The sequence below is a fragment of the Cinclus cinclus genome, chromosome 1 (assembly GCF_963662255.1).
Source record: "Cinclus cinclus chromosome 1, bCinCin1.1, whole genome shotgun sequence".
In the NCBI taxonomy this organism is placed as follows: Eukaryota; Metazoa; Chordata; class Aves; order Passeriformes; family Cinclidae; genus Cinclus; species Cinclus cinclus.
In genome coordinates this window covers 36,034,407-36,106,495 of record NC_085046.1, presented here as the reverse complement: position 1 = coordinate 36,106,495, position 72,089 = coordinate 36,034,407, and positions in this window count along the sequence as shown.

Genomic DNA, 72,089 nt, shown 5'->3' with positions numbered 1-72,089 from the left:
TCTACTACTAAATTCAAGCCAGGTCACATAATTTTTGCTGTTGTTTATCTTTTAACAGTGACATATTGTCAGGACTTGAAGTAAAAGCTGATCTCTCCATGAACTCATTAATTACCTCTGAATCATGTCCAGCCCTGCTTTCACTTTTTTCTTGTCTTTGACCAGTCAAGCTTAACAGATTGTTAAAAAAGTTACTGTTTTGCTTTTCATAATGTTTCTACTCACAAAGTAAGATTACTGTGGTTTATTTGTTGTCTGAAAGAATGAGAGTATGCTTTCCTATTACAATTCTATCACTACTTCTAGAAATTCCAGGTGCATCACACATGCATTATATTTCATACAGTCTTAGGTTGTGAGAAACAACATCATATTTTTTTGCTTCTGTCTTGTTTCCAGCCATTAATTCAAATCCAAGTGTGATTAATCAGAAGCCTACCTTGTCTTACTGTGTAATATCTGTGATCTCCATTAATTTCTCAGTTTCATAATTAAACAGCCACTAGGTTTTCCACTGCTTGTTCTCTCTGTATCCAGAAATCTACTTTGAAATAACCCCTTTTTTCAGCTACATATTTGCATCATCTCTCTTAGTAGGCTTTTGACTTTCCTTTGTATCCAGAAAATTTGCAACTAATTCCTACTACTGAGAAAGGAACATCTTATTCTTGCTTGCCAATTGTAAAAATCCTTGTTCTGTTTTCTAGATCTCTGAAATTAATTATTATTGCCCAAAGTGCATTGTACTTCTTGCTTTTAATTTCTGTGATTTATAACATTTTTGAGCTTCAAAATAATTTTAAAAAAAAATTCTAGTCAGAGAACCTCACAAAGCCACAATTTCTTACACAAATTTCATGGATAAATTTATGTGCAGAGAGGACAAAAAGTATGGCCATGGTCACACTGAACATAGTGAAGCTGGTAAATTTATGTTCCAGGTAGATATATGAGCTAGAATCCTCATTCAGGATGGAATGGGAAGATTTCTTCCTGTCTTTATTCTCTGTAGCTTCTCTAAAGCTTGTGTCTGAGTGCAGGTCTGCATCAACACAGTTTGACTCACAGCCAGTGTGTTTAGTTTCATGTTCAGATTCAGTCACTACAGTCAATAGTAGTTCAGGAAAATGTGTGCATTTATGATACAATAAGATGCTTGCTGTTGTAAGGAACTTAAGAGCTTGATGCCTTGAATTATTTACTCATATCTCTGTAGAAGGCAAAGAAAATTAAAATACCATGTGGAAGGACATGGTATAAAAAAAAAGAAACACAGTCAGAGTGCAATGACTGCCTCCGAGAAACACTCAAGGAAGAATTGTGGGATTAGGATTAGTGTCTTTCCAAATGCATTACCTTTAGGCAGTAATTCAGCTTCCACATCCTTTTTGAGATTGAAGTGGTTTGTTTTTAAATTTGTCTATTAGCAAATTTTAAATATTATATTCCAGATTAATTAGAAATTAAGAAAAAAGAAGAAATAATGTCTCAAAGTGACTACAGTCTTCTCAAGTCATAGTTTGATAATACACACACATGTTGTCTGTGCAGAGTCCTTATATTTAGAAAATACATAATACTCTACATAAAATTTGCCAGTTTTAATATTGTATCCAACACAGAATACAAATTCAGAATTTGTAGGACTTTTACTGCTGCAAATCAATAATATGCCCTTACATGTTTTCTTTAACTTCTTTTCAGTGGGATTACAAAAGTTGCTCTAAAAATATCAAGGGCAAGCCATTTTGATAGTTCCTTTTTCAGTATATGTGGAAGAGTGGAGGAGTTGGTGACTGGAAATTAATGTTTCTATTTTTTCTGGTACTGGTATTGTTTGACCTCAGCAGTTTTCTCATGGACTGAAAATAAATTTTCTTATTATAGATCTCATATGTACAAAGACAGCCTGAATAGTGGTTTCAACACAGCATGGCAAAATGCCTCAAACACCTATAGAACTTAAACATTATACTTACCAACTAAGAATTTAGGTAGCAAAAACCAAGTAGGAAGTGCCACATACAGTTATTTTGCATTGCACAGGAACCATTATGCAATATGGTCAGCCTAGCATTGCTCATAGGGTTTCTTGTGAGTGAAGAAAGTTGTTTTCTAAATATAGATAAAAATGTGCCACACTTAGCCAATAACTCATGACAGAGAGGTAACATATGCTATCATAATGCAGAGGGAGCTGCATGACACAAAGAAAATATGAGCAATACCACCTTCTAGAATTACAGCCCCTTATTGCCATTATAAAACATCTTTATTGGAAGAGAAAATGCAATATTTTGGTAGAAAGAGGAGATGAAGTACTAGGACAAGTGAAATTTTTCATGGAGAACATTCAAATTTACAGCTCTATATGTCTCCTGCTGTGCTCAGGGTCCATCAGAAGACAGATGTCTAAGGGTCTCCTGCTTGATATACAAGGCAATGATAGACTGACATTTTTGACCTCTAAACAAGAAAGAGTTTTAAATAAAAAACACTTCAGTGCACAACTGAAGCACAGAAATTCCTGTTCCCTTCTCATGTCTCCCTTTCTTTGAAAGAACTTTTTTATGAGTGCTTCATCAGGAAGGATAATTTTACTGTCTGTCATATTTCATTTCAAATAATATAAACTGATTAAATAGACTCTAGGGCCCAAACTCCAGTGGATTTTAAAGGGGGGGGGGGGGGGGGGGAGGGGAACTAAGCCCAAGCTGTTATTCTTTTGTTTGTTTAGCAGGAAACTGAAAATTCATTACTGGAAATTTTCTTTTGAAATAACATATGCGTTAACTTTTAAGCTCTTTGGTTATTATCTGACTCAAGACAACTGTACTCTTGCTCCCAACTCCACTAAAGCCCATGATAAAAATCAGTGTTATAATGTGAACCTGACTATACCATGAGAATTCATTGGTATTCAAGATCAGACTCAGGGAGCAAAACTGAAATATGCTGGGTTTTTACTTACAATCAGCACACCTGAAAGAATATTATCTGAAATATTTTCAAGTCCATCAGTAGGTGGAGTTTACTTGGTAATTTCTACCTTTATTTCCTATATATAAGTCTCTGCACAATTTAAAATGAAGGTTCTGTTGAGCAATTATTTTTCATTCTTTTCCTTTTAGACTCTGAGACAAGTTCAAATGAGAGAACACACAGATTGCCTGAGAGTGAGACAGGTTAAATGATTTTTTGCTCTTAGAAAGGTGTTTTTTACATTCTTTAGGCCTTTTCATAATCTGTCACCTAGTATGTCCACTCAGGCTACGCAAGTCAAAGGAAGACCTAGGCAGTCAACATTTACACAGGCACTAAAAAGCATTTCTGAAAACAGAGGGGTTTATGAAAGATTAAAAGAACTAATAAAATGCTTATCATTTTAACAACTAATTATATTAAAGAAATTATTTTAGAAAATGAGATTCAAAAACCACTTTGAGCTGTGATCTAGAGCTATTTTCACAGAAACTGCAGTACTGAACTTCTCATCTCTGCACTTTAAATTGTTAAGAGAGGTAGTACTAAAAAATCTTTTTGGCAGGGGTTATCAGCCCCTGATTTTGTTTAAAAACAATTGAGGCATGCCACTACACCATAAGCAACGGGTACATTCTCTACTTCCATAAAAAATAGGGGACTACAAAACATTAATTTCTGCAAAATCATAGAGACACTTTACATCAAGCTTTGTGAACTGAAAGAATCAGGAAAACCAAAAGTTTTGTTGAAGAAAAGCCCTATATTAACTAGTGCAGGAACACCTGCAGCTTGACATATGTAATTTAAAGCAACTTATGTGAGGATTTATGTAGGTCATTGCTAGTTATGTAGGTGTGTGTGGGAGATACTGGTCTTGATGCAAATGATAAGCACATCTCACAGTTTTATGCACATGTTGGTCAGCCAATCTGTAGAAGAGTAAAAAAGGTCTACAGAAGCAGTTAAAAGTGCCTGAGAAAACGTGCAAAACCCCAGGTGCTACATATTTAGGTTACCATGCCATCTACTCAGATTTCTGTGATCTCTCTAAGTGTGGGTAAGTTGTAGGTGTGCGTAGGCTGCAGTCTTCGTAAATCATGGGTAAGGCTCCAAGCCTCTTCACAAACTTGGTGTGAACCAGGATTCAGCACTCTGAGATGTATAATCTCATAAAGTAAGTACTGAATCCTCTACAAAACTCTTGTTACCACATATGAACGGTAGGAGAAGTGCATGTTCTACCGCAGATGTGAGATAGTGCCCATAGCGTGCAGTCAACAGAGACATCATATATAGAATGCAATGTGGGATGAGTGGTATGGCAAAGACCTGTTAACTCTGACGTTCTAGATAAGGTGGTGTGCCATGTTCCCTTTTACCACTACACAAACTCAAGTTGCATTCTGTATTATCCTTTCCATCTGAAACGTGAAGGTAATACTTAGTTAAGGCTTCTTTTTAAGAAAATCTCAAAACTGCAGATTAAATATAGGCATCTTCTTCTCACAGACATGCTCTATCTTGCATTAATCAGAGTTTGTATGTTTGTACCCTTTCACCAGCTGACCTTGAAGTAGATTTCTTTTTGCCCATTTGTGGTATACTCACATTCAGGACTTATATCTGCCAGCAGAATTGTGCTCTTAAGTTCCCAAATAGCTCAGATGAAATTACAGATGCTTATCAGAGGGCACAGAGCTCAAAGATTAACTCTTGGATAAATTGGAGAATGTACGTTTTGCTTCTTTAAGAAATATTGTTACTACTATTACATGACATGAGAAAAATACTGTAGACATTATTCACTTTTTAGTTCTTATTCCTGGAAGATGATAGAGAAAAGAGAGTTAATAGTTCTACTGCTAATGAGAATAAATAGCTTTTTACTAAATACTAATTTCAGGACATGATATTTTTTAATGCAGGTATGCATGAAAATTATTTTATTTTTCTGTGTGATTTATAAGACAACATATTTAATGCACTCGATTCAATTTTGCTTCATTTATAACATCTTTATGTAACCTGTATGAAAGTGTTGCCTGAACTAAATCCAAAAGTCCTTACATCCTATTCTCTATTTAGAAGCACTCTATATACCAGTCAACAGATTCAAAATAAATATAGCATCTTGTAAAAAGCTACAGATGAGGGGACTTCTTTTTTTTTTTTTTCCTGATGGGAAAGAGAAGCACATACATAAGCAAATACCTTCATGGTCTGTAAAAAACAATATTTCTTTTCTCTTCAACCCTTCCAACTATAAAATAATGAACCTGAAGGCCTTTTGTTTTTAACAAGTGGGAAGAAAAAAAAATTTAATAAATAGAGTGGTTACAGAACTGTCTCATAGGACTCATCATAATGGCATAATGGTTATCAACTGGAAATGTCAGATGGGATCTTTAAATGGCAATTCACTCATGAATACAGTGTCAGCAAAGAACTAACTAAGTTCAGTTCTTAAAAGTTGCTAGACTGACCTTATTAATGGCCTTAAACTGCAGTGATTTCATTGTCAGCGCTCCAAGGTAGTGATACCTAGTACCTAAGTGCTCTGCAGAAATAAGATTGCAGTAGCTCAGACTAATGAGGAAAAGAACTGAGCAAGAGAAAAAGCACAATGATACTTCATGCATGAAGCATTCCAGTAAGTAAATTTAGGATGGGATTTATTGCTTTTCCAGATTCTGCCTGGATAACTAAGGATGTCTCCCCAGGCTACTGCATCACAAAACAAGAGACTATCCATGCAGAAAGCACTGTCCAGGATGAAATTAAAATGGGCATCAGTACAGAGACGGTGAAACTTTTGCTGGATAAACCAGACCGTGTCTCTCTGCACTATGTTGACAATGGTGCTAAGACTACACCACTTTCAGTGCTGACTCTCACAATCTGTGCACAATTCCAAAAGTTCCAAAGTTAGTTTGTTCATGTGGATCCAGTTAGAATTTGGCATCACACATGGTAATGACCAACAAATATTTTGAAAATTTGCAAGTCAGTTTCTCTGAACTTCAGCTATGTTTAAAACACGCCTTTAAACATCCAAAATTTTTCTTAATATTTACAGTAGTTCACATTAATTTGTATTTACAATTTCCAAGTTTTTGTTAGAAGTCAGGAGGAAAGTAGACTAATTCTCCAAGACATTACTTTTCCCAAGGTATCTGAATATTACTTATTCTGGTTAATACTGGTAGCTAAACCAGAACAGATATGAACAGACTATACTGCTAAAAGGGAAGTAGTAAAAGGTATTCTACTGTTATCCCATCAAGTGCATGTTGTTCATATGTTTATTAATAATAAACCAAATTAGCAACATCCCATATAGAAACACACAAAAATAATATTTGTCAGTACTCTAAATTCTCATATCAGAGAAAGAATTATTTTAGTATTTGAGTTTATTCCATGTATTTGTGTTTTCAACAGCAGATTAAAAATAAAGAAACATTTGAAAGGTTCTCACTAGTTCCTGGTTTAGTCACTCAATATAAGACAGATTTCAAAGTCTTCCATGCACATTGCAAGAGTAGTTTTAATCACCATTGCTACTGCTTCTAATACTCCAAAAGATTGTGTGCAATTGAGATGATATTGGTGTACCCCAAACCTCCTCTCCTTTAGATGACTATATCAAATGGTCTTATAGAAAGTTAAGTCTCACCCAATCAGCCTTGCCATCCTCATACAGTTTCTGTAATTTTTACCTTCTCAGAAATTTGGTACATCTTAAATAAGGATTATATTAGATAAAGGAAAAAAAATCCTCTTGTTTTTTTAACAAAACCAATGCTGTGAAGTAATATCTCTCCCATTTTACAAATGATAGCTCTTATCAGAAAAAAACAACCCTGACTCTAAATATCCTGCCACATACTGATAAGGCAGCACTAGGACCTAAAAGATAAACTGGTACTGCTATTGTGGAAAGAATAAACAATGTGGGTGTGTAATAGAAAACTAGAAGGGAATTATTGACAAGCTCAGACAACTCATTGGAGTCTGTCCTCCAAAGGTTGCAAGTATATTTTCCACAACCAGAGATCCTGTGCCATGTTCCATTCTCATGCATACGTTTCATGGTCTGTATGAAGCCAATGAGACAGGTATTCTTGGATGTGAACACACCCTTTTGTTCTCAGATATGTTTCTCAGTTCATATATAATGGATTTAATAAACTACCTCTTTACTAAAAATTCAGGAAAATAGCTGTAATTTTCTTTTACTATCCAAGCAAATAACAATTTAAATGTATATTAAGAGGGAAAGGATTTTCTTATACCAAAGGTGCAAGCTTTTGCTTAAAAGTTTATGGTGTCTCAAGACTTTAACACATTTCTGTGTTTTTTGCACAGTGATAAGACAAAGAAAAAAGAGACTTTAAGCAGTGTTTTGAAAATTATCATGAGCTTATTTACTTTTCTATCACCGTAAAGAAAAAAAGAGAGTAAATTGGGACATTTGATAAACCTAATCATCTTTAGTTTTCATTCTTGACATATCTTGTTAGAGTATAACAAGGTTTTCAATAGCAGACTCACATACTTCTCAATAAGTATGATATTGATGAAAATTAAGGGTTAATGCAAAGATCACAGAGCTCATCCATTTTTTAATCAAAATTTACTGACAGTTCTACTGAAATAGATAATCTTTTTAACTAGGGCTAATTCAGTAGGAAAAAATTATAATGAAACAGTTTAACACCAAATGAAAGGGTCAGCTCTTTGCAAGATTAAGCACAAACCAATTTTTATTTTTATTCTGGGCCACCAAAATGGAAATGTACAGCAATTATTTAGAATTAGGTGTTGTTAAAACTGTGGGCCAAATTCACTTCACATATATTCTTTATAAGACTGCATCAAGAATTAATTTGGCCCAAAGTTTATTATCATCTGAACAGCCAACTAACAATAATACAGTGCCACTTAGTGGCAAGGAAAAAGTTTTCAGTACATAAGATATGAAGAGAGACATTAAGGCATACAGTACCTTGTGCTATTTGTATTTGAAATTTTGATACAATCTTATCTGATAGTTTCCAGTTACATTAAGCTCATTATTGCCACAATATTATATGCATCTTTTCATATAAAAATACAAAAAGTCTGCAAAGAGGGAATGAAAGTGAGCCCTTGTAATTAATGTAGCATTAAGAACACTCCCTTCACATTATATCTTCAAATTATAGCCATTTTCTAAAAAGGTTAGAATGCCTGTAAAAAGCATAAATATCTTAAAGCTATTTGTATTCCTCATGCCTCAGTAATGTATGTGTCACCTTCCTGAAAAATTATCCCCCAAAAAGGTCTAGAGTATTTCTTTTGTTTAAGTACCTATAGAATTACAGTTTTGGGGAGTGACAGCTGTACTTAATATAATTTTAAATGGCAGTACATAACTCATTATTTGGTGCAATACTATTCTATTTTTAAGAAAGAATGAGATAAAAACAAGAAGATATTTCACTTGAAATAATAAAAGTTAGTCCAAAAGGATCCACAATAGATCATGGAGTCCATCAACCCGTTGCAAAGAGAGTGATCTTTATATTTCTACACGAAGAACCAATGCAAAGTAATGAATATTTTGATAATTTCATAGAATCATAGAATGGTTTGGATTGGAAGAGACCTTAAAGATCACCTACTTCCAACCCTCCTGCCATGGACAGAGGGGCATCTTCCACTCAATCAGGTTGCTAAAACTCACATCCAGCCTGGCTTTCCTGTCATGTAGCATTCACAACTTGTCTGACAAACTATCCCATTGCATCAACATCCTCACAGTAAATGTCTTCTTAATATCTAACCTAACCCTACTCTCTTTGTGCTTCCATTCTCTGTATCACTTCATGCTGTTGCAAGAAATCTATCTCCAGTTCTTTTGTAGGTCCCTTTTAGGTACTGCTCTGAAGTCTCTGTGGACCCTTTTTGTCTCTGTGTCTGGGATAGCCCAGACTCACATGCAGGACCTTGCACTTGGCATCATTGAACTTCATGAGGTTCACACTGGCCCACCTCTCAAGACTGTCAAGGTCCCTCTGGATGGCTTCCCTTCCCTCCAGTGAATCAATGGCACCACGCACCTTGGTGTTGATCTCTTCAGCTTATATAAAGCCAAAGGTTGAATGCACAGACATCAACAATGAAACTACAGCCCCTATGCATACAGTGGGAGTAAAATTGTTCTCTGCCTTCAGAATACAACAGAGAGATGGGTATGAATTTTTGGGACTCATACTTAATTATTTATGAGCACTTTTAAAGGCGCTGAGGCTCATTATCTCCAACTGGGTCGAACAATCCTTTGGCAATAGTTTGGTTCCATTCACGCTTCAATCCTTTGTTTTGTACAACCAACAAAACTTGCCAGAAGTGGGCTTCAGCAATAATTCTGCAATTATATTTATACTTTGAATGAGCACTCCATTTCTATAAACATCTTTGAACCTTTAAAGTGAAAAGTGACCACTGCCTATCAGATGTGGGTGATATAGAGATACTATCTTGTAAAATGAGCTTTGTAGAACTAAGTTAAATTGCACCAAGAAACTTTAGTATTTATCACATCCAGTATTGCCAAATCTAATGTTCATTACAGAACACATAGTACTGAATCAATTAACCTGCATTAACACCAACCAAAAAATAATTAACCAGGATTTAGGGAATACTCTATAGTATCATAACACCAGCATGTTAGAATAAATCAAGGAAAATAACTCACTAGAATAACTCACTAGAAAAATATTACATGAGTCAGGAGGCACTTGCAGTAACATTTCACTTCAAAACAGGAACAGACTTTTGCAGCAAGTATTCTGACTGTTCCCCAATTACCAAAACTCATAGAACTTAAAAGTAATTTATTTTGAAGGGTTTCTTTGGGGGGGGGGGGGGGAAGTCCAATAGCTTACTTGGAGCAGGGCCATTTAGATCAGATTAGTAATGAGGTTTTTTTCCAGTCATGTTTTTAAAAATCTCAAAAAATTGAGATCCCAAATCTTTCTGAGAAATCTGACCCAATGACAAGCCACTTTCAGTCAGAAAAAAAGTTTTAAATTTTGAGTTGGGATTGCCACCTTTCCAAGTCCTGTGTGTTATCTTTTTTCCCAAAATTGTGTGAAAGAGACTGGTTCTGTACTCTCTACAACCAACAAGCAGCTAGTCAGAAAGCAATTAGATTCCTCCTGAGCCTTTGCTTCTCAACTCTGAACAAACCTGGGATTTTTCATACTTTCCTCATTCATCGTGTACTACAGCCATCTCAATCTCACTCACTTTATCAAATCAACACCTTTCTTATGCTGAAGGAAACAGATATAATATTTCAAAAGTAATGTCAGAAGTGCTGAACAGAGAAGGATAATTTGTCTTGACCTATAGGGCACACACTTGCTAATAGAGCTCTCCCCTTCTCCCCATTACCCATTTCCCCTATCTAATTCCCATCCCCTCCCTTGTGGGGAGGAAAATCTGGAAAAAGCTAATCTTGTGGGTTAAGACAAATAGAGTTTGATAACTGAACCAAAATGTAGTATATCGATAATAATGATAATATAATAATCAATGATACTAAAAATATCAGTAAAAATAGTAATAATGAAAAGGAGAGAGAAGAAGAAGAAAACCTGACAGACAACTGATGTCCTCTACAATTACTCACCCCCTGCTGACGGATACCCAGCCTGTGTCTGAGCAGTGATCTGTGCCTTTCAGGCAACACCTCCCAATTTATATACTGGACATGACATTCTATGGCACTGAATATCCCTTTGACGAGTTTAAGTTGTTGTCCTCTCTTCTTGTTCACCTCCACACTGGGAAAACATGGAAAAATGGAAGGTCCTTCACTTAGACTACAATTACTAAACATCAATGCATCATCAACATTATTCTTATAGTAAATTTAAAACACAGCACTGTACCAGCTGCTCTGTCCCAGACAAAATAATGCAGTATATTTGTCTTTTTCCAGTCTGTATTTTTTTTTTTTTTTTTGAGCCATGAAATAGTCCGAGATCTGACGATACCGATTGTTTCTGGATGAAACCAGAAGTTTGGCTTCAGGAGTTCACCTAATTTACTCCAGCTACTAAGGTGTCTTTAGTTCCTAGGAAAATAGAGCTACTTCAGATTAAAATCTCCAAATGCACATAATGCTTGTCCAAGCTCAATTTGCTAATAATTATCTGCCAGACACAAATTTTATTTATCGTCTGTTTAAAAAATCTTTGTTGGAATGTCCTGAATGAAACAACTTAAATCAAATTTGTGATGAAAGAAATAAGCATAACATACGAAATGAGCAATTTTTCCCATATATTTAACATACTATATGTGTGTGAGTGTGAGTGCATTTATTAATAAATTTTCAGATGTGTGAGTTAGAAACATGTAACCTCAGAAAGACAGTCCATCATACAAGGGCATTCTAATTTCACTATAACAGTAGTATGTTTTCATTTAAAATTTTACTGGCAATAACAGAAACTCTTCCTACTTGCTTTTTTGATGTAATTTATTTATTGAAAATAAATTTCTTGATGTTTATTTCTTCTCCAATTTATTTTAATAGGTAAATACGTGAAAAAAAAATTCCAAATGTTGAGGCACTAGTGAATAGTTTTGTTATGTTGTGTGCTTTGATCTGTGGGGGGCAAGAATTTTTCTGCTCTCAATAATAATTTCTTATTTTCAGTTAATATTCTGAACTACGTAAACTTTAATATTTAGCCTGAAGTATGGTCTAATTAAAATTGTCCTAAAATTGTCTTCCTCTGTTCAAATGCCATGTCTGAATCCAAAGTGAATGACCCATTTGTTCTGAGGGCTAAAGTATTCCTGTTAATAAGTTAATCATAAAGTATGGAGTAAATCTCCCTCATCTACAATAGTCTTGTAGAACTCAGTTTTATTTAGTCCTTTGCCAATCTGACAAAAAGATCAATTTCACAGATATTTTTACTTATCCTAAAAAAAAAAAGTCATGACAATTTACTATGCATTCAATCAGAGCCAGGGAAGTGATACTACTTGATTTTTTTCTTTGTCAGGACATATAACATGGAATCCTGGAAATTATTAGGACATGAAATTCCTTTAGAATTCTTTTAACTTAAAAAATTCATGGGGATTTAGATCTTCTGAAGTGTATTCTATAAACATTAGATGAGCAATTGTCCAGTGTCAATACATCTTCTGATTTTGCTTTATGTTATGAGGCAGACTGACTGATTTAAATTGATTTGAAATTATTTATCTCTGTGCAATACATCCATATCACCTTAAGATAAGAGTTTTTCAATTTAAGAGCCTGTTCTCTATGATCTACATGTAACAATGCTCTGAAAAAATAAATATGTTTTAAAAGAGGGTATTAATCTGAGTAAATTTATTTACGTATGTGCCATTTGAAACATCTTTTATCTCTTAATCTCAGTTTATCCCACTGTTTCTGTTTCTTTCAAATGCATAAGATATAAGAAAAATACATAAGAACTACATGAAAACAGTTCAAAGTGGTTTGAGAAGTACATACGCAAAAGTTCCTTTGGATCTTGAGTTCATGTAACCCAGATCTTCAAACTCCACCTCCCCACCAAATGGAACCATTTCCAACCTTCAATCAATTTCAACCACACAGACTATACAACTCTAAGCAGTGAAGTTTTGTCCTCCTTACCAGAGGACAGAAAATTCTGAAAACTGTTCCAAAACAATGTTTGTTATTTAATTCCTTAATTGATATATTTGAATGACAGTTTCCAGCCAGAAAATATTATTAATTTTTTTTAAAATATCAGGAATCTTCCATATTGTGAGCTATTGATAAAACAACCTGTTTTACAGGTGTACACTCAAAATACAGACTAAAATTAGAAAGGGAATGTGTACCCTCTGAAAAAGTATTTATAAAAACCATCTCAGGGGAAAAAATAAAGACAAAAAGGCATACAAGTGATAGTGGAAGAGAGAAAAGACTCAGAACTTGTTTAACCCAGTTGCAAGTAAAGCCATTGATCATGGTGTAAAAAAAGCAGAGCCAACACTAAGTGTTCTACAACTCCTACCTAGTGCTTAAATGTATCATTAATCTTTCAGTTGTCTAGACAGTGAACATTTAGTACTGATAATCAGAGATGTTCTGCCACACCTCAGTCAGAAGACCAGACTCACATATACTCTAATTTGAAGGGTCTCTTTGTTTAGAGAAAGTGTCTGATAAATTAGATAGAAAAATAATATAAGACTTTTAGCTCTCCTTTCAATAAACAGAACATGTAATTTCAGCAGTATAATTACAGAGAAGCTGAACAGGTGTCATGGTACCAGGACAGGTCATCTGAAATATCTTTGAATATTAACCAAAGCAAAGCAGAGAGAAGATCAAGGCTTAGCTTCCAACTTACAATTATAAACACAAAATGAGTTCTTCTTAATTTGGGCGATACCAGGTCTGCATACAGCATTAGCCATTTTCCAGTACATTTCCATTAGTAATGTCTTTGCTGATTAGTTTTTTTCTAAATTAGCATGTTTATCCATTAGCATATCAATATTGCTGCCAACCATCCTCTTAATTTTTAGTTTTCTTGTTGCAACAAAAAATTGCCAATAAAAGCAAGCTTTACTTGAAGCCTTAATTAAGTCTAGTACAATTCTTTTTCTTTCTTTTTTAAGCTTGTTTAATAATACTGTGTAATATTTACTCAGATTATAGATTTGCTTTGCTCAATAACACCACTTGCTTAATTAATCAAAAACTTCACATTTTGGTTCGGCTGCAACACAAACTATAGTATTCTGCATAGTGTGGAGACTAATGAAAGCCTGCCTTAAAAATCAGAAAATCAACAACTTCACAGTCAAAATAATTTTCCATAATTTTTGAAGCTCTTCTTAAGAGAGGGTAGAGACTCTTACACATAAACCACTGATCTCTTTTTATTGAGTCATAGAGTATTGCTTCCACATTAACATGCTGATATGTTTCTGATTAATGTCTTGCATGTAAGAGAAAGACCAACCCAAATTATTTCAAAACTTTTTGTTCATATTCCTCTTTTTTGTCACTCATCATTTTTTCATTGTTTTGATACGTTCAATTACATTAATTTGACATCAGTCACAGCAGAATAGCTAAAACTTTGTTTAACAGAAATATACAGAAAGCGGGCTTGAACATACATCAATGCCAGCTTCTACTGTCGACACTTATTCAGGACAGATACTCTTGTCTGACATAATTAAATCTTGAGAGTAATTATTTCTGCTGATTCCTGGTAGACTGCTGTTAAAGATATGCTTATCCACTTTCAAACACACTATCTTATTAAACTAAATACATTCCAGTAATTACAAAGCTGTACTTTTTAAATTTGGGGTTTTCTACAAGTCTTTTCAAAATAAAATGATAAAGCTTTCCCTAAAAGCATCCCCTGTGTTTTAAAACCAAGAGTGATATTCCAACACCTAATATGAGAGAGAGAGAGAGAGAGATAGGGTGAGACAGGGAGAGAAGGCATGTTTGCATGTACACAGAGCTGGTTATTGATAAAATTTTGTTTTATAACTCAGCACGTCAATTTTTATTAAAATTATGTGGAAATGTTAATTCCCATTGTCCGTTGTCACCTTCTTCAAATAAGAAAGTCCCCTGAGCCATCATGTTGATATATTTCATATAAAACAGGTATTTTCTATTTATTTCACTGTTTGACAGGGAGAGATGAGGAGATTTTGGATAATGGTCATGCTGAACCATTAAAATGACTTTTTATCTCATAAGGCTATCAAAACGTGACAAAGGATAAGTAGGGAATGAAGTTTAGAACAAAGTTGGATGAGAAAATTAAGATCAGAACTGTCCCAAATGTCTGAATATTATTATTAAATATTACCTTTAAACTTCTTCAGTATTCATATCTAAGAACATAAAATATTTTCACAATACAAGTACATTTAGCATAAGCAAATGTTTAAACAAAAGAACGAGGAATTTTAATGAAGCAACCTCAGGAAAATGTTTGAACTTTGCCCTTAAGTTTACTTTGTTCACTAATAGGCTTCTATTTCTAGTACTGAGTAGGAAGGATAGGTTCAATGTGTTAATAAGAAAAAAGTAATACTATTTAATTAATTCTGGCTGAACACACATGGTTTAATATACTTGGCAATATCATTCTATCACATGATATGATAATTTAATGGAACTTTTTTATTTAAATTGCTGGCAAGTTTATGAAATTATAAAGCAAATAGGCCATGCACTTGGGTGTAATTGACTGTATAAATGTGTTTTATACTATACTGTTGGCAAATTAGCCAATCCCTGTCACAGAATCAATTATTATCTAGCTGTATTCTGCAAACACAATAGCAGAAATGCAGCATTTGCTGGGAAAAAAACCCCACTATAATTGTTAATCTTACATTGTGCATCTTAAAGTCAGGCAATAAACATTCATACACTGTATAATCATCTTACAATAAGGCTTCTGCCAAATGAGTACACATTTAAAAATTCCTTGTTGAAGAAATTCCTTAACTGGATGTGCTGTTTTTGTTTTTATTTGTCTTTTCCTCTTCAGATCAATGAAGTGAGTAATACATATGTGAGTGACTCAAAAGATATAAGGCTTGACTGCATGACTGAAATTTCCAAAGCTACTTAGAGGGACTTGAACACCCAGTTTCTCTTGGAACTCTAACCCCCACCTAATGATAGTTCTGATAATCTGAGCGCTGTACCAAAATTTACAGGATGTAGTCATTGTATTTTTAATGCATGCTGTTGTTAGACATCAGTGGGGGATTCTGAGTGAACTGGACATTTAAAATATTTTCCTGTGGATCCACTAATACTAGGAAGTTGGCTGACTCTTTTATATGCCTCCCTCCAAGCAGGCTATATTTAAATCATAAGCAGTGTTTAACATAACAATTTCTTGATGGTGCAAACATACATAATTAAAATATACCTGCTCTGTTACAAAACTTGAAATCTGCAGTTCTTGTAGAGTGTGTGAAATTGCAGTGGTTCTGAGCAAGTAAAAGCCAAGACATCTAGACTACCATGCCACCCTGTTTCTACGTCTCTGTTGTGCATGGACTGGGATGAGCAGTTTTATGGATTTATGAACTGAGCAGCCATTGAGCAGCTACAAGCAGGCTTCACAAGGCAGATGTAATAGTGCTTCTGTTCACTGGAAGGCAATAGTGCAAACTTGTAGGCAGATGGTATAGTTCTGCTTATGAATGTTACTCTGTACCCATATGGGGGGTTTTATACTATGTTTTGCACTACAGCTACAAAGTGAAGGATGTTCACTGCTATCCAGGTGCATAGAATTGCATCTTATGTGGGCACCCTTCAAGCAGCTCTTGTACCAAAACAGTTCAGGTGTTATAGCAGGCAGCATAGGCCCAGCAGAAGACTGACATGTTCTTGGAAGCTGAGGTTCACACTGCTACGACTTCAAGACTACAGAGTCACAGGCTATAGGATACAAAGCTATCTCAGGGAAGCCTGTGCATACCTGTGAACAGATGTATGGTAGATATCCCCAGCACCCTTAATGACATGCAGAGAGCAAGTTGTTTAGAGCTTTGAAAGGCTCTGCAATTCTTTTATGTATCTTTACAGCACTTATGTGGGAAAATACCACCATCCAGCTGAGAGTCATCAGAAATATTCTGTTGTTCTAGGGCTCCAAACTCAGTACTCTCAGTCTCAGCTCCATTATTTACCTAGACATTATTCTTTCCATGGAACCAAATTACTTATACCTATTTGAAAACAAATCTGCCAAAAGGGAAGGTATCAACCATGTGCTTCTGTCTTAGAATCAGCCCCACTGAGGATGCTCATGAATATACTGTACATATTTCTTACGAAAATGAACCATGATCTAGCTACTAGTCCTCTTAGTATAGTATTGCTTCCCATAGTTTTTAAGTAAAGTACTCATTTACTGTCCATTCATGGATTCCTCGTACTAAAGGTTCTGAACAAGAACTTTCCTGACTTTAAGGTCCCTTGACTGTGGTGGTCCCATTCAAACTGTGCTGGCTTCTAAGTTTCAGGCTCTGATATGAACTCAGATCTTAAGTTAGGACACAGTGTTTTTTGTTTTTTTTCTTGATCCTACTCTCCTATAAATGTTAAAGTCTCTAGTCTGAAGTGAAATTCTGTCCTGAGCTTCTCAAGCAACACCTATGAAAAGTTTTTGTTTTACTGAAAAACAAAGCACTAGCACAAAAGGATGAGAGAAATGAGAGATGATGAGTAGAAAGGTGAAAAAAAGCAGAAGGTTTCTGTCATTATCAGTCTTCGTCAAATTTGTTCTCACTCTTGTTCCACTTCCATAATCTGTTAAACTCCCTCTGATTCCTCCTAGTACAATTTTGTCATCTCTATTTTATCCAGCTTTAGTGATCTCACTTGCTGGTGAAGTAATTTTGAACTCTTGTGCCTGAAAATATAACTTTAATTCCATGTAAAGGAAGAAATACATCAAGTTTGGGGACCAGAAGCTATTAGTCATGATAAATGTACAGCTGAAATTTTAGAAAGAGTGGTGCCAGTCATGATTACTGAAAATATAAATCTTTGGCTGTGTGATTCATTCTATATTAGGTATCTTAGGAATAATGGCAGCACCCTGAACTATAATTTTTAAATTACAACATGGCTGGGACATTTTACAAAATAACTTGAAAGAGGGTTATAAAGATACACGGAGTTAATTGTCAGGAAACAAAAACGAGTGAGATTAGGGCATAATAAATGCCTGCAAATAGACCTATATATCAGGATTTTGGGGGGGACACAGAAATTAAGTTCGTTTTAACAAATAAATTAATTTAAAAATTGTATTATCCAAAATCACACCACATGTTGAACCAGTTTTAAAGAACAAACAAATCCCTCCCCCCAAAACCCCAATCCTAAACAATGCTCATAATTATCACTGTGTCCTTGGATAGAAAAAGATGAGGAAATTAACCTAAGGACTTAATGGTAGTTCCTGAGCTTGGACAAGAAATGTTTCAAAGAATTTAAATGGGAATAATAAGATAAGAGGGAAGATTGACAACCTCTTTAGAACATGTTGTGGGAATTACATAACAGTGCTGCCTTGTTAGCCAAGTGCTTGCCAGTGCCTGAGGCTCTGTCATCTGGGAGAGAAACTGACATCAGGGGTATCCATCAGATCAGTCTTTCTTATTTGAAACAGGAAGTTGAACTCAATACTTAAGACTGCCTTCTATCTCAGGATATCCTATGATTTCTAAAAAATAGTTATAAAATCCTGTTTCTCTGACTGCAGCAGGGAAAAAAAATAAAAACACAACACAATAGATCATATGCACTTATTAGTGTTTCTCTCCAGCAACATCTGTGTTCAAGTAGCTCTTTATGCTCGACCCCAAGGTCATTCAGATAATTCACTGATGGAAAGACTCAGAAACATACAGACACTTTCTGTAATACTTTATTTGATAGATGGTACAGCCTAACTGGAAAGCTGAGATGCTCTCATTGATTCATTATTTCTATTATTTATTAATTGCATTAACCCAGTCTTAAGCAAGACCTAAGCAAGGACTCTGGCCATGATAGTTAGAATTGTCTTGCTTGTCTATAGAAAAACATTACTTTCTTGGAATGGAAAAATTATAATAATACAGAAGGAAGATTGCAAGATTTCTTTCAATCAGAGAATTGGGTTCCTACACTTCATAAAATGCTTTCATAACTCTTAGTTTCATGTATTCTGTGGTACGCTCCTTCCATGACATGGTGATCCATTTACTGGATGAGAGAAAGGCTGTGGGCATTGTCTACCTTGGCTTTAGTAAAGCCTTTGCCATTGTTTCCTCAGCATTCTCCTGGAGAAACTGGCTGCTCCTGGCTTGGACAGATGTATTCTTCACTGCATAAAAAACTGCCTGGGTGGCCAGGCCCAGAGAGCAGTGGTGAATGGAGTTACTTACATCCAGCTGACAGCTGGTCACAAGGGGTGTCCTCCAAGAGCTCAGTGTTGGGGCCAGTCTCCTTTCACACCTTTATCAATGGTCTGGATGAGGGGATGGAGTGCACCCTCAGTAAGTTTGTACCTGACACCACTTTGGGCAGGAGTGTTGATTTGCTGGAGAGTAGAAAGCCTCCACAGAGGGCTATGGACAGATTGGATTGATGGGCTGAGGCCATTTGTGAGAAGTTCAACAAACTCCAGTGCCAGGTCCTGCACTTTAGCCAAAATAACCCCAGGCAATGCCACTGAGTGGACAGAGTGCCTGGAAAACTATCCAGCAGAAAAGGACCTGGCAGCGCTGGTCAGCAGCATCTGAACATGAGCCAGTGCATGCCAAGAAGGCCAATGACAACCTGGTCTGTATCAAAAATAGTATGGAAAGACAGGAAAGACACTGAGATTCTGGAGCATACCCAGGGAATGACAATGGAGCTGGTATAGGGTGTGAAGCACAAGTCTTATGAGGAGAAGCTGAGGAAGCCGGGCTTGATCAGACTGACGAAAAGGAGGCTCAGGGGAAACATTATCACGCTCTACAACTGCCTGAGAGGAGGGTGTAGTGGAGGTTGGTCTCATTTTACAAGTAAGAAGAAGAAAAGGCCTCAAGGCCAGGGAAGATTAGATGTGATATTAGGAAAAATTTCTTCAGTGAAAGGGTTGTCCAGCATGTGAACATTTTTTCCAGGAAAACGGCGGTGTTACCATCCTAGAGATATCTAAAAGGAATGTAAATTAGCATGTAGGGACATGGTTTAGTGGTGGACTCAACAGTGTTAGATTTATGATTAGACAAAGTGATCTTAAAGGTCTTTTCCAGACCAAAGTCTTCATGACTCTGTAACTTTCAGCAAGAAGATTGTAAAAAAAATTTAAAAATAAGGGAATGTAGGTATTTTGGGTTGCATTTTCCCAATATGGTGCATATTTGAAAGATTTCTACAGGAATGAAATAGTGCTTCTTTTATATACTGAGATATAAAAAGTTATCTTTCTTTGAAAAATGGAAAACAGAAAAAGAACATAGCACAATGTGGACATGCTATATATGTGAAGGTTCAAGTTCAAATAATTCAAGTTGTGTTTATGTTTCAATGATAAAGAAACCATCTATGAAATTCCACTTCATTTTTTCTTGTCTTTGAATGAGTGGAAGAGTTATAAATAAAATGTTGTTGTTCAAGGAGGTGCATAAATAAATTGGCATAATTAGGTGTCATAATTAAGGTGCCCATTGCTGTTCCAGACACATTTACATAATTGTCAGTGCTAAAATGGAAATAATTGTTTGTCAGAATTGCTTCTGTTAAGACTGATAGTTCCTTATTTTGTATAGTTTTCTATGAGTATTTGTTTAGAAAATAATCTATACTCTGAGCATAAAATTACTACATACCAAAGTCTTCATAAGGGAAGAAGTGTGCAAAATTTACCACCTTGGAATTCAGACAAAGTGCTTTGCCCTGTGTATTGTTACACATCTTCTGCATAAAGACCAAACTATGCTTCCAATGTTGTATCTGAGATTTGTGCAAGCTGTGCAAGTAACTGCTTTGCAAAATGGAAAGAGGAACAAAATTCTTTCTTTGTGAGAAATTACTAGCAAAGAAAAAACCCTTTATACTGGTTCTTTGGTGTTTTTTTTTTCACAGTTTGTTTTTATGTGTTGCATTACTTGTTAGAGTACATATACACAACTATCAGGAGGCAGAGGATTGAGTCTTGTGCCAGTTCTTATAATGCAGTTTTTAGATTTCTGCCTTAGAAAAACAAGTCAGATTTAGGCTTAACCAGACTACAACCATTTTGTTTTATTGAATATCAAGCTAACCAGATATGTTAAGTGCAAATGATTTTATTCAAAGAAGAAATATCTTAGGAAAATTATATTTCTCAGAGCTAAACAATTTTGTATTAGTTTAAAGATGTACTTGAGCACAGCTGCAGTAATTTAAGATATTGTCACATGTGTGTAGAAATGACGGGTTTTATAAAGCCTCTAAGATCCTTTAGAAACAATGAAAAATTATTCATACACTTGCTATGACTTCTATTTTCCTTAATGTTTTTCCTCCTTCCCCACCCATAACATTAGAAGTTAAAATCCTCTGGGACAGTTTTGATATATTAAGCAGGGGTCCTAAGCCACAAACAAAGAAAAATTAAATAATAACCCAGCAGCAAGATACAGTTTTATCAGGGAAGATGGGATGGGTAGGGTATAGAGTTATTCTGTTCCCTTCAACATTAATATAATTTCCATTTGGTACAAGACTGTCAATATCAGAGCTAGAGTCACACTCTGTGCATAAATAAAGATTTATTTTTAAGTAGTTATCTGATAAAAAATGTAAGAAATGAATGAGATTAGAAGATTTTCACTTACTTTCCATACACATTATTTATATATGTGCATGTATTCATGTGTGTTTATTATTCTACTTATATGTATATATTTCAAGAGATGAAGATATATTTATTTTTTTGAACTATTTGTTCCTAAAAACCTGTTCTGCCTCTTCTTCTTTAATGCAAGAATGAGTTTAAAATGGGCAGTATCAAAAGAGAAATTCTGTACGTCTCTATTTCTTGTATAATAGTGAGAAATAAGTTCTCACTGAAGAAATATGCATCCATTATATTGTGTGTGAGAATATCAGTACTTTTTCATCACTGAGAGTAGTGAATAAACAACCAAAATATTTTGATTAAAGTTAGGAAACTTTCACGTAACTGTAATGTAAATGCAAACTACCTATCTCGCAGGAAAATAAATCTATATATATATATCTATATCTACATAAAGACATCAAATTATGATCAAGTTCTTTTGTGATTTGATTTTTTAATTAAACAATATAATTTCAAAATTTGGTTGTAATATTTACTTTCTTTCTCCTATTTTTTAGCTCATCTACTTATAACATCAGCAGTCGTCAAAAGCTATAAAAGCTAATCTTGATTGACTAAGAACAGGGCTTACATCAAGGTCCTGGCTATCCTGCTTCCACTTAAAGCTGCTCTAGTTTTAACAACATTAAAGTGCACATTCTGTGCACTAGCAGATTATCATAATTTGAAAAATACATATTAAACCAATTAGTAAGTATCTCAAAAATAAAAATGAAACAGCATAGGGAAAAATAAATTCCAGATACTCATAAGAACCATGCTTGCTAGGCCTTTCAGGCTGGTTTTACACAAACAGTTCTTCCAGTCCTTCCAAACTACTTCTGCTATAGATTCAGGCCTAGCTGGACCTACAGATTTTACTGTGGAAATACACCATGTCTCCAGTTTTACAGGCACAGGACTACTTGTCAGCAGAAAGCATCCACCAATATCCTTCTAGTGAGCTTTCTACCCTGAGAACCCTCTAGAGAGAATATTTTCCTTCTACCTCCTTCAAGCTCAAAGTAGACTTTCATCAGCAATTGGAAAGAATCTTTCCCCATGAGGAAAGGGGAAAATGAGAAAGAATGTTTGCAAGACAAATAGATTTTAACCTGTTTGGTTGGTCTTAAAGGTAAGGAACACTCATGTGGATTTAATTCAATCTTGGACAGGAGGAAACCTAGAGAGAGTACCTTCATTTTGTCACAGAAAACAAGATTAAAATGAGAAAAAAATTAATCTCTAGGGAAAAAAAAACACAAGAAAAATCCACATGAAAAGTGGAAGATATTTCACTGATCGCCCAAATGCTGTCTGAAAGCACCTGGATGTCCCCTAGTACAATGTCTCCTTCAGAGCGGGATTGTTGCCAAAACTTGGTCAGGTTAGCCATGTCTTTACCTTCCTGACTTGAAATTCTCCAAGGACAAAGATCCCAGGGTCTTTGGGAAAACATTACATATCCATAGCACTCACTGAGACATTTTCTTACTGCTCAGACAGATCTTTCCAAACTGCGTCATATGACTCTTTCTCCTTCCATACCACTTGTCAGTACCAAGAACAGCTCCATGTTTATCACTGTATTAAAGTAGCTGTAGACTGCATTTCAATCTCTGTTTCACAATCACTCCACCAGAATAAGTAAAACCAAATCCCTCAGCCTTTCCCAATAGGACATGTACATGAGAACCCAAGCTATATTAAGAAGCTTCTTCTGACTCCTCTGTAATTTCTCAACATCCTTCCTGAACCATGGAGTTATGACTAAACAGAAACTTTAGATGTAGGGGTTTAAGCTGTTTGCTTGAAACATAAAACCATTTGGTGTACCTTGGCAATGTGAAAGGCACTTTAAGTGAGTAATAAAAATTAAGGCAACCTTGCTGCCTTATCCCTTCATCTCTCCATGACTTTCAACTTTACCTGTTTTGCTTATCTGTTCTATAGATAAGGAGCTACTTCAAACAATCACTGTGACAAAAAGAAGACAATGTTTCCAGAGATAGTAATACAAGGAGTTAGTATCATCAGAGGCCTTTGGTGGAGAGCAGCAGAAGATATGATGGAGTCTTTCTCCATCACTCCAATGGCTACCAACAGGGCCAGAAAAATAGAAGAGCTTCCACCAGAGAGTGAGTAGAAAATCACACTGGCAACGCAGCCACTTGTAATAGCCATAACCATCATCAGAGAAGAAAAAAAGATTTTCTAATATCTTACATGATTTTAAGATTGGCAATAACACTGAACTCGATAAACACATTTGATTATCAGCTTGCCAATAAGTGGGTGGATGAGTGACCTCTTTGGCGATAATGCCAAGCTCTGATCCACTGTAGCCAGTGATGAACCTGCCCTCATGTCCTTGTGGCAGGTCAGACCTTGGCTAAGGGATTTCCATGCCATGGACAACTGCTGGCCTTTACAGCATCCTCACTCACAGGAAAGCCTCTGACTTTTTGCACAGGATTAAAAGCAGCTCTGAAAAGCCTTCCACAGAGACAGCAGTACTAGCAAGGATCTACACTCTCTTCCCTGGAGGAAGGTTGTAAGAATTTTACTGTGGAAAGTGCCATGTTAGCATGAGGACTGTAATATCAGTTTTGCTCCAAAGTCTCTTCCTTATTTCTGTTGTGATACATGAAATCTCTTTCTTAAACTAGACAAAAAATTAAAAATTAAAGACACAGTACAGACCTTCACAAAAATATAGCTCCTTGTCCTTGTTTACCAGGGGAAATATCATGCTTTCAATTCTTTCTAAATATGTAATGGTAAAACTTTCAATTTCCTGGGGCAGAAATACTCCTGTATGATATTTTTGTATAGTACCTTGCAAAATGGGACCATGTTCCCTTGTGGTCTGCAGGGAGTTCTGTAACAAAATAAGTAAGTAATGGTTCCAGGAAACACATTGAACATGGACTACACTGCATCATCTGCTGCACAGAACATTAAAACTGCTAAAAATGTCAACAGAATAAACTTGCATGATGCCTAACATGGAAGCAGTACATTTCACAACACAAGAAGAGCATTGCAAATGCGTACTCTAAAGCAGTGAAAATGGCATGTGTTTAGGTGTAATAAAAAGTAAGGCATGGATTTTTAGTAGTCCACTATTAAATAAGTGAATATTAAAGAAAAAGTCGTTTCTATGCATATGTAATTATTACAGGTATCAAATGATATCTAAATTGTATTTTATCTATTTTAATTTATTTGATCTTTTTTAAATGTACTTCCATATAAATTAAATTTGAATAAGTTATCTGTTTGTAGGCACTTAGGAATGTTCTCTAAATTATCTCAATATTTCTTTAATTATGTTTAAGAAAGAGGATGCTCCAAAAAAGTAGTCTGCAATAACAAGTAGTACATCTTGGTCAATTATTCCCATATGAGTAATAAATCCTCCCTATTTGCCAACTCAGCCAACAGATATGCTTGACTGAGTCAGGAGAATTGATAACCTCTTGGTAAAAAATCTATTATGCACCAGATGAGCATGTCCATAATCTCAGGGTTCTACATCAGCTCCTTTTCCTCCTCTGAAATGACCTCACTAGTGAAGGAATCAGGCATTTTATGAGACTGGTAAACAGAATTTACAGCAATATTTGTTTGCCTGCTTTTTCTGCAAATTACTGACTAATACCTAACTTCAGGAAACTGCAGGAGAACTCTCACCCAAGAAAAGACCAGTATGATGATTTTTAAATTGCCATCAATCTCTTTTATGGAAGCACTAACCACCAGTCATTCAAACCTAGACTGTCTAGAACAGAAAGTCATCATCAGCACAACCCATGTAATAAGAAACCTGTTGTCAGAAGCACTCAATGGTATCATAAATTATGTTCAATTTATCCACTGCCACCCAAAAGCCCTCCTCAAATGAAGCTTTTACTTCTGTTCTCTCTTTTGCCACCCCCAATTCTTTTATATTGAGATGGGTTGTTCCCCAAACCAGGCTGGGGAGAGTTATGAGAAAAATTAATCGATTTTCAAAAATTAGCAAGCCAAGGTACCAAAATATAATAGAAAAAGAAATATAATAAATAGAGTCTGCTATTAGCAATATCCTTTAACTAGGAAAGCATAAAGTCCTATGCTATCCTGAAAGGGCAACCTCTGATGACAGGAACTTATTGGCATTTTCAGCTGTGTAGGCTTTATCACATCTACTCTACTTAGTAAGTGTGACGGACACTTCATGTCAGGGACTTCGATGTCATTCAGGCTGATGGGATTTAGAGATGATATATCTTTCTTGCTCTGGTTAGGAACAAAATGTACAAAGAAATTGTGTGGTCACACTGTTCAAAGTTAAATGCAGACCAGAGGGAAAAAGTTAATGTGCCTGACTGCAGTATTTGCTCTTAGCATGCAGTTGCAAGCTCTGAAAGTCCCGTTTAAGTATCTCTTTTTTAAGATAAATACCTATTAAGTAATGTATATGCACAAGCTGAAGTGTTAAATGGTTTGTTGAAACCTATTAGAGTACACAAGATGATAAACATAAATTATAGCTAATATACTGCACCAGTGATTTTTAAACATAAAAATTACTGACACTGTAAAAACACACTTGAGTCATCGTAGCAGCATAATAGCACTAATCCATGTTTATCCAACCGTGCACTTTTCAAAAACAACACAAACCTCTAATAAATGCTTTGGCTTCACCTTGACAACTTATATGGGTTATTGCCTCGTTCATGCCTGGATAACCATGTGTTATGACTTAAATGTTCTTTAATATCAATTTATGCCTTGAAGAAAAAGGATTGAATAACATAGTGTACATATGGTTCAATTTATTACAGCAAAACAATCATTTTAGTTTGAAGATATTTTCTCATGGTGCATATCATAGAAATCTTATTCAATAGAGCTCTCAATAAACCAGATTTTTTATGTCACAATAAATGAAACTAAGGCAGCTAATTGTTGCTAAGATTCTAAATAGATGAGTCTATTTGGCTTTCTTGTCAATCAAGAAATAAATTCCTTAACACTTGTATTTCTGGATTCTAATGTCTCTAATTGGATTTTACACTATCTGATTAACGATGTAGTTTATAGACTACTGTAAAAAAATGTGATACTTAAAAAGTGGAAGAGGAAATTATGGGCTGTCAGCATTTATGGAGAAGGCCAAGACAACATTGAGTAATTTAGCATTTTTGCAAAACGGCAAGGAAAAGCATAAAACCTGGTCAATGATGCCTCATTTGTGGTACTCTTGTTGTGTGTCTGTGATACAAAAGAAGACCCTGGAGTGCTATTCTGAAGAATATTAAAATATGTAATAGTCTGTACTGAAAATGGATTACAGTTTCAGGAAATTACAAAATAAAAAAGAAATCCAAATTTTAATTTAGAACCAAAAGCAAAGTTTAAAATTCAGCCACAGACTCATGATGAATAAAACTTGCAGAAAATACAAGCACAAAGTAGAAAAGAATGTCACAAAATAGCCTTGTAACTTCTGCAATACCAATTTTTACTGACAGTCTTAATTTCATGAACTCTCCATTTTCCAAAAATGTTTCTGGCAATCCTTCAGACAGAAGGATCTTCTCATATATGAAGAGAAGGCAATCCTAAAAGAGTTATGGCTGCAGATATGCAAGTCTGTCTTTTGCCATGTAATTACTGTTGGAAAGTGAAGAAGACTGGCTGGAAGTTAATGTAAAACCATGATGATAGTAGAATCAGCAAAGGCTGTGGGCACTATAGCTCTTCTTATGATGAAGATTTTCATGATATTCAGGTTAGAATCATAGAACCATAGAACTATTTAGTATGGAAAAGAAACTTGAAGATTATCAAGTCCAACCTCAGTCCAAGCCAAACCAGTGCACAGTGAAATACTCACCTTAAGGTCAAAAGCTTTTGTGTAATATCTATGAAGATGTAGATATAGAAATTTTGGCAGAAAAAGTTAGTTCAGATTTATGGAGGACTCTAAACTCTTCATCTTTCCCACTGCAAAAGAATCTCAATACCAAGGTTTGAACTGGTCATGTATCAATATGGGTAAGATAATAAAACTACAACTTAAAGATGGAGCTTATTCTGCAAAGAGCATCTTTGATTTCCAAAAATTAAGAACACTGGAAAATAATATGCAAAAATAAAATACTGTACTATGTACCTCTCAGTAACTAAGAGATCCACCTACTGCAGTACAGTAATTTTAATATTTGAATTATTATTGCCATTAATACACTTTTTCATTTTTCTACCGCATCAAGTGTGGCTGCTTGTCAGGCCTTCTCTGGTCCATTTGGGCTAAGACCCCACCTGCTGCCCATGTCCTACAAAGACAGCCTCTTGTTCCCTTTAGCCAGGGGTGGGGAAGGTTTTATCCCCCTGGGTAAGTCAGCAAAAAATCTAACAAAAGTAAAGCAAAGTTGAACTAGAAAAGTTTTTTTTAAAGTAAAAGACAAGTAAAATAAATTGAAGTTTAAATTTAAAATTGAATGAGACATAAAATTTAAAAAAAGTTCATTTTTAGGTAAATTAAAAAATAAAGCAAAGTTAACTAAAGTAAATAAAAAATTAAAAATAATGTGGAACGAAAAAAAAAAAACAAAGAAACACCTTAAAGCAAACATACCATACATAGGAAATCACAGTAAAACTAGAATAACCCAAGGAAAACCAAAGTAAACAAACACAACAACAAAAAACCAAAACCCCAAATCTGAAATCCTAACACAAGACTGTAATGTAAAGTGAGATAATACAAAAACCAAGGCACAATAAAAAATGAAAAGCACAAAATAAAAGTAAAGTTTAAAACGCTCAACAAATAGAATGCAGGACCCCAAAGTAAAATAATGCATACTAAAAAAAAATTGAAAAACCAAGTGTAAACCAAAGAAAATAAAAATTTTAAAATCCAAAAATAAACCCCCAACATAAAACCCAATGCAAAACCTAAAAAAACCCAAAAAGTTAAGCTTCAACAGAAAGGAAAATTTAAAAAGTAAACCAAAGTAAAACAAACAAATAAACCCCAAAGTCAGCAAAAATAATCCAAAGTAGCTCAAATTAATAAAAAACCCAAATAAAATGTGAGAGTCAATGTAAAAATATAAAAAAAAAAAAATAAAACCAAGCTAAAAAGAAAACAAAAATTAATGATACTCAAACAGTAAACCAAAATGAACAAGTCAAGAAGCCCTGCAACAAAATCCCAACACAAGACCATAATGTAAATTCTCAATATTAAAAAATAATAAAAACCTTAGAGGAAACAAAAAGGAAAAATAACCAAAAGTAAAAAATAAACAAGCCAAAAGGTAAACCCCTTATGGAGAACAAACAAAAAACCCCGAATAATAAAAACAAACAAATAAACAAACAAACAAAACAATCCACAATGAAAACAATTAAAACAGCATAAAACCCCCAAAAGCAAAAAGATCAAACTAAACTAAAGTAAATCAAGGTAAGCAACAGTAAATTAAACAAAACAAGCAAAAAAGTAGAACTCTAACATCGGACACCAAAGTAGAATCTCAAAATAAAACTCCAAAATTTATCTCCAATGTTAAGCAAAAATAAAAAAAGTAAAACCAATAATAAAAATACCAAAATAAAACCAAGGATAAAAACCAAAAAAAAAAAAAAAAGACCTGCAAAGCCCCAACATACAACAATAACAACAATAAAAAAATAAACTTGAACTGACGGTTAAATAAAATTTCAAATCCCAAACAAGTATAATAAAACAAAACAAACAAAAAGGAAAATTCCCTACAGATAACTCTATGAAAACCCATCAGAAAATGAAAGGTAAACAAAAAAACTCTAAAAAAGCCTAACATAAATAAAACACCAAAGTAAGCAAAGAAAATAAACCCAAAAAATCCTCCTAATAGAAAGTAAAAAAAAAAATCAAATAGAAATAAAATAACATTAAAAAAAACAAACCAAAAAATAAAAAGTAAAAGAAAATAACTAACCTAAAACCTCAATGTAAAGCTCCAAAGTGAACCCCTAAGGGAAAAAATCAATGTAAAATTAAAAAGTTAATAACATGAAGTAAAAAAACAAAAACAGCACATCAAATTTAACCAAAGTAAACTCAAGACAAATTAACAAAAATCCAGAAAAAGTAGAACCCCAACATAAGACATTATAAACCCTTCAACATAGTAGAACAATAAAGGAAAACATATCAGAATAAACAAAAATGAACTGAAATAAAATGCAAAACCCAAAGTGAAACATAAAACAAAACATTAAAAATCTCAGAAGTATAATGATGCAAAATAAAGCAAACTCAACAAAGCAAACCAAAATTAATAAGAAAATTCCCAAAAAATATTTTAAATCCAATAGAAAAACAAAATCCCCAATGTAAGATCTCAAAATTCACCCCAATATAAAACCCCAACATAAAACCCAGCATAAAACAAAATATAAAACTATAAACAATATTTTAAAAATGTCAAAAATTGACAAATTATTCCAAAATAAACAACAAAAGATAAATAGAATGTAAAATCCCAATCTAAAACCCTAGCAAGAAAACAGAAGGGAACCACAAAAATAGTAAACAGAGATCTCCAAACAAGAAGCCCTAGTGTTAAAACCCAGTGATAAAACAAAACCAAAATTAAAAATAAAAAACCCCAAGAATTAAAAAAAAACTAAACCAAAATAAAACAAAACAAAAAAAGCGCAAAACACAACACAGCAAAAATGAGCAAAAAAGTAAAGTAAAAAAGGTTAAAAAGTATTTTTTCAATTATGCAAATTGAAGTAAATACTAAAAATAAAGTAAAATGCTTTTTAAAAATCGAGTAAATTCAGAGAATGCATAAGGTTGGAAGGCACCAAAGTGGATCACCTGGTCCAACCTTCCTGCTGAGGAGGAGTCATCTGACAGTATATGGCACAGGATCATGTCCACAAGGTTCCTGAAAATCTGCCCTGAGGGAAACTGCAATCTCTTTGAGCAATCTGTTCCAGGGCCCCGTCACGGGCACATAAAGAAGATCTTCTTCGTGTTCAGGTGGAACTTCCTGTCCATCAGCCTCTGCCCATTGCTTCTTGTCCTTGTGGTTGGCAGCACCAAGAAAAGTCTGGCTCCATCCACCTGACACCCACCTTTCGGATACTTATGTCCATTGACAAAGTTCACTCTCAGTCTTCTCCAGGCTAAAAAGGGCCAGCTCAGACTTTCACAAGAAAGTGTTCCAGTCTCCTACACATCACAGCCCCTTGCCCCAGGAGTTCCATGTCTCTCTTTTACTGAGATATGGCTTCACGAGTCGCCCAGATATGGCTTCACTGGGAGACCACATATAGTTAAGTAGAGGGGCAGAATCACCTCCCTTGACTTCCTGACAATGCTCTTCTTAATGCACCTTGGCCTTCGTGGCCCCCAGGGTACACTGCTGGCTCATCAACAGCTTTTTGAACTCCAGCACACCCAGGTCCTTTTCAGCAGGTTGGCCCCCAGCCTGCCCTGGTATGTGAGGTTATTCTTCTCCAGCTGAAGAACCTTCATTTGCTGTTTTTAATTTCAGAAGTCCTTCTCTGTAGGAGTGACGGTGGGTAGGATGGTTGGGACGGACGGAGATGAGAGATCTCTAAAGCCAGGTCTTGGAACTTGTGGTTTATTGCAAAGGGTGTGAGTGAAAGGGCCCTGCTTGGAGCTGCCAGCCACAGATCAGAGCAGGCCCATAAGAGCAAGAGAGTAAGAATAAGAGAGAGTAGGTGTGAGAGCAAGACCAAGAAGAGGAGTAAGAGCAATAGTAAGAGAGTGAAGTTCCCATTACAATGCAATAAATCTTCTTCTGTGCTGAATATTCTATTTTTCACTAACCAATTTAATACAAGATACAAATCCTATAGCATTTACATAGAGCCTATAAGAATCATTACATTACCATATTGTGTTACATTTTAAACCTTAAAAACTACTCTTTGGACCCCTTCTGCCAAGCTAGTAGGGTCTGCTCTGACCCTTGGACCTGTCTGCAAGAAGAGGGAATTGCTTAATCAAGAGGGGATTACATTCAGCTGGCCATACTATTGTTTTCCTGTTGTTCAGTAACTAAGGTCTGGTATCTCAAAGATGTCTTTCATTTCAATCTCGCTTATAGTTTCCATATTGTCAAAATCTTTTGCCAGGCAATCATATTTATAAGGTTTTCCTGTTTCATCTTCCCCGACACTTCTCTGCCCATCTCTTAAAAATGTGGGGATCCCTCCTAAGGGCCACACAACTCTCTGAGATATCAGCCACTCCTCCCACTTTTGTACGATCAGTGATCTTGCTGAGGAGGCATCTGCCCCTTCGTCCAAGTCACTGATGAACAAGTTGAACAATACTGGGGCCAGTATTGAACCTTGGGGAATACCAGTAGTGACAGGCCTCTAGTCAGACCCTGTCCCAGTGATTACAACCCTCTGGTTCAGCCAGTTCTCAGTTGACATCACTGTTGACTCATCCAGTCCACCTTTCCTGAGTTTGTCTATGAAGATATTGTAAAAGGAAGTGTCAAAAGGCTTGCTGAAGTCAAGGTAGACAATAACTGCTGTTCTCCCCTCATTTACCCAGGTATTTGTTTCACCGGAGAAGGCAGTCAGGTTGGTCAAGCATGATTTATTTACCTTCAGTGAATATACACTGACTATTCCTGATCAGCTTCTTGCCATCCATGTGGATAGAGATGGGCTCCAAAATGAGGTTCCCCATCACTTCCTAGGGATCAATGTGAGGCTGACCAGCCAGTAGTTCTCTGGGTCCTCCTGCTTGCCCTTTTTGAAGACCAGGGTGACTTTTGCTTTCTTTCAGCCTTCAGGTACCTCTCCTGATGGTCATGACCTTTTAAAGATTACTGTGAGTGACCTGATTATGATGTCCACCAATTTTCTCAACCCTGGTGGAGGGACACCATCAGGGCCCATGGAGTAGAAAATGTCAAGTTTGTTCTGGTGTTCCCTGACCAAATTGTCCTTGACCAAGGGAAGGTCTTTCTCCCAACATTCACATACCCTGGACTTCTGGGTCAGAGATGCCTGGGGACTGGTCTTATCAGTAAAGACTGACAAGTTCCATCTTACATAATCTTTAGCTGAGTAGATGTGTGGGCCTAAGAATGCAGTCTACAGCAACCAACACAGTGAATGAGGAAAGAGCTGTAAAAATCTTCACAGCTGAAGTCCTACAAGTATATCCCATCTGCAGTCAAGATAAAACTACAAAAGAGCAACCTCTAAAAGTAACCTAATTAATGAGTCAATTCAATTTTTTTCTCTTTCTCAGAAATTAATTCAGCCTCTCTTATAGGAGATAGTATCACGATAATTCATAATTTTCAGTGCATTTATCTTCACAGTATCCTTGGGCTATAAAAGAAGCATAATTACAGACACAGTAACAGAGAAATTAGAGAAATAGCTGCAGTCATTGAAGAAGACTAGGAAAATGTAATAAACTGGTTGGTTCTAAGAGTCTTGGCAAGAATCGGAACCAAATGATTGCATTTTTTCTGCCTCCTTTTTCACATTCCATGCTTCAATCTGTCTCCTTTTGGTAAAAGAAAGAAAGGCAATCAGGAGTTCAGTCAGAGAGATCAATAGGAATTCATGGAAGAAAAGAACACAACTAAACAAGTAATTTGAAAGGTGCTTAAGTGAAACAAAAAAATTAATTTCCTTATTTTAAAGAAAAATCAGATACAATTCCAGGTAGGAAAGACTACCAAAAAAAACTGAGTGCTTATGGCTGTAGATTTATTTAGAGAGAAACTACCTGTTGTCTGTCCTGGCTTGCTACATGACTGAGTAGAAAAAGAAATGACAACAAAGAGCATCAATAGCTCAGTCATGAGCCAGATACACCAGCAACCACGGGCAGTGCGTTTGCTGTCAAACAACATTTTTCTCTTCCCCCCTCTTAATCCTGGGTTTCTAAGAACTAGGATAATTCAATGACAGCTTATGTTCTATATCTTTGGCAATGTATATGAAGTTTGCTTAAAGATTTTATTTAACTACAGCTTGCCATAGTTTCACATTTCATAAAGTTCCTGACATATTTTCTGTTAGTCCCACTATTTTTTGGCGAGTCATTTTATATAGTACAGTACATGCAAATGTGGCTGAATTTACAATTTAAAGAGAAATGTAAAAACAATACATAGAAACTCATAATGAAAATAGAACTTAAAATAAAAAGTACTTTAAAAAAACAGTGAAATGTGGTTCTGGCACTGTCCCCTTTGAACCATACCATTTGTGTAGTCATCCCTTTTTTCTTCTTCAGAAAGACAGATTTTTAAACCAAATTTAAATTTTGCAAAAAATTAATAAATATGAATGAGAATGTTAACAAAGCCTATAGTAAGATATGTATTGGGTGTTTTAATGAAATTTCTTTTAAAGATTAAATTATTGTAAATATTATTTTTTATTTGTGCATACAAGCATAAGAATTTATTTGCCAGTGTTTCCTGGTATTTTGTGTTTTTAAAAAATCATTATTTCTCTTCTATGTGTAACTTTGGAAGGAATTTTCAATACAAGAGCTGTTTACTATTTGTTTTAATTTAAGAAATCTCTCTCTTCAGAGATAGTTCCATGAGCTGGATTTCACTTTAGCATGGTTCAAGCAACTATTCCCACACTAACAGCTAGTACTCATGTACGCCACAGCAGAAAAATTTTTTTTTTAAATGCTAACCAACCCATGACAACTATGACCAAGTACATGATGAAAAAAGGATCATCTGGGATTTTTATTTAGGATGAGCTTTCCTTGAACAAAAATATCCCAGTTGTAGAAATACTGAAGTCCACATACAACCTCATTTCAGCCAAATACTTTGCTGTAAACAAAATCTTGACACTTTTGATCTCTGATTTTACTCTTGTAACTTCCTTGCAACTGTATTTCTCGCATCAAAACTTACAAAGTGTCTCGCATGACAAAAAAATCAAAAGCACACTTAGTTTTTCCAATCCAAAACAGGTGTGTTAATCAACTATCTGCAGCTGTTGCAGATGACAGAAGGCATAAATAAAAAAATAGAATTTAGAAAAACACCAAACCTGAAAAAACCCAAACAACCTGGGTGAATTCTTCTGCAGCTGCAGAGGATGTGGGACAAGATTCTGGCATTAAAAAAAAAAAAAAAAAAAAATTCGAGATACTCCAATTCAGAGGAATAAAATTTATTTTGTGATTTAGAGAGTATGTGTTACCTTTATACCAACTGTGCTTTCAGGTTTCTCTTGCAAGCACCTTAGATACATAAAAAGCATTCTGAATCTTCTGTTGAAGTAAGTTCAACACAATTATTAAGACTCACATTTTACATCCCTGATATTGACATTATTCAGAAATGGTAATTCCTTACATGAGATAAACTTCTCCAGACCCAAATCTCTACCTATTTTTTTCAGTGGTCTGCAAGGGAGGGTCTTCTCACAGGGCACAGGGCTACTGGGAAAAGCCACAGTGCTCAAAGACTGTTCTGGAAACCTACGTTTTACAGAGAGCAATTGGTTCTCTGCCACCTGCTAGTAGGGTACCTCCAGTAGCTCCCTGGTTTTCCAGCCACACTGATAAAATCAGCCACACTGATACTAGGAGGACACACCACAGCAAAGCACCATGAGAATGACATCCAGACTAGGAATGTGGATCATGTACTGAAGACAGCTACAGTTTCATACCACCTTATGGTAAATAAAAGTTATTGCAATATTCAAGAGTACATTTTCTTTAAATTCTTCAGACCATCCATACTTTGATGCTGTTTGGCGTCAGTACAGGTCCTTGACACTTCAGCTAGTTGAAGAAAAATCTCTAATACAAAAATAATTTCATATGTTTCCACAGCTTCCATCTTCACTCCCCTGCATCCAGTGATATACTCAAATGCAACACTGGTAAATCACTTGAGAGGTCTGGTAAGCTTACCTGTGCAAAAAACATAGTTCTTCTTTCTCAGAGGGAGTCTGAACATTTAATATATGGGGACCACAATAATATCAATTCTGAAATATACCTTTATTTTTTTATGACCAGGGTAATCCCATGGGCTCCCCTCAGTAGATTTTTGTCTTATTCTCTTTGAGAATCAAAGTAAAAATGCAGAAGTGTCTTTTTAACTGTTTTTACTTACGTATTTATTCCAAGCTCTGTAGAATATTTCTAAATCAGAAACATTCCAAGTTGGCACATAGGTCTGCAACTTTTTGTACTCAGAAGTCAAGTGTTCAGAAGAACATTTAAATTTAGGGCATTACTCTTCCCTGAAAGGGAAAGGAAACAGAACAGTCATTTGGGGTTTCACTTATCCCAAGTTCAGAGCGGTGGTGGGAACTGAGCCTACAGGGAATTCTGAAGACTGAACAGGAAGATTAATTAATTGTCCATTGTAATACTGCGTTAGCATTTGTCTCTGAAAGTCGTAATTTTGATTCATGTTCATAAAGAAAAGGAAATATATTTTAAAGCATTACATTATTTTCTTGCCATGTGGAATAAATTTCAAGCTATTGAGCGTAAAAGTTTATAACAGAACGACAGAATTTTTAAACTATAATACTGCAGAAATATAAAGAAAATAAGTAGCATATCATATAGAAAGAAAAGCCTGAGCACTTCTGTAGTGAGTCTCATTTAGATGGATAAGAGACTCCTTAATATTTGACTCCTTATTCTTTTCCCAGATTTGAAAAGTTGTGTAATGGACTAAGAAATATGGGAAGTTAGACCATATTTTACAAATGTGTAAAATACTATAGGGTACTAAAACATACTAGGCCAAAATTTTTCAAAAATTTCTAACTAATTTAGTAATTAATTTAGTAATTAACTAATTTAGTGTGCTGAGTTGCTTGATTGCGATGAAAATATTTTATGGTTTTCTTAGAACAAACCTTTGTTACACAGTAATAGGGACTAGTTATTCCCAGACAGCAATTTTATTTTCTTTATATATTTGATTTTCTCAGAGCTAGTACTGACATGAGATTGAAAACATGTTGGGTACATTGGGATTGTGCAGGGCAAAAAACCCCAAATATACTGAAGATCATATGAACTAAAACAAATAACTGTGTGTGATGTATAATTTCAAATAACAGCTACCAACATGGAAAAGAATTAATCTTTCAATTAATTAAAAAGAATCTCTTATTTAAAAATTCACAGTAGATTTCTGTAGAATTTTGTGATCACACGTAAAATCTATATAAATGCATTTAATAATATCTAACACTTTGCTGTGTTCTTGTGGTTTACTATTAATTATCTGGATTATAGTAGTTCCTAGGAATCCTTGCAATATGTTTCAGACTTTGGCCAGCAGCTTTACTTTTAGTAACTTCTGTAGTGTTTATTCTACTATAAATAGGAGTCTTACGTCCTGCATTTGATGAGGTCTAGTGCTTCTTTATGTTGCCTTTCCCCCCAGAATTACTTCAAACACTGTACTGGCTCTGGAGTAGTAATATTTTTGCCTGTGTGATAACTCAAGCCCATAGGAGCTGGAGAACTTCTAGAATATAATACTCACAGTCAGTGATACAGTCTGTAATAGAGATAGCTATTAAATTTCAAAAGAAGTTAGCTTGCTTGATAAGCAAACTCATATAACTTTATAGGCTGAATTTGCATAGGAACATTTACAGTTGAGATCCATGCTCCCTGTTTTCTGCTGTCCTAATTATTTTTTTCTTTTTCACAGTATGGTTCCCTCTAGTGATTCTTATAAGGAAAGAGGCTACCTGATCCCTTAATCCAGCTAACATTTTACAAAAGAAGATCCAAATTAGTTTTGCTTACACCAGATGTTTATGTGCAATTGGGTATCAGACAATGGTGACTGAAATATGAAACAAGCAAATTCAATGATCTCCTTTGAAAGAATCTCTTACCTGGGGGAGCTAGCATGAAATGAGTTGTTTGCATAGTTGCTGCCACGGTGCAGTCCTGTCTCCTCCCCTTATGCAAACCAATGAATGTGTAAGCTGATTGCCAGATATCCCTAGTGTCAGACTCCGTAACAAGAAATGCAATGAGTATTTGATGGAAGGGAAGCAAAATCAGATTTAGCAGACCAGTTACAGCAGGCAAATATGTTAGCAAATGAACATATTATGCCTACAAGCTTGAATGCACTACAGCAATAAGTTTGTACAGGTAAAAGATAATAGAAATATCAGAAAGTACAGAGAGAAAAATATACCAATAATTAGTTATGCCAATGACTTGCTATGTGGCTTTCTGGAAGTTATGCAACTTCTTATTATGTTTTAGTTTAAATGCTGTAATATTTTGCCTAATGTATCAAACAAAACATTTTAATGTCACATTGCTCATTAAAAATTGTGTACTCCTATATTTAAAGAACACACATAGGAACATATTCTGTGAATCAGTAAAATATATGGTGATTAGTCAAACTACAGTAATGGGATCCCAGTTTAAATAAAATAAAAGTGTTGAATATACTGGTAGTTTTATATATATCTGGGGACAATTGGAAAGTTTGCAAAACCCGGGTACTATTCCCAGGTAGAAATTTTCATGCAGTCACCCTGTTTTGAAGGATAAGAGCATAGAATAGAGTGACTGAATCCCTTCCACAGCAGTCACCCTCAGTGCCACAGAACAGCCACTGGTGCATTAATAATATAAAAGTTATTATTTTGCAGCCAGAACCTATACAAAAAAGTATGGAAAGAAGAAAGAATAGCTCTCCTAATTAAATTTTTGGTAAATGTTTCCTAGACATCCACAAATAATCAGGATTTAACTACCCAAGAGACATGACCATCTACCCCAGATAATCAATAAAACACACCCTAAATATCTAAGCCCACACACCAAGTGACACAGTTCATCTCAGCATCCTTCTCCAACCCCTACCACAGAAGCTATTTCAGAAGCTGCTGAACACTGATCACACTTTGGCATTCACTACATTTTTCTTATGAGACATAGTGGGATCCATATTCTCAAGGCTATTGCTCGAGTCATAACTAAAGTGCCAGTCTTTGCTCCTGAGATTACTTTGCTTCCCATGCTGCACTGTTCCTGGACACTGGAGATAGTCATAAGCCCTGAGCGGTTGGAAGGAGAAAGACTTAATTCTGCCTGCAAAATATTTTTATTATAAACATCCTACAGAGTGTTTTGCTTGCAACAGTCATCCTCAGTAGGACTAATTTTCTGCTGGTCAGATCCCTCTACCCAAATTCTGTCTCACAGGATCCCATCTCTTGGAGGAAGCTCTGTGGTTTTTTATTTATTCTGGACAACAAGCTGTCCACTGCTAACTTGTCCAACAGATGTGAACCCAATTTGGCATCCAGAGGTGCATCTCATCTTCAGATCCCTCCTTAAGTTGTTTTTTTATCAGTTACGGGTGCTCTACTTATCTCACCACACTCTCATAATAGCGGTATCAAATTGAAATTATAAAAAAAACCAATACTTCTGTTTTGAGACACCACACATCTGCTCTGTTATGAAGCAAGAAGAGCATGGGTTTTAACCATAAGTTTCTTACCAGAGGTAAAAGAGAAAGCATGGGGGAAGACACAAGATTCCTATGAAGAAAAGGAAGATAGATGAAAGACAGAAAATCAATAGGACTTTTTTGCCTTTGACTCATTAAGTCAAAGATATAGGAGAAAACAGGCCAAGCAGCACTTGTCCCTAATGCCAAGGAACAGGTATGAAGACGGTTTCCTTGGCAAAAGATACCTTTACTGAACACTCTCGTTAAGTGAGCAGCCAACTACCAGGAGTTACCTATAGAGAACCACAGGACTCTTCAGTTAGATGGGAGTAGACATTCATACTCCAGACTGAGCCCTAGAATCTGGCACATCTCTCACAGACCAGATGCTGAGATGTGCATGCTTCTGTCACAGAGATGGCATTCAGAACTTGGATTACATTCTGTTCACAGTGCCTTGTATTTTGCTGGAAAAAATAATGAAGATTTTGATGTATTCACAAAGGGCAACATTCCCAGGATCCTGGAGTCTGTCAATCTGCTAATGCCAGGCAATAATCTGGCTGTATGCTGAAAGTGTGACAAGGATGACTGTAGCAATGTCTCTATGCACTTCAAGTGACTTTGTATGTTAAAAATATGCTGAGGAGCAGACACATCCTAGAAGAGAGCACAGGATCTCTCTATGGCTCTGATGTTCAGCCTGGAGTGTTCAATGCAGGCCTAAGCTGTTACATGTAAGAATTTGAAGAACAGAGACATGTTAATATTTCCATCCAGCTCCATTCATTCATTTCTTCCAAACTACAAGTGGAGTGGGAATGGATCAAAGCAAGAACACCACCTAGTTTCCAGGTTACGTCTCTAGCTTGCACACACCCTAACTGCAAAAATTTCCTTCACTGTCTCCCTTTTCCCATCCCCAGTAGAAAACATCTACACTGCTAACCTTATCCCTTTCCTCACCAGGTCCCCTGCTGTGTTCCACCAGTTACTTTCTAAGTTATGTGGCTAACTGCCTTACACTAATCTACTTCTTACACTAATCTACTTCTAACACACTATGAAAAATCTTTCTCTCATTATCTCCTATCTTTCTTTACTCAGATTGTTTGCTAAATCAGCCAACATGCATTTGGGGCTCCACTTGTACACACTTTGGATGTCATGGATATTGCAAGAAATTTTTTTTTGTTTTATCACAGGTCCATTATTTGTAGCATTTTATTAAGATGTTGTAATATCTTGTCCAGATATCTTAAGCACTTGCAGTCTAAATATGGTAAACAGTGGATAAACAGATTCAAGCACATTGCAAGGTAAAAAATGCAGTTAAACAGAAAAAAGTGGAGATGCATTCAAAATTTTAGAATTTACATCCACTAACTCCTCAGCAGAAAAATTCAGTTCTCAATTATACAGACTTTGAAGATTCTAGTAGATATTTAGTACAGTGGTACAATGATTGTTTACAAAAGCCACAACTGAAAACTTTCCAGTCAGGTTCCTCCTCAAAGATCTTCTCTACTGCAATTTTTACTTTTTCTCCATATTCTGCAGATTGCTTTGCAAGAAAAATAACTCTTTCAAAGAGGAAAACTTTGGAAATACTCTAAAATGTTACATAAATTTAAAAAGAGTTGTTTCCTCAGGCATGTAATACTATGTTAATCAATTAGATCAATCTTCTTTAAAAAAAATTCAAAATGCTTCACTCCTTCAGTGTATTCCCCGCATGTTACCCATATATTATAAACCTTGCAATCCTGCAAGTGATGTCTAAACTGAATTTTTTTTCCTGTCTACTACTGGAATAAAAAGTTACCTCAATGAACCTAACATAATGTTGAATACAAAGACTGAAGTGCAATTTTAAGAAATCTTTGTGCAAAAAGGCGTGCCTCCAATAGTTATTATTGTACATCATCACTTTTTTGGGTAGTCCTCTGGAAGCTGAGAACAAAGCTTTCCAGCCATTTATTTATTTCAATCACAATAGGCTGAATCATCACCATCCCTACGGATTTTTAACCATGCACACGATATACATAAAAGAAAGAATTTTCTAGAAAAATGCAGATTTTCCCTCCCAATTTTTAAAAATCTTACTGAAAGTTTGAAAATTTGAAAAGTTTTTTGGGGGTTTTGCATTAAAAATATTCTCTTGTCTTTAGTCATTAGAAAAGGGTTTTCCTATATTTTCTCTAAATAAATGATATTAAGAAAGCTATGCTACAAGTTATGATTGAAGTTTAAATGGAATTCCAGGACACTTTGTGGTCATTGTTTGGTAGGAGAAAGTGATCAGTGCTGGAAAAGATTACTGAGAATTTACATGGAACCAGTAACAATCCAAGTTTTTGTACTGACCAAATATCTCTTCAGATGATATGGAGTCTTTGGTTTCTGCTTATCTCCATGAGAATCAATTATGAAAGAATCGTTCTGCTCAATTCAGGGAATTTTTATTTAAGGCAATGATTTCTATTGACTTTTCTTTAATCTTTAGCCTCAAATATATCATTACTCTGTAATAATTGATATGAGCATAAAAAGGCCTTACCAGTTTTTCCATGGGGTTTCAAAATACGCAGCAGAGAAATCACCACTGGGGATGAAAAGGAGATTATTCTGCCTGAAGTAGTAGATGTCAATAGGCAGAGGGCTTCACAAACACCGGGCTGTTCAGGGATGGTAATTTCAGATGCTTTGCCACCTGGACTTTTTCTCAAAAAATATTCTGATTACTTTATCTCAATTCATTTCTATTACAATCACTGCTATAAGGACCTGATATATGTGTTCAGAGTGCTCTGCAGCAACAGTTTGACCTGAAGAACCCCACAGTTCTGATTTCTAACAAAAAGGAGCATACACTACTTCTAATTGCAACAGCAAATTTTTATGCTACACCTCTTTCTATTTGTTGCTGGACAAGACAAAATTAACACCTGATATTCTATAATTATCAGGCAGTGATTCCTAACAGCTTATTTCTTTCTCTTAGAAGTTGCAGGTTGCTTTCCTTTTCTTTGAAAAAAAAAATAGAAAAAGCAAGGAAAATGGAGCATTTTTGAGGAAGGGAAGGGAAGGGAAGGGAAGGGAAGGGAAGGGAAGGGAAGGGAAGGGAAGGGAAGGGAAGGGAAGGGAAGGGAAGGGAAGGGAAGGGGAGGGGAGGGGAGGGGAGGGGAGGGGAGGGGAGGGGAGGGGAGGGGAGGGGAGGGGAGGGGAGGGGAGGGGAGGGGAGGGGAGGGGAGGGGAGGGAGGGGAGGGGAGGGGAGGGGAGGGGAGGGGAGGGGAGGGAAGGGAAGGGAAGGGAAGGGAAGGGAAGGGAAGGGAAGGGAAGGGAAGGGAAGGGAAGGGAAGGGAAGGGAAGGGAAGGGAAGGGAAGGGAAGGGAAGGGAAGGGAAGGGAAGGGAAGGGAAGGGAAGGGAAGGGAAGGGAAGGGAAGGGAAGGGAAGGGAAGGGAAGGGAAGGGAAGGGAAGGGAAGGGAAGGGAAGGGAAGGGAAGGGAAGGGAAGGGAAGGGAAGGGAAGGGAAGGGAAGGGAAGGGAAGGGAAGGGAAGGGAAGGGAAGGGAAGGGAAGGGAAGGGAAGGGAAGGGAAGGGAAGGGAAGGGAAGGGAAGGGAAGGGGAGGGGAGGGGAGGGAAGGAAACATACTTTATCAGAAAAGTTTAAAACGTTTTGCTTAGGATTTCTGAAGAGAACTGAGGCTCATCCTTGCATAATGACACAGAAAAGCACAAGGTGAACACACAGCCTTAACTACCAAAGCCATTACATAGCATCAAGCATAGGGCACAGATATATGGATAACAGCACTAGGATATATTGTGCCAAGAAGAAATGAAGATTTTGGCAAAAATATTTTATGCGTTTTGGTGAAAAAAATAGAAGTTGCACACCTAGCTCAACTCACCAAAACCTGACCTTAATAAGTCATAATAGTCCTGCCACTAATTTTGTTATAGATCAATTATTTAATGCAACTGCCTTTTTAAAGAGGTTCTGTGGCCTCCACTTGCTCATTTGTGCAGAGGAAAAAACATCGTACTGAGATCTCAAGTGCTGGAGCAATTAAAAAAATAAGAAAGATGCCGTTCTAGGATTTTCAGGGACATCGCACTTTGCAATCTTCAATTTTACAATTAGGGTAACCTCCAATGCGTTTATAACCTTAAGAATGACAATGTTTCCATTATCTACTGTGTACATGTTATTTTGAACCTACTTCACAGTGCAGAATATATTAATGTATTTATTTAGATTCTGATAAAGTGGTACTTCAGACAATTAAGGACTTAAAGCCTTCATAAAAATCTTGAACAGACAAGTCTTTAAAAATACTGAAAAATCATTAAATGTTAAATAAAGACTTGCATATATTTTCATCGCTTCATTAGCATTTTTTGATTAAAAATTGCATGCAAAATTTACAAAGGGAACACTAAGGGTCTAATGCTTTCTGGCACTTAACAGTTCACAAGGGCATATTTTTCTTTTAGAAAAAAAAAGGATAGAAGGGAAATAAAAAGCTTAAAATAAAAAAGTAGAATGAGATTTTATCTTGCCCTGAACATGATGGGCAGACATGATTCACTATTTCTGTCTGATAGAGGGTCAGTCTCAAAAAGTGACCTATTATGCAGGGATCTGACAAATGGATCTCATGGGTGTCATGCCCTTTTATATTATTTTGAAATGCTCCGACAGCTAGTAACTAGTCTCTCTCCCCTCAGCTTTCAGAGGGCTTCAAAGTTGATATGGCTGGCCTCAGGCAGGTACTCATTGAGTTGTGCCTGTAAAATTGCTTGAAGTTTTACAGTTGTGTTAAGAAAAAAAAAAAATTTTAAAATGCCCTCTTGCTTACTCTTCATCTGCTTTTTGCAGTTAAAGCCACATTGTATCCTTCTGAAACATTGTTTCTTTTCTATTCTTAATTGTTTGATCATTTTCATATAAGGTAAAAAATTTGGATTATACTGGACCACTGCAGTCATATGTCAGAGTCATGAGGGCAATTCCTTCCACGGCTACTGTAATGCAGCTATCAGGTACACTGTTGTACATGACATGACCTTCATAATTGTTTCAATCATAAGCTCTGCCTGTTTTCCAAACTTAAATGCTCAGATCCTGGCTACTTTCAGGCATATAGTTCCTAGGCCTGCAAGGGATTTTAATCACATTGCCATCCACCCTGTATTTCAAAAGGAGAAGGAAATCACTGACTTATTGGGCCAATCTTTTTGCATCTCCTGAAAGGGATAAGACAGAGAGAAAAAGCACACTCAAGAAAATGAGAAATAATTATCCAACTTCTTTGGAGTCTAAGGACAATGGATATGAGAATGAGAAAATATTTTTCTATTCAATAGCAAGCTTTTACTTCCTTTATCAAATTATAGTTACCACATGATTTACACATGTGTGATTTTGCACTCACAAAACCCAAAATATTTTCACAATTTCTGTAATAAAGGTCTATAAATATAAAGCCAAGTGAAGTTCTATAAATGTAAAACCAAGTGAATAATCTACTAGGAATAAGTTGTTAAATATATTTCTCTATTTGTTTGTTCAATAAAAATCTAAGGCTTTTTTTTTCCTCTGAAATCATTAACCAGATTTCTTTGCAAACAATTTTCCCTCTTTAGAGAGCAAAAATTGCACATTCTTGTGCATTTAAACAGAAAATTTTCAGATCCACATAACACTTGTCAGTATTTGTCTGCACAGTAACACAGTTGGAGATGAAGAGACGCACAGTGGGAAATGAGGGTGCCCACCTGATTCGTTTGGTATTAGCTTTTACTTGGCAGAACCAACACCATTTGGGAGCTCACACAGAATAAAGTTATTTGTGGAAAATTAGTCATCCAGAAGGTCAAGAGAAAATTTATTTTTCCAATTAACTCAAGTGCCATAGATTTTAAAACTTTGAGAACAGAACTCTAGCTATGAAAAAACACAACTTGATGGTATGTATTATTCTGAAGGTGCTTTTTTCCTATTTCTTATTCATTTGAGACAAAGTACCAGCTTTCAAAGAATTGTTTTTTTATGCTGACAAAGCTGAAGTATCTCCTGCAAATCTTAACAAGTATTTTCTTATGTAGGCTACTATGCAGGATGATAGTTGATTCATATAAAACTTAAAACCCATGAGTAATTCCATTCAGTTCATGATATTACTCATACCCTTTAAAGAAGATACACATTTAAGTGTCTTGACAACTCTTTAGAACATACAGGGTCAATTAGAGAATTAGGGACTTTTCATGTGAGCTGATCACCAACTTCCCCTACTGCACCCCTCCCCTAGAAGTCAATTTTTGAATCACTGGAGCATCTTAGAATTCTGAACAACTCAATCAAAAGGAAAAAAAAAAAAAAGGTAAAAAACAAGAAGCAGAGTTGTAAAACCAAACAGCACAATGTGGCTGGATTATGAGGCAGATTATGTAGGATAGTGGAGCAGGAAAAAAGGCAGACTGACTTTTTCCTAAAACATATATTTCACCTTGCATCTGATCGAGTCCCTCTGGAATTTTAAGAATGCAATGCATAACTAATTTTAAAACTAAACAGAATTATCATCTCTTTTTCTGAATGTAATTTAAATGTACATTTGTGCAAGTTTTGGGCTGTTTGTTTTAAATGGTAAATGGAAGATGGACCTATACTGATACCAAGAAACACCAAAGAAATCCCCTGGGAAAGGCCCAACATAGGTCATTACACCCACTGTCCCTCCATCTGGCTAAACAGAAGCAAGAAGTTTTCTAGTCTGCCACCTAATTAATAAGAGCACAATTCCAGAATTCATTTACAACTCAGTACTAATGAGTATATATTGACAGCAAGAGTTTCTATTTTAGACATATTAGTGAATATAATTGTATTCCACTCCCAGTGATTGGCATTTTGGATCACACATCATGAAAGAGGGTGGAGATAAAGTTTTCCTCTCTGAAGAAATTCAGTGTTGGATACCAGGGTTCCACAACAACAGCCAAATCAAATTGTTGGAACTTAACACTGTGCAGCACTTTTCTTTCAAATTACTTGATGATTTTGAAAACCTGAATCCATCTCTTACTATCTGTTTTTTAATCCATATGGAGCAGCAGTCCAAACTAAGATCTAGAATTAAAACTACTAAAACACGTTGGAAAATCTTTGCACAAAAAGAAAGAACAAGAACTATAGTTAATTCTTTTAAAAAGCAGTACAATTTTCCGTTTTTGTATTTATAGGAATTCAGATATATCAACTGTTTTTTCCCATTTTTTCATTTTCCACATTTTTTCCATTTTCTATTAACCTGTGATGAATTTAAACAATGCAATTTCTTAAGTTGATGCTAAATATCAAATGGCACCCAGTGCTTGACAACAATTATATGCATTTTATATGAGTAAGTAATTTTTTAAAAAGCAAACATTCTGGAACTTTCAAATTGTCTTTACTGATTTGCGTACCACAATAATCCTTCTCTAGTTCCATGTATTGTCTTCAGAGGTATTAATGCACAAAGACAGGAAAATAACACGGCAGCTCATGTGATCCTCAGCAACAAGAATTTTAAATGCCTCTCTAAGGGTGATATAGAGAATTGCATCACATTCCAGTGGAAAGAGATGTTAAATACAAATATCAACACAACATTCAGAGGCCCATCAGTGAGTGCAACAGCAGGCATTTTGTAGGCAATAACTGCTTTCTTACAAGTTTTCAGACTACCTTAAAACCCTAAGCCCTCTGCTAAGATTGAACTATTAACTGTGATGAAGCATATGTGTGTAACACTTCACAAGTGGCAAAGCTGGACAAAATGACATACAAGACAGCTGAATACGTTAAAGCATATTCATGAAGGAAGATTGGTTAGGGAAACAGAATATATATACACATTATCAGTAATAACAACCCTTTCCCTGACAATCTACAAATTTACATGTCACTATACAGTGCCAGTCATTAAAGTCTTTAAAACGGCCACTTAGAACAAGTGTGATTTAAATACCACAGTATTTTCCTTACTTTTCCAAGATTAACTACATAAAAGTGACAAATGCAAACATACAGGTGTGACCAGTGCAATTGGATTTATACAGAACAATTTACAGAAAGGCACCTTTACCAAAAAATATGCATAATTTAAATTATTTTTTCTTACAGAGCATCCAGAGTCAGTGACTGAGATCTGAGAATGTTGTATCCTTGATTGTACATGAGCACAGCGAAAAAGTTTCCGAAGAGGTTCCGATTCAAACACAAAGAGAGTGAGAAAAATGTGCTTGTCACTTATCATGGTGGCATGGAGAGATAAATCAGGTTCCCCTAAGCACAGGCAAACTGATGAGCTGATTCCAGGAGCAGATTTCCATGGGACATCCCAGCAAAGTATCAGGACCTCTGCTGCTTACAGCAGTCTGGCATTGGGCATCAGCATCAGTCTGCAGGTGATTGTAAGGAAGCAGCTACATTTCTCAAAAGGTCTAAAATTTTGCTTTCACCTACTAAATCAGTGCATGGAACTGGTCCTTTGTAGCAGGCCAAATTAGCTTGGTCAGTTTTTCTTAAAACTCTGATTTTCTGGAGCCAGTTCTAAAGCTATTCAGTGTACTACAGTATGTGAAATCACAGCATTCATTTTTTTGTGAAGTTTAGGTCCTGATTCTGTCTTCATCCTTACCTGTGTCTATACCTACCTGGAACTCTGTTCAGTGTACAGACATCTGCAGTCACAACAAAAGCCTACTCTTGAACATAATACTTTACACTCTCAGTTGAGCTTCTTCATAATCCTCTAATACATCATATCAAAATACTGCTGCTTGTACATGTAAGTCTGTGCGTATGGCACATTTGAAGATTTCAGGACACGTATGCCAGCATAAAAATGCACTCATTTACATGCTAGGAGACATTTTGGTTAAGATAATCCAGTGCAGAGACATATGGATACAACTAACAAACCCTCTTCAATACAAGCATTTTTTACCATTATGAAGGCACGTTAGCAGATTAGGACTGATGTTCCTTATACTGAAGAGAATTTCAAACTACACAGCTAAAGACCAAGCCTAATTTAGATGTGCTAGGTCCAGGATTTGCTACCAGAGGAAAAAAAAATGAAATCCGTTTGATGCAGCATGCCCCTTTTATCTTTCAAATAAAGAAAGAACTCGTGACACTCATAGAAAATATAACATTTGTCTTCTGAAATTTATAAAATGACTGTACATATAATTAATGATCTGAAATATTTAAAATAAAAGATCCAAATTATATTTGTGTAGGAAAATTGGGCCCCTATGAACTCAGCATTTTTAAAAAGCATTTTATCTCACTGTAAAAATAGTGGAACATTTAGAAGAGAATACTGAAAGAAACAGCATTGGTGAAAGCTGCGGTTAGTAATTGCAAAGTTAATTATCTTTCCTAAACCATCAGTTGTCACTTAGATAGACCAGATTCTAGCAGGCTCTCAGGGGACTGACTTTATTTCATTCCTAATGGCTTGGGACCCACCATTTTGCTGTCTCTGAACATTTGGTCACTGAATGCACCATTTATGGAGTATTGTTTAATTAAGGGCAAATTAAGAGAACTGTGCACAGAATTTAATTTCATATCCTGTGTAAATTCTTTTAAAGAGGGTACTAACTATAGGCATTATAACTTTTCATTATCCACTGTTTCTACAAGGTATTGACAATTTATTGTTTGCAACAGTTAAGAGTTTTGTTTACCCTTTGGGGAATTCTGCTGGCACTGCAGTTTTTTGCCTCATCATTCCATTAACCCTCTATATGCCACTTTCAGTGTTTTGTGAACAGCCATATGTTTGAAAATCTACTCTTTTATTCATACATTCCCAAATATACTTCCATAACAAAATGAAAAATAGCTAGAAGATAAGATATATACATGTACATATAATGCACACATGCAACAGGAATTCCTATAGGACTAGCAGAGATTACATTGTCTCCATTTTAGGGGTCCAAAATTAAATGAAACTCCTTATGCTGTTGCTTCTGAACAGAAAGTAAGGAAACACAAAGAGCTAGAATATTCAGTGTTGTACAGAACCTCCTAGTTCCTTCTTGGCAGAGACACTTGCACAGTTTTGGTGTAGTTTCCATTAACTGGTTCTTCAGCTTCTGCATGTGACCTGCAGTTTGCTTTTCCTTCTCCCTCACTTTCACCCAGTCTTTCTGCTTGAGCTTCAAAATCTGATCGATTGTGATGTGGCACAATGGCTGGAATGTCATCAACACAAAAAAAAAAATAATATTTACTGAAATCAACTAAAAATTGTATTTACTAACAACAAAATTATTGCATCTGGAGTAAAGAAGCAATTCCATTTTATGCTCACAAAAGCATACAACTTGAAAGGAGCTATTGATAGTTTTTGAAAGTAACAATCTGTCTGCAAAGAAAGAAAAAACTTGTTTCTAGAATGTTTTAATAATCATAGATGAGCTGCAAAGGTACTCTAAACAGCACAAAGCACAGCTTATATATACCCTTATATATATATAACCTTATATACACCCTAGCAAAGCTAGTTCTAATCTATGTAGTGCACAAGCATGGAGCACTAGTCAAACATCCATGGTATATTTTAAAGAATGACCAGAAGCAAATAAAAAAAGGGCTCCTATCAGAAAAGAGATAGAAATGGCTGACAAAGCTCGGAGACATCCACTGTCCTTATGCCAAACCAGTGGAAATACTTGATTTTTTCAACAAGATTGCATAAAATTATTCAGAGAGGTTAATCCAGCAAAGCTAGTTAGAGCTATGCAGAAAGGAATGCTGGTTTCAATCCACACTATGTAATCTCTCTTTCACTTCAAGTTCCCCATTATTCTCACTTCAGGGTGTAGTTGCTCTGACTGAAGGACTTTGATAGTCACCCCATTTCTTTCCTCATACTTCTGTTCCAAGAGGAGAAGAGTAAATTGCAACTCTTGCAAATTGACTTCACAAAATACCAACCAGGACAGCCAGAAGACATATTCCTTGTTAAATTGCTATTATTTCTATATTCCAAGAAAATTACTTAACCACTGGCCTGGGATTTGGATGTGATAGAGAACTCTGCTCTCTGTTTTAACCAATTAAACCTGTCCTAATCCTTCATTCACTCCCTTAAAGATATAAGATCCTTGATGTACACCAGTACTGCAAGTAAATTAGGACAGGATTCTAATACAATTAATGTTTAACTATTTTTACTTCCTAGTTTATTTTTTAATGGTGCCAAAATTGATAATGCAAATCATTAGTATACATTAGAAAGCTCAGAGCATAAAGGATTTTTGCTGCTGTTGTTCCTCTCTAGATATAGCTGCCTATTTCTGAGGAAACTGGATCTTCAAAGCATGTCTTACTGGAGAATTAAGTATTTAATTTTTTTAAGGAAGCTCATTTGTCTGCTTAGAAAAAACTTGTGAAATTTCACTGCAAATGCAATTATAGGAAAAAATTAGCACTAAGAATGAAAGGACTATCTTAATGATGACTATAGCATCACTGGCATGACATTATAATACTGTAAGAATTATAAAGCATCCAAAACCTGTCAAATGATATTTAGGAATATAGTTTGGAAGTTATTCCCTATTGAGTTACTGTCCATAATCCTGATACAAATCCTGTAAAGTGTTCATGTGAGGTAGTCCATATGCTAAGGGTAGCATATCATTTCAAAGCTGTCAGTTTTAATTTCTGTTTTATTAATTTTCCCATAAGTCTACAGACATATATTTCAGAGGATATCTATCAAGTAGATTGTATCCACGCAAAGAAGCAATAAAGAAATGGTTTATTCTGATGTGTTTCATCACGAAAATTTCTCACATTGGAAGGAATAAGCGTAAAGATCATGGTATGAGAAGCAGGTGGGAGGATTTTGAAAACCTGGAGGACCAGAGATGAAAGACATAGTCATGAAACATAGATTCAAGAGGACAATATGGATTTTTGTGTGCATGCAGAGGGGGAACAGGGGGAAAACCTGTATTTGGATAAAAGTTCTATGCCTGCTGAATTTTTTCAGTCCTACCATCACATTCTTACCCTTAAAGGAAAACTATGACAAGAGTTAATTTAGCCCTTTGCCTGAAAAAGCAACTAAGATCACACTATCTGGAAAGAGACTCTTTTGATAGCTTGGTAAAATGCCATCTGTGACTGGCTGTGATTAGTGGAAAGAAAAATAATGTAGGAAAACGTAAATGTAGAACAGGCCCAAATCTTGTCTAAGCGTTCAGAGCAATCCAGGAAACATTAAAGTTTGCAGGAACTCATTTCCAGTTGTATTCTTTTCTAGCAGAATGTTTGCCAGAGGTTGATAACCTCCTGTGGCAGGGCTGTGAGAACCTGAAGTAATGCATTTAAAACAGTATCAGTTTTCTTTCTACTACATACTGCAATTTTCATTTTCACATAATCCTATGCCTTAAAGGGCAGGACTATGAAAATGCTATGCATTTCCATAGTTCTTGAAAAAAGAGCATGACAGGAAAGCTGTGTCGGTGGCTGATCCCCTATAGACCATCCTTATCTTTATCATACCTTTTTCATCTCTAATTCCCATGTCAAAGACAAGGAAACAGACATAAGCTCTCTAGGTACACCTACATTGACAAATAAAATAGGATGAGTGACTGAAAACTGGAATCTTGATTGTTCATACTGCTTAACTTTTCTCTCAGCTTTGACCTAACTCTAGGTATCATCCTGGACACAGTTTATTTTCATGACAAATTCCAAAAGGTATACAATAACATTACCAAGCATGCTTCTTTCTACCCAATGCTGTAAGCCACTTTTCCAAGTGTACTTTTTCCAGCCAATTTGCCTCCAAAAAAAAACAAAACCACCAAAAAGTCATAAGGCCTGATAACAGTGGAGGATTATAAAATTATAGGACAAGCTCCTACTCTGACTGATAGGTTCTTTTGCTAACTTGGTAACACAAAAACTGAAGACAGGAATTTTTTCCAATCACGTCACTAGGCTTCTATTGAGCATTTCTGATATGAATCTCTGAAATATCTTAATGGCAGGATCAAATTAATTTCCAGATATCTGTCAATATAACAAAAACAATTAAAACATGTGTAATGTAAGACTGGTTTTAAAATTTGCTGGCATCATGGATCACCACTGCATGACTTGATGCAAATGTTCATGTTTAAGTCATTACTGCATGAACACTGCAGTATGCATAATACTTTTATCATATAAAATGAATTAATGTATTGAAGATAATTAAGTTGCCATGAAAATGTGTTTTGCTAATTTGCTAAAAATAACTGAGGCTAAATCTATTTTTGTCAAAAGCAAATTTGAAATCCAATGTTCTTTATTTTAATCTCTCCTGTTTTTCATTCTCCCTTGGATAATTGTTCTTTAGAATAATAGCAGCTATGTCTGCATGCCATTTCTCAGATTCCAGATGTGTCAGACCATCATGTGACCATAAGGATAACTCTCAGATCTTTTATCCAGTGGTTTAGCTCTAGACCTGTAGAAACAGTCAGCCTGTGCTCAAGACCAAAGTGGTGGTTCTCCATAGGATGCCATCTGGACTCTGCAGTTAAGATTCAAATGCTGGACATAGCACAATCATGTGGAAGTCAATCATAAAAATAGCTGCTGTCATTTTGTTTCTCCTATATATTGAGAGTGACTGCTTGCATGGAGTATTGTCCTCTCACTGTCTTTCCATGTACTTCAGTAGACACAATGAATGAGAGCAATTGTATTTAACACAGTTTTCTTTCAAGGAAATAAACATTTTCTGTTATGACTAGTACAAACTACTTCTCTAAATCTGCTATTGTCAAATAATTTGCACACAAATGATTTTTCCATCTTCTAAAAGACCATCAGGAAGACTTTTTGGCAATTTATTGCAGTCATAGAGAATTGGAATTTTAGCATAGAAATCCTCTGCCACAAAAATTTGAAGGCCTGATTCCAAACTTCTGATCTCATCACTTTCAAATTATTTAAATAGCTACAACAACTGTGAGCAAGAGTACCTTTACAAAACAGTGATAATGGTACTTAACCAGTATAGTGATCTTTCTCATAGGTTCCGTTACTCATCCAAGGTACAGGTTAGAATAACAAACTTGTGAGCTGAAATAAACTCTGCTCTCTCATGACCTCCAGGAAAAAGATGACTTACCATCTAGGCTTAAGATTCATTGCTGAGAATCCTAAGAGGTGATATTCTGCTACTTGGGTATCTCATGTATCTCTTCAAAGATTCAGGCCTTGAAATTTCTGTCTTGTATTAACACTACTTTCCTGCAGGCTGATCAAGTTTTTCATTTACCACAAATGCTCTCTAGATCCTCGTCTCCTTCACCAGAGGAACTACATTCTCATATTTATGTGGAAAAGCATCTCGGTTTAGCCATGATAATAGGAATCATTCTGAGACTAAACTCTTTTAATGGTATCTCAACCTGAAGCTCATTAATAATAATTTTTTAAAATGCTAATTTCTAGTGTGATTTTTATACTGGTAGTGTCTCTTTTACTGCAGAAACAGTTACAGTGCAGCATTCTTTGAAAAAAGTGGAAGTATGGAGGATTTCTAATCCAACTAAAATAGCAGTTTACCTGACTGTGTTCTTAGCCACAAACCACAGGAATGCTTCCCTACAGCTTGGCAGGTGTGATTTGGAGATAATTGCAGCAAAGGGAGGGGGCCATCTCTGGTTTGTAATTCTCCTAGAAAGACTGCAGGTCTTTTTTCCTTCTGTTTAACCTTGTATGATAATTTGTCCAATTCCACCTGTTTACTAAAGTAGCTCTTACAGTTGGGTGTCTGTGGTTAATTGATGCTGTTCTGGTTTAGTGCAGCTTCTGTGCTAGTCACAGGGACAGGCAGAAATATTTTTCAAAGTTGAAAACTAAATCTGGAATCACTTCTATATCAGTATTTTGCTTAAGAGATTTGTTAAATGGTCAGTCTGGATGCTATTCTTTTCAAAGAGCTCAAATGCGTTGCGAGTTTTAAATTGAAATCCTCTTCTCAGGAAGAAATACAGACTTACATACTGCAAAATTTAAATCAGAACTTGAAAATGGAGTGAAAAAAATGTCAGTAATCTCTTGGCTGTGATAAATAAAGATATGATAAAATAGTCAGGGTGACCTTGGCAGTTTAGTGCAAAAACTTGTTCTCTGAAAGTTCATGGATTTGGAAGCAAAGATCTATCATCAATAGCCTTAAATATGTCCACAGATTGAGAATGAAGTTGAATCTTAGATACACATCCTGTAACTAACCATCTGGATATTAGTTCCCTAGTTTTGCAAGGAGCTTTAGCAGGTGCCTAAATTTATATTTTAAGTATTGACGGACAAAAAGCTAAGAATGTTCATAGGAGCCTTGGCTGAACTGTTGGCTGCATATCCAGACAATAAATCTATTTATAGACACACACATATATATGGGCCATATGACACCAACAATCCATATTGTATATGCTAACTCAACTGAAGGCTTCTCAGCAGTGTAGGCAGAATCAGTTTTATGGAAGCAGCAATATGGGTCACAGCAGATGGGAGAAAGAGGCTAAAAAGATTCAGTGGAGGCTTCAGCGGACAGAACAGATGGGTTGTGGGGGGAGAGAATGGGGTTTCTGGAGTAAGACTGGAGCTAGCAACTCAGAGGTCAATGAAGGTCCATGATATTCTGGGTACAAAGTGACTGAGAAGACTGAAAAGGCTGGAGAAGCTTATTGAGGCTTTAGTGGGGTTGTGTTACCAGGGTAGTGACAGCTCTTCTATCCTTCTGCGTTTCTGAAATCTTGATTATTTTCATGGGTGATCTCCCTCTTCCTCACTTTCCTGAAGCACATAACTTTCACCATCTACCCTTTACTCATCAGCCATGGACCCATCCTCATCTACTACTCTTTTCCTGATAGGAAAGCCTTCAGTGTCCTATCCTCCCAGAGGCAAGGCCTGCTCCTCCCTGGATAAACAGCAACAGAACATTGAAAGGGATGTCTGTCACAGAGCACTTCAGCCATACACCTTCCTGAAGGAAAGACAGACAGAAAAATGTCCATCCTTTCTCTAAGAAGCTGCACATCCCTAGGTTACATCCTGTTTGTTCACTCAGTGTTAGCAACAGCAGGAGAGGAAGATGGCTGTATAAAGCAGGAAACAAAGACCTGCTGTTCAGCCTGGAAAGCCAGGCCCATCTTTGGCATAGATGAAGCACACAGTCTGCTGCCATAAGCTGCTGCCTACCTTGTCTTTTGGCTTAATACAACTCCGTATGTGATGTGAGTGTTGTGTGTATATACATATGTGTGTATGTATATAGTTTAATCCAAGAAATAATTATAAAAACACAATAATGAGCTTCCAAGTATTATCAAGCCTATTAAGCTACAAATAGTTCATTGAGGACCAATTTCTAAGTGCTAAATATTACAGCTAGATTTTGCTTTTATGCAAAAATCAATGCAAACACATGAATCATTGAGAAGCATGCAGCAGCCTTGCAAAGTCAGTTTCTAATTAGCAATCCATTGATCGAAATAGCTAGTACTACAAATAACACAGGGAAAAAAAAAGTGTTCTACCAAGTCTATGGAAAAAAGAGTCAATTTTTTGCCCTTTATAATTAATTTCAGTTCTTTCCTGAATTGAGGAAAGTGCCAAAATTTTGCATCCTTAACACTAATTCCTATATTCAGCAATGCTTCTTGTTTCATTTTGTCCCATCTATTAGAAAACTTACTTAGATTATGCACTAGAATAAAACAAATACAGAAAATAAATTGGGGAAAACTAAGGTTTGCAGGATTTTTTTCCTTGCTACAAGTGTTCTCCCTTCTTAGAACAGGGCAATTGAGATAAACTTATTTTCCCACTACAAAAACCTTACATGTGTCCTGATGTTTTGACAGATATTTAGGATAGTGAAAAACTGTCATCAGACTGGAATGAAAAAAAAAATCTTAAATATTTATTTATTTATTTATTTTATATATTTTGTTCTCAAAATAAACATTTTATTTTGTGCAAATCCTTCACAGATGATTATCCATTAGTTGCAGAAATGCTCAGCTATGTCCTATAGGAAGCTAGGATTCACCACAGCTAAAAGTCATAGGAATGACTTGCAGAAGTAAAGAACACAGATTTCACTGTGCATATTTTCAATACGAGAAAGAAAATCCTAAGAACTTCTCTAGTTGAGATCCTCTATTTAGATGTTTTGCCTTTTCTGGGAAAATAAGAGGATATGCTAAGACTGAACTGAATCTTACAAAATGGCTGAAGACAGTCAACATAAATATGGCATAGGAGTAGGTCTGTATCTTGCAGTTTTTCTGGTTAAAGAATGAATGGTCTGGCGTTGGTTAAAGTTGAGGTTTGCTGCAAAAGAGCCATTATTTATGTCTTCAGTGATGTATGGGGTCACCACCTGTCTTCATTTGGTGGTATGTATTTGTATTTTCCAACCCATGACCTTTATACACCCTCAATTTTCAAATAATTGAAGTAAAAATAAAGATTTAAAACTAATTGCTACATCTCAAGGTGAATTGAAGATTTTTAAAAGTGCATTAAAATGTAAGTTGCCATATGTAAAGAAAGCCAGTCTTCAATATTCACAAAATGGCGCTAACTGACCAGCAGCAGTAACTCCAAAACTCTGAGAAACACACTACTTAAACGAAAGTTTCAGATACCTTTTCAATTCAGGAGTTCAATATGTGCAGAAAAAACTCTGGGATTTCCATCCTTCTTAGTACCTGCACATTCAGCTATTTGTTTAGAAAAAGCAGCTTATTTGAGAATCTTGGCAGAGTATTTACATCAAAGTAACTCGCTTATTAGAAACAAAATCTTCATCATTAGAATACCTTTTTTATGTCTCAAAATTATATGGCTTCTCAGGGAATTTAGAAAATTAGTTTTAAAATAATATTTGCTGAAAATTGTGTTAAATATCTCTTCTTTTTTGACATGGGTTCATGCATCTGATCATGAAAAAAAGTCCAAAGCAGAAGCTTGAATAACATAATTGTAACTAAGGAAATTGATGGAATATAAATTTACAAGGATTTTTAAATTTATGGATCAGTCCTGAAGCTTAGCAGAAACTACTAAAATAAATCCTTCCCCTGAATCTTTACCAATACTGTTTATCTAGTGTGGACATACTGCAATTCTATCTTGAACCTAGGGAAAATTTCATAGATGGAAAATGGAGTCAAAGTTTGAGAAAAGAATTTACAACATGACAAAAGGAATAGTAGCTTCCTGTCAAGACTTCTTGTTATAAACTGAGTCAGACTGATTAAAAGCCACTGCTTTATTTCTGTGCTGTATCTTGTAGTACAGCTCTTAGACATTGAACATAGTAAAAATGGGGTCCACAATGCATATTTATGAGTCAAAATTTCACAAAACCTATGGAAATATTCAGACAAACATAGTTTTCAACATATTCAGTGCAATTTCTTTACTTTTGGGCATCCCGTTTTTGTTCTATGAAACTTTTCTGATGATAAAACTAATAGCTGTATGGAAACAGTTTTTATTTGATGTTGGCAAGCATCATGATTTTAAACATTTTATAACACATATTTATTCAATTATCATTGCTCTGAAACACTCTTGCTTGCATGGTAGGCAATAAGGGAAAAAGGACTCTATCCCTGCATTTTCACTTCAACTTATACATCCTGAAATACAGAAAAGTGAGGTACAACGAAGGAAAAAAAAGAGTGCTGTCACCAGCTCAAGAACAGGTAGAACATTTCAGTGAGAATCTGTATATATTAACAAATGTTCCAGCAGTCTGATCTCATCTGTAATGAACACAGGGCCTGTTTCCCTGCATAAAATTAGAAAAACCATCAGCCCTATTAATGCATGTAATTCTCTGTACTGTCATTTTTTCTTATATTTACCCTTCACTGAATGACAACATAGAAAAAGTTTTTGAGTCTTCCCATTTTCTATAAAATTTATCATGGCAATACACTTCAGTTTTGAGTTTACATGCCTCAGTTATTTTGATATAACTTTGACTAATCTTCTGATGTACCTGCAGGATTCATGTATGCTTTCTAGTATTCAGGAAGGCAAAGCATTCCTGAATATTCCTGAAGTTGAGGAAGCAGCCTGTTGGTCTAATGAGATATTTTGAAACAGGATGCTTCCAAAACAATGGGTTGACATTTCTGTCAAAATACATAATTTCTCTTTGGTTTCCTCAACTATGAACTTTAGATTGAGGTACAAATGTAATTAACCATAAAACTCTACTCGTTGAGTAGCATTCCCATTGATTCTTTAGCATTCAGCAGTGTCTTCTGATAGAATTGCAGCCACTCTCTAAAGCACAGCATTTGCCCCAGGTTATCAAACCATTATCTACAATGAAGTGATGAGAGCAACAGGAATCAAAAGCTTTTTGTCCCTGAAAATGAGAAGAATAAAAAAGCTAGTCCCTGCTTTAAACACACAGAGAAGTGTGAGAGTTTCAAGCACTAAACAAACTGCCAGTGTAATCATGTTCAACAGTGAAAATACTTGGTTACTTAAAGAACATTGTGCCTTTTAAGTGTTTTGCATATGTCTCCTCTTCCTGGTTCCAAAAAACCCTGATACAAGATTTTGAACTGAGATTTAGTTGGCAGCTGGAAGCCAGTGATAGGTGAATCATGTGAAGTCAAATAGACTCCTGGTATGTTGGTTAATTAGATGTTAATTTAGCAGTAATCCAGAAAAGCAATCTGTAATTTCTTCAGCTGCACATAAAACCTGTCTCCTGGTTGTCAATGCTTCCAGTCTTGAGACTGTTGTACAAAATGTGAGTAACTAACACTGCTGTTGCTTGAAAAGACAGAGCCAGGCTGAAATCACAGAGCACATAATGGACATTTAAGTCCACGAGAGAGTGCTGTAAACCCTGAATTCACATTGTGACAGACACAGCTAAGCAGGGAGAGGTTTCTCTGAGTATGGTGTTTTTTAGGCATACTTGCTCCCTGAATGTTCCTTACACATGGGCTTAGTTGACTGCACTTTGATGTACAGGGTATTGTAATGCCACTTCTGGGTCAACTAAAACGCTGTTTCCTGTAAAAAATCACATTGAATTCTTCTCCTGGATACCTCAACTTTATTCCATTTTCTAAGCTTCTTTGTGAACTGGGCTTTAATATTAATGAATGTCTGAAAGACATGCTGAATTTAGGAGATTCCATGCTTAAATGTATACCTGTCTCACCACTGAACATAAGCAATAAATAATATTAATACAATTGGAAAATATGTGTCACTGGAAAAAGCATGTTTTCTTGTTTAGAAAGTAAATAAATAAATAAATAAATTCTATTAATGAATAATGCAAGGCCAAATAAATGTACATGTGCCTGATCCAAAACACATTAATTTTCTATTGAACATTTAACAGGAAAACAAAGAAAATGACTTCAGGTGTAAATGAAAAAAATAAATAAAACTAAGCAAAGTTTTCTTTAGAGACATTTAAACACTAAGATCAAAGAAACTGCCTGGTACTCTCACTAAATTACAGGCAGCCAAGACTGTTTTGCAACCACAATATTCGCAGTGGAATTTCCAATACTTTTTTTGCCCTGATTCAATGTTCTAAGAAGCTCATTATTTCAAGTCCTAGCTAGCTGCAGTGAAGTTATCTGAGAGTTAGGCTGACATTGATAATACATTAAAAAGCTTAGAAGCACATTCTACAGCACCTACTTATGGTAGAGATATTTGTAACATGAAACAAATAAAACTATTAAAGCATTCCTGCCTTTGACATCTTTAGCCATCCAAAGCTGAGACGAAAAGGAAAACAGAAAAATCTTGTCAAAAAGTAATATTTTAAAATGTCTCACAAAGAAGAGACTTTGCATGATATCTTTCCCTTTGCTACTGCATTCACAAAGGAGTAGAAGCAGTCAGCTCTAAAGTGGGGAAACACATATAGAATATTATTTATTTCCTAAATCTAAGGAAGCATATATGCCATTTACAGAAAAAGTTAATATTCTCTCTCCTGCCCAGGAAATGACTGAAGAAATAGTGCTGTCCTTTAACAGAGACATTAGCAAAAAGTCTCCTCAAAGTGTCAAAGTGTTTAATGATTACATGCTTTTCACTGTACAATCTTTCCTAAATTTGTGTTGCTACTGTATCCAGACAAGCTACTTCTGTGCTTCTGCTCAGTATATACATCTTTTAATATATATTTTGGGGGCTTTGATTTAACCGTAATACTCAACAAGATGTTGAAACTACATAGAAAAGAAGAAATGCAAGAATATTGCATAATTCAGTTTTATGCATAAGTTTTTCAGAATACTTGAATATCATAATATAAAGACTTCATATAAAGGCTTGTATGAGGTTCCCTCCCCCACAAAAAAAAACAACCAAACAAAAAAAAAATATTTGTTCAGTGAAAGCAGGTGCAGTGACAACATTTTCTTTTGTTCTTGTAAAATTTCAGTGAACAAAACCACTAGGACTCCATAAAGCCAAGTATTTCCTAGTCTTATTTATTATATGTTTGATTGTGCAATTGTCAATGCATTTTACATGAGCCCACCCAGAACTTATTATTTGCTTTCACAGTTAATAAAAAGTTTTTGGAAGATTTTCTATACAGCCTTCAGGGCTAGGTGCACTTCTCTGAAAATACAATTTCTGTAGAGGTTGATAGGGTAGCAGCAGTTGTTTTCAGTCATCAGATGTGCTAATAGAATTAATTTCACTAGTCACATCTAAACTGTACTCTGTACGGGTAGTCAGTCAGAATTCCAAGAAGGCCAGGACCACTATGCAGTTCACCACAAGGCACAAGTGTCCTGGAGTTTATATAGAGTCACTGTGATGCAGTAAAGAGAAGGTATACATGAGCAGTCAGGGTAAATGTGCTACAGTCAAGGTATTTCCAGAATAGACAGGAAAGTGACTAGATATTGGTAAGGTCTTATCTGGAATACCAAAAATATAAAATTATGGCTACAAAAACAAAGAGGAAACTCAAACTACAAAAAGATACAGATAACAGCAATGTAATAAGCAAGAAATATGTGAGAATGCTGAAAAAGGGTTTCTTTGCTTATTCTAATCAAACAAAGGCTAAGATAGGTATATGCTGCCATCAGGAAGTACAGCAGAGGCAAACACTAAAGACTGAATGTTAAAATTATTATTGTCAGAAGAATAAACTGGTATGTTTTTGTCAAGAGTAAAATTCTTTTGGTAATTAAAAGACATTTCACAGCATTACAGCAAGGAGCATCTGGAAACACCCTTCAAGTAGAGCAATAATTGCAAAAATATATTTGATAGACCTTGATCCTTTTTATTAAGGCATTATATGGTGTGTACCCTCTGATAGCAGGAGAGTAGTCCCAATGCCTCAGCCTTTCTTCATTCCTGCCTCTATGTTTCCCTCTTCATTTCGTTCAGCTGAAATGTACAGGCTGCGATTGCTACTGCCACTGCCTCTTCAGCAGTGTCTTGTATACAGAGCAAAACAGGAATAATGGAGACAGTTATTACAAAACAAAGGTTAAATAATTGTAGTGCTGTTCTGCTATTAACAAGTCTTGCTGAGAAAAAACTGTGGCAAATAACACTCAAGAGTTATTTGACCTTTATGTAATTATATTTCTTAAAAGTGAGATACATATATATATATATATATATATATGCACACAAGATTTTAGTAAGCATCAGCTGGCACATCTATTTAGCTATTCAAATATATTTTATCTGACAATGTTGATTTCTCACATTTATTTCTATTCACTGGGCATAGAATTGACTGCATTATGCCAATGTTTGCCATGTTAACTATTTCTAAAGGTTACCAACTACGTAATCATATATGACATGAAAAAAAGTTGAATTTCACTCCCCAGCAAACTGAGTTCTGAGTCATTGGTACTTCCTTCTGCTGTAAGCTGCAAGTAAACCACCCTCCACCCTACCCCTAATGTACATGTTAGAGAAATAAAATAGTCAAGTAGATATGCCATTCTTTCTCATTTGTATATGAAAGGACTGTGAGAATGTTACTCCCTTTTTGTTGCAAGATAGTGCTCATACGCCCTCCTGCAAAAACTTCACAGAAACATCCTGACCTCTTCAGATGCTTTTTGTTCAAATATTTTCAGTTGAATAATGAAAGCCAAAGGCTTGTGATGCATCTCCTAATTAAGACAAACAGCATTCATTTCCATTTTTAAATGCTATGTATTATTTTGCCCCCATCTTTCTTCTTTTTTGCTTTTCACTGTATCCCCCCCATCAAATATAAGACTTCAGATTCTCCTCAAAACAAAGGCCTGCACAGCTGTTACTTTGCAACAAGCACGTTGTGGGCCCCATCCAAAGCTCATTGAAGTCACAGTCTTTCAATTCACTTCAAAAGGCTTTGGATAGACTCTTTTCTTAAGCTATATCTTAATATGTGATGCATTTTTAAAGCTGGAAAACCTTTAATGCACTGACGTTTCTGCAGTTTATTATAACAGAAGATACAAGAAAAAGGCACAAACAAAGAAATTAACTGTGTTAACTCTGCAAAAAGTGTTAATATGAAATGTATTCTTATGATACTGCTGCCAACTACTTTTAATATCCTAATAATGTATTGTTACTCTGTGACAATACAGAATAATTTTAAATCCCCATTCATAAGGACTCCAATTATAATCTAATTCAGCTCAGATTAACTATGCTTTGATGGCAATTTCCTTATACAAAAAAAAATTAGTCTAAGATAATGTGCTGCAAATATAGTTTCAATGCTAATAAAAGGCAGTTTAACAGCCTAGAGAAGTTCATTCTGACTACCTTTTCATTGCAATGATAAACAGTACATAAAACACTTCAATTACATATTTAATGTAAAATACAAAGTTGTAACGTAAAATATGAAATTGTAACATAAAATTTAGTGAAACTACCAATAACTTCATCTTAGGTATCCAAATTTTTCAATAAATAAAATTGGATTTTTGCTGTTTCTACACAACTGTGACAGAGTTGAGATCGGTGTTAGCAGTGTCACTACAGATGCATCTGTTTCATATAATAATTTCATTGCTATGAAAAACTGCAGCAGCTTTCATTGTTTAAAACTGAAACAGCTGTAAGTGGGACATTTCAGTTCATTACTGGTTCAGCCAAGCTTTGCACTGAAAATTATTCAGTAAACTTTCATGACAGCTTTTGATTTTTGCTATATCTTATAACACTTTTTTACAGCCATAAGTTGCTTTCTTGCAATAAATGTAAAATGATATGGAGCTACATTGCTTATGCCAGCTCAAGATTTGATCCAAAAGCTGATTCTGACATCAAGGCCCTGGCACAAGGGCATACCATAAATCTAAATGAAAAATTACAACAGCAATATCTGCCGAAGGTTTTAATCTTAGCGATATACTAAGTAATTCCATTTACTGGAGTGAAAGGATTACAATGCCTGTAATCTTTAATATTAACTTGTAATTGATATTTTTTTCGTTCATCTAAAAAACAGAAATTATACTCCAACCTTCCTCTGTTTTTTTTTTTTAACTACTGTTCAAGAGGAAACTTTTGGATGTGTGAAATCTTCTGAGTGATACTTAGCAAAGGCAACCAGAATTTCACGTCATGAAAAATTCTGTCGATTTGGATTTTGTATTCCAGGGCAAGCAAGCAAGGGGTAAAAGGGAATTCCTCTGAAACTCTTTTATGCAAACAAGAGTGACCAGAAAGGAGGCTAGTTGTGACTGACAGATTTGATTAAAGGAGCCTGCATGGAAGACCTGTTATGTTTTATATCAAGCAGATAAGTGGATTGGTATCTTTTATCCCCGAGTAGCCTAGATGACTAATTACAGGGACAAAAATCTCCTCTAAGAATTTTTGTCTGTTCATTTTCAGAAACAAATATTCCTTGAACCAGATTAATTTTATAATGGTTGTAAAGCAGGACTGAAAATTGTTCACAGAAGACCTAGATCTGAATTCCCACTTAATATCAGAGATATGGAATAGGATTTTCAACCTGCGTCTTCTTCTCTGAAAAGCATCTTAACCTCAATTTAAGATGAATGGGTTCTTTCAGTCTCCACAAATTCTGCCACTGATGGAGGAAATCTATTTAAACATATCTAAATATAATACATTTTCCCTTCAGTGATCCAAACCAATCCAAACACAAAGAGAACTCTTAAAGGTGAAAGACTCTCTCACAATGAGCCTATTCTATAGTCAAGATATGTTTACACATCTTTTCTTATTAATAGCTCAATTTAATCCCTTAATCTGAACAAATCACTCTACTGAAATTATAACCTTTTGAGTAAACATTGGGTGCTTAATCTTTTTTAATTGTTGATTATCCCTCTTACTTTTTGAACACTTTCCTTTCTCAATGATTTTGCTGAAATGAAATGTTGCAATTTTCTCCAAATTTGAATTGAATGAGTGACTTGCATTGTTTTGGGTTTTTTTCCCTATAGTGTAAATCTAATCCATTTTGAAAGGAAAATGGGGAGGATAATGAACCAGACTTTAAAGTAACGGAATAAGAAAATTATTTATGGTGCAAACTATGGAGAGTGTTCCTTTGGTAGCTTCCATTTTGAAAGTCCTTTCAGTATCGGAGATGAGATTTTTCAAACTAATTACCCACTGATGACAAAAGATAGAACAAAAGCCTTTTGGGCTTTGGTTACTACGCCCCAGTTTCAGGAAGGCAGAGGGTTATACTGCTGACCAGCAGATGGAGACACAGTACTTTTCTTGGATGTTACGTGCCATTTTAATGGAGTCACATTTCCTAGGCTCTCATTTGCTCATGCTTTCCAGTTTAAATTTCGTAAATTCAAATACTTGGGTTTGGGGTATTTTTGATCAGCTGAATTCTACAAAATAGTTTTATTTATAGATCCTAAATGAATATTTGGAACTACATTCGGCTTGAGAAAGCCCACGTATTGGAGTTCAAAATTTGACTTCTCTCAATACTCTTTAACATTAAAATGTTTTCCCTCAAATACTCCCATCCATAAACTCAACAGTTTTCTTGATAATTGAAAATAGGATTTTACAACCTGATTGAAATATTTTTTTAAAATTAGTAGTGAAAAGAAAGCAGATTTTCCATGGGTTGCAACCATGAAGAATCTTGAAATGATTCATCAACAGCTCTGAATCCTGTGCCTTCAGATACTCAACACAGAGTTTTATCAGTTGTGTGAAATAGCACTGGCATTCTCTCTGATTTTCACTTTGAACGCCAGAGAAACACACAGGTTACACATTCTCTCAAAACAGAAAAATGAAACAAGGTCTGCCATATTTATTATAAGAAAAATATTTAAGTGGTGTATCAATTATTCTAGTTACCTGTGTGGCTAATGTCTAGAACACTGTAATATTTTGCGCTTCTTTTTTAAGAGTTACCAGACGAAAATTTTGACTTTACTTATAGGTTAAGTTCTGGAGAATAGCAAGAATGTTTTCTCAAGCAAGAGTGTTTTCTCAAGCATGATAGTAAGCCAGAGTAAATAGCAAAGACTGAAGATAAAGAGAAATAAAAGCATAGTTTATGGTTTTGCAACAAATCTACCAATGACTTCCTTTATTTTTGGAACAAAACTGTTTAGCCAGGACATTTGATGGAAGTCAAAAACAGCTAGAAGCCTGCAGGATTAGTAACAAGAAAAGTTTATCAAGGCGATTGGACTGAAATCCCAGAGTTCTGTATTTACAAAGGCTTGATTCAGCTTTAGGGCACCAGAACTCAAACCATCCATCACTAAAGAGATCATACTGGTAGGAACTAACAATGGAGAGAGAATAGGGCTTATTATAAGGGATGTAAAAGGGGCAAAGCACAAACTACATGTTTCTCAGTATGTGGTAGAAACTTTCTCTCTCTCTTAAACATCGATTTATTTCATGACACAATAGAAAAAGGATCAAAAATCAAATAGAAAAAGTAATATTTTTCCAAAACTAGAAAAACAGAACTCGCCTCAAGAAATGGAATGTGATATCTGTTCACATATGATTTCCTAAAGCAGTACATATTATCCATCGTGTTTCCATGACCCAGGGTAATATCAAATACAGAAGTATATGGACTTAATGTTGTTAGGTCTAACAGAGACCTCCTGTAACACACTGACCAGAAGTAGAAAATGTAGTCACAGTGAGCTCATGAGTTAATAGTAACTTTGGGTAGCCTGGACTGTTCTTTCTTTGAAGGAATGGCATGTGCATTTTCCTTATGTTGGAGAAAGAAAGGATTCAAAGTTGTATATTTTGTTACTTCTCATTGAAACTGTACTAATAATAATAACAATACCAACTTTCCAGAAGTCCTTCTAAGTGCAAAAATAATGTTCACTAATGGATACATTTGTGCACAAAATGAAGAAGTAGAATTTGTTCTAATAAATTGAAATTTTATTTCTTTCAAATCCTCATAAGTCATTGAGTGACCTCAGTTTATTTTCTGACAGATCATAACAACAGTTATTCCATTTTTAGAACCATCATATTCTGAGACATTATTATTGTCCTCCTAATTGAAAAAAAATTAGGACCGTTGCCAAATCACACAGTATTTTGGTTTGTCAGCAGATACTGAGGAGTATAAAGTGTAACGGGAGCTGTTTTTTGCATACTTCATGTTTTCATTTTAGCTTTAGTCCTAAAACTTCATCTGCTTTCTGACTTCAAGTATCTATGCCGACAATTGCTTTTCCATTAAAGCCTCTACACATACAAAGAGAAAAAAAAGAGGAATGAGAGCTATGACAGCATTCAGGTCATCCATTAATTCTCTAACAGTAGGGAAACCTCAAAACTAGCTGTTGTTGAAGTGGAACAAATGAAACTTAAAGGGCTGGTGAATCTGATTTTATATTTCCTACATTTTGCCTTCAGCAAATACTACTGTACAAATCCTTTTCCCACCAAAGGGATGGCTAGAGCTGGTTTTGGTTTGAATCTCTGTCAATATTTTTAATTCAGGCAAATAAAAGTGATTAAGTATGGTTTGAATAAGTTTGCCAAATCAATCTTAAATAACAAAATTAATTCTGAGTTATTCAAGAAAACACATGAAAATAGAAATAGCAGTAACTTCTTGTTTTCCTAACATTTCAAGCTTTTTTTTTTTTTTTTTAAGTATAAGGAAAATAAGCTTTTCTGAAGCAGTATGTGGAGTACATGCATACTTATGCCTACATTTTAACTCTCTAGAAAGGGTTAACAGGTTATAAGCAGTGATGTTTAAGAAAGTGGTATCAGTTAACCTTTACAGCTATCAACACAGAGGCATTTCTTGCTCTGTGGTAACACTTCAGTTACAATAAAACATTCTTATGGAACACATAGTCAAAACTTGTTGTCAATTATTTAGTATTCCCATAAACCATTAGATGGTCAAAAATATCTTTAATTGATTCCATCTCTACCTACACTACTTATTATTTATTAGTATAACAAACTTCTCCATGGGAACAGCTAATTGTACCTCCCTAGTGGCCACTTCAAGTGGAATAAGCATTGCACAGTGCTGCCTAAGATACTGCTGAAAGGTCTTCAGCATTTGGGATTTGATTAAAACTGTATTATATGTACACATCAGCAACCATTGCTAAAACAAAACACTAATTTAAAAAAAACCCTTCTGCTATACTGCTTAACACAACTAACACAACAGAAAAGCCACGCATGTATGGAAAAAGGAGGGTGGGAGAGTCTCCTACCTCTTCCCACACCCCCAATAATAATTTTGTCACAGAAATAATACAGCATTCTCTTATACAATGAGAAGGGAAAGCGTGCACCCTACCAGTTGTGGTGTGGGAGAAACCTTTTCCTCTGACATATATGTATCACAGCCAGTTAATGCTGTCTAAGTTGAATGCTTTTGTTTTCCTTTTTTTTTTTTTTAAGATGTAATTGTTAATCTTATCTATAGTAGAAAAGACAGACGTTATGGAAATAGTAAACCACACCCTGTTCAGATTTCTTTATGATGATATTCCATAGGCCATGTTTCGCAAAAGAAGATTTGGACAGTAAGACAGACATTGAAACAGGTAGGTCAATTGTAAATACTGTTGAATGATATTAAAAAAGAGCAACTACACTATGCAGATCATTATAAAGCAAGATTTTAAAGATAGATATTACACTGATTATTGCATTAAAAGCTTAACAAAAAATGAACACCTATTCTTTTCAGTTAAATTAGTGCATTTTTGTCACACTCAAAAATCCTTTGTTGAAATGAGTAATCTCTGAACATCTTTTAAGATGCAATTTAAAATACACCTGGCTGATTTGGAATACTCTCACTCATTCTTTTGGGGTTGGTTGGTTTGTTTGTTTTAAGCCAAGTGGCATATCTGGAAGTGACCTTCCATGCAACTGTCAAGAGACATACTTCAAAAACTGGATTCTAACACTGCAGAAAGGATGCCCAGACTATATATCTGAAAGCAGATCAACAATAGAAGCACTGGGTTTAGGTCACAGGAAGAGCAAAACAAGGAAACCATTTTATCCAGAATAGGATAATGATTTTTCTTTTTTTTTTTTTAAATAGTAATAGATAACAGTTCAAATTACCTCAAAGTATTTAGTGTCAAGAGCCTTAGAGGTAAAAATAGACTCTGGCAATATATTGATGAACCTGCATGCAAAAACTCCACCATTATTTGCAGTTGGAAGTGTCATGTTCCAAGCTATATGTTGATCACCAGCCAGAGTACTTTACTGTCTATACAGTCCTTTAATTCAAATTGCCTTCCATTGAATTTTCCTACTTAAGAATAACTCTTTGCTTTTTTTCCCTACCTTTTCTTTTTCCAGTGTTCTAAATTTATGAAAATGCACATTTTTGATAAATATTCTTTCTTGTGAAACTAAGTTAATTTTTTTCCTCTTCTTCAGCAGCAAAATAGAATTAAAACTGCCAGAATATGCAGTATGCAAAAATTAAAGTGGAGCAATGAAGAGATAATGAACAAAAATTTGAGGTACTATTAGAAAAACCTGAGTTACCAGATATGGTGGGCAAACATTACTGAAGTAGAAATAAAAACAGGACATTAAATTATAGATGGAGATGACAGAAACAAGAGTTATTTAACAATCATCAGCATAAAATGACCGGTAATGAAGCATTATTTTGAGAAAGAAATGCCTTACTTTCTGCACATGCACTTAAATGAGGGGTTTTGGTGCAAACATTTGTCCCTTATGTTAGGTCAATGGCATATTTCAAATATATTACAGTCCAGACCTGTAAAATTGGAGAATCAGTATCTCAGTTCTTAGATGCTGCAGTTGCTTTGCCTGTTGGAGGGTGTAGCTCTTACTATTCTCAGCACAATGTTGCTCCCCAAGGCTGCAGTAGGTATCTAATGAGCAAGACTTGCTGCTCAGCTGTGATTGCAGTAACTATTTCCTAAGAGCAGGAAGGATCATGGAGTGGCAAATGCTGAGACTGTGACAATTTGCACAGTAAGAGAGGTCAAATCTGCTTTGCATGGAATCCTTGCTAATACCAGTGGAAGAAAACTGAAATGAAGTGTGATTTACCGACTGTCCTTGTAGTTCCTCTGTCTGGGAAAGCTGGTGTATTCAGGGTATTTTACATTATCTACACATCTAGGTATAGTTTCTGCTTATATGCAGGTTGGACTCACTGGACCTATGCTGCAGGCTTGCCCTGCACTTGCATAAGTTACTGCACAGGACACCTGCAGCAGGCTGTCCATGCAGAGTATTGAATTTTCTGCCCTGGTCATGGATTATCCTTCAAACTAGATGCTCCAGCTGTATCAGGTCACATCCTAAGGTGGCAAAGAGGACAATCCCTACTATAGCAAACAGATCTCATGGGATGTTACAAAGAGAAAAGGTTATTAGTATTTGCTAACACAGCTTTAAATGTAATTTTAGGACTAATATTTAATTTTATGTCTTTAACCATTTTTAAAAGAACATCAGGCATTTAGGTAATTCCATTAGCTTTTTTTCTGAAAAACCTTGCAGCCTAATGTTGATCAGACTTATTTTTCTGTGTATGAGAGGCAGCAGAGTATAATTCCTACCTCCATGCCCTACTGTCCATACCTGCTGCTGTTCTGATTTCTCCTGTAAGAACAGCAGAAGCAATGAATAAGAATTGGGCATAAGGTAGATATTAATGTATTTTTGCCCACCATAATGGGTAGATAGCTGGCATCAATATAAAACAGAAATAGCTTTCTGATTCCTTGGTATTCACAAAGAATTAATAAACTAAGGAAATCTTAGAATCATCCCTGCTTCTTAATTGCTTCTCTTTGTGGGTTTTACCTACAGTAAACAACTCTTCTATTAGCTCTGAGAAATGTGTGAGATATATAAAAGCCTTTTAACAGAATTGGTTTTGAATGACAGTCAGTGTTTTTCAACATTTTTAGTAATCACTTTTACTGACTATTTTACTTCAAAATCTGTTAAAATCTGTTGGTTTTTTTCAATTATTTTTCTCTTGAGAGGAGGAGCTAAAACTGGTTTGTAATTGATCCCACTATTACTGCTAGGAATATTGTTTTGACAACGTTAGCATGACTCTACCAATTTTATTGGTTGATCTTTGCCATGCCTTCCAGCTGCCATATGACTAAGGCAAAAGTACCATATTAATATATGCCTCCACCATAGATGTTTTATGAGGTATAATTTTATTAGCTTGTTTTAAAAGTAGAACTAATTTTAAAAAATCAGAATGTTCATCCAATAAAAAGTCCAGTATCTCAATGTATATTTTAACCCTGTGGATATGATGACAAATTAAAAATGCACAAACATTTTACAAAACAGACAATATGACAAATTCAAGATGCTTATAAACCAATGTGCTTTCCACTGAGAATGGAGAAAATCTTTGCAAGGGATGAGCTTCAGAGCTAGGGAGATTTCTTAGACAAGAGATCTAAAAATAGAAATTCCTCCCGATTATTACTTCACCAAACAAACTTGTTTTCTTGACCCATCACTTAATTAAAAACTTTCCCATCTAGCATGAAAAATGCAATTCTGTGTGTTCTAAATACCTAATAATAGGGTGAAGTCTCTGTAAAACCCAGGCAAACCACTTGATTGTGTATAGATTAACATATCTGGCTCAGTCATAATGGTAGAAATACAGAAACCCAGAGGGAATTGTTCTGCTGTTATTAGGACTTGTTATAAATAAAATATGAAGCTTATATTCCAAGAACAAATCTCCATTAGGATTACAAAGAGGTATCTAAATGAAGAGAGAATTCTCTTGCTTACAGAGCATACAGAAACAGAAAATCTTTGTAAACAAAAAAATTACTAATATAACCATTTTTTCTGAAAACGTTTATTAATTTTACAGTGGAATATTGTTTTGACTCTTGAAAGACCCCACCCAGTCAATGTCTCAGACAGTATCTATATTAGTTTGACCTAATATGTTTTTTAGTAAGGATTGTAATACCTAAAGCAAACACAAATGCATGCTGTTGGAGAATGGATTGAGAGCAGTCCCAAGGAGAAGGACTTGTGGGTGATGGTTGACAATAAGCTGGACATGAGCCAGCAGTGTGTGCTCACAGTCCAAAAAGCAAATCATACCCTGGGCTGCATCCAAAGCAGCATGGCCAGCAGGGCGAGGGAGGAGAATCTTCCCCTCTACTTCCCTCTGGTGAGACCCCCACCTGGAGAGCTGCATCCAGCACAAGGCAATACATGGTCCTGCCAGAGCAAGTCCAGAGGAGGGCCACACAGAAGATCAGAGGGCTGGAGCAGCTCTCCTGTGAAAACATGCTGAGTTGGAGTTATTCATTCCGGAGAAGAGAAAGCTCTATGGAAGACCTTTGAGCAGCCTTCTGGGACCTGATGGCAGCCCAGCAACAGAGATGGAGAGTGACTTTTTACAAGAGCATATAGTGACAGGAGAAGGGGGAATGGCTTTAAAAATTAGGGCAGGTTTAGACCAGATAGTGGAAGAAATTCTTTACTGTGA